The 51,914-nt window shown below is 35.5% G+C and overlaps 4 protein-coding genes and 3 long non-coding RNA genes across 15 annotated transcripts; 4 read left to right on the top strand and 3 right to left on the bottom strand.

Moving 5' to 3' along the window:
- Positions 1 to 2,310: 2,310 nt before the first annotated feature.
- On the bottom strand, positions 2,311 to 15,313 carry LOC147407135 (beta-glucosidase 31-like). The gene is made up of 13 exons (XM_086435541.1): positions 15,098 to 15,313; positions 14,936 to 14,999; positions 10,584 to 10,642; positions 8,666 to 8,741; positions 8,481 to 8,552; positions 7,820 to 7,907; positions 7,420 to 7,678; positions 7,168 to 7,283; positions 6,827 to 7,041; positions 4,937 to 4,959; positions 4,739 to 4,853; positions 4,491 to 4,596; positions 2,311 to 2,664 (listed from the first exon to the last, which is right to left on the bottom strand). The coding sequence occupies exons 1-13, from the start codon at positions 15,260 to 15,262 to the stop codon at positions 2,451 to 2,453; spliced, it is 1,572 nt and encodes a 523-aa protein (XP_086291667.1). The 5' UTR covers positions 15,263 to 15,313; the 3' UTR covers positions 2,311 to 2,450.
- Positions 15,314 to 19,276: 3,963 nt separating this feature from the next.
- On the bottom strand, positions 19,277 to 34,005 carry LOC147407132 (putative inactive beta-glucosidase 33). Its single transcript, XM_086432588.1, has 7 exons — positions 33,952 to 34,005; positions 33,618 to 33,733; positions 33,156 to 33,376; positions 21,030 to 21,052; positions 20,822 to 20,936; positions 20,566 to 20,671; positions 19,277 to 20,232 (listed from the first exon to the last, which is right to left on the bottom strand). Exons 1-7 carry the CDS (start codon positions 34,003 to 34,005, stop codon positions 20,019 to 20,021), a joined length of 849 nt encoding a protein of 282 aa, XP_086288714.1. The 3' UTR covers positions 19,277 to 20,018.
- LOC147407134 (uncharacterized) lies at positions 23,116 to 26,071 on the top strand. The gene is made up of 2 exons (XR_015176712.1): positions 23,116 to 24,369; positions 25,666 to 26,071. It is a non-coding gene; the product is annotated as an uncharacterized LOC147407134 (long non-coding RNA).
- On the top strand, positions 27,532 to 28,917 carry LOC147407133 (uncharacterized). Its single transcript, XR_015176711.1, has 3 exons — positions 27,532 to 28,174; positions 28,315 to 28,414; positions 28,516 to 28,917. It is a non-coding gene; the product is annotated as an uncharacterized LOC147407133 (long non-coding RNA).
- An 814-nt stretch (positions 34,006 to 34,819) lies between the features above and the next one.
- On the top strand, positions 34,820 to 36,582 carry LOC147407131 (uncharacterized). Its single transcript, XR_015176713.1, has 3 exons — positions 34,820 to 35,115; positions 35,869 to 35,979; positions 36,309 to 36,582. It is a non-coding gene; the product is annotated as an uncharacterized LOC147407131 (long non-coding RNA).
- Positions 36,583 to 39,254: 2,672 nt separating this feature from the next.
- Positions 39,255 to 42,397, top strand: LOC147407130 (heme A synthase COX15-like). Of its 6 annotated transcripts, none has more exons than XM_086435535.1 (5): positions 39,276 to 39,663; positions 40,980 to 41,018; positions 41,101 to 41,314; positions 41,905 to 42,054; positions 42,141 to 42,397. In XM_086435535.1, the coding sequence occupies exons 2-5, from the start codon at positions 40,998 to 41,000 to the stop codon at positions 42,182 to 42,184; spliced, it is 429 nt and encodes a 142-aa protein (XP_086291661.1). In that variant the 5' UTR covers positions 39,276 to 39,663; positions 40,980 to 40,997; the 3' UTR covers positions 42,185 to 42,397. The 6 variants fall into 6 exon arrangements, 5 of the variants coding, with proteins under 5 accessions (XP_086291661.1, XP_086291663.1, XP_086291660.1 ...); XM_086435537.1 differs by having other exon boundaries at positions 39,279 to 39,663; positions 40,787 to 41,018; positions 41,905 to 42,028; XM_086435534.1 differs by having other exon boundaries at positions 39,279 to 39,663; positions 40,787 to 41,018.
- Positions 42,398 to 43,437: 1,040 nt separating this feature from the next.
- On the bottom strand, positions 43,438 to 51,117 carry LOC147407129 (protein FAR1-RELATED SEQUENCE 5-like). 4 transcript variants are annotated; one of them, XR_015176708.1, is made up of 5 exons: positions 50,593 to 51,117; positions 47,192 to 49,512; positions 47,020 to 47,089; positions 46,717 to 46,853; positions 45,886 to 46,227 (listed from the first exon to the last, which is right to left on the bottom strand). XR_015176708.1 is itself a non-coding variant. In XM_086435531.1 (5 exons), the coding sequence occupies exons 2-3, from the start codon at positions 48,624 to 48,626 to the stop codon at positions 47,022 to 47,024; spliced, it is 1,503 nt and encodes a 500-aa protein (XP_086291657.1). In that variant the 5' UTR covers positions 48,627 to 49,512; positions 50,593 to 51,117; the 3' UTR covers positions 45,886 to 46,227; positions 46,717 to 46,753; positions 47,020 to 47,021. The 4 variants fall into 4 exon arrangements, 2 of the variants coding, with proteins under 2 accessions (XP_086291658.1, XP_086291657.1); XM_086435531.1 differs by having other exon boundaries at positions 46,717 to 46,753; XM_086435532.1 differs by lacking the exons at positions 45,886 to 46,227; positions 46,717 to 46,853; positions 47,020 to 47,089; positions 47,192 to 49,512; positions 50,593 to 51,117 and adding exons at positions 43,438 to 43,844; positions 44,399 to 44,527; positions 44,602 to 45,272; positions 45,380 to 45,517.
- Between the last annotated feature and the right edge of the window lie 797 nt (positions 51,118 to 51,914).

The raw sequence follows: 51,914 nt of genomic DNA, 5'->3' as shown, positions 1-51,914 counted from the left end.
GGTGGCCTCATCATTTATCTTATTACAAGTAAAATAACTTATGTGAGGTCAAGACATGCTATCACGAGGATTAGTCCATATCTGAGAAGGATTTGAAATAATCTGCATTATCAAATAAAATAAAATATATTAATAATAATAAGTTAAAAATTATATATAAATTTTATATTTTACTTAAGCATATAATAAGTTAAAAATATATATATAGATTTTATATTTTACTTAAGCATTAAGTAATTGTACCCTCCCATTCTATATCTTTCTTCCTTTACAGCTATATGTTAAATTGTTCTCGTTTAACTTATGTGCTTTATCAACTACCTCACGTGGACCTATAAGTGAAAATATAAGAATTCCTACAGTAGGATGCTAGGATGCATGTCATATATGACCTCGTTACCCTCAAAACCTTAGTATAATTCTTGACCTCGTTATCCTCAAAACCTTATTATAATTCTTGGATGTCTTATACACAAATTTTGAAGTGTGTCATGTATTCAACCTAGATTGAGTACATATTTTATGCACCCACAAATCCCCATGTTTGTCTTGGGAGTAGATTCTTTGTAGTCTGTTTTTATTTTATTTTATTTATTTATTTTTAATTTTTTTTATTTTCCGTAGTTAAAAACAATAATTAAGGGTGTGCCGCATTATTAAGACAGTTACATCTAATCGTTAAAATTTAGATGTTCAGTGACTATCCACTTTCAAACATCTGATTTACATAAGAAAAATATTTTTTTTTCTTCAAATTTGGTCTAAACCATGAGTATAAATGGATTGAGTTGTTTTTTTTTTACAAATTGATGCTTTTGTGGGCTGTTGAACATAAGCTATAGGAATATCGGGCCATAGAGGATCCGCTCTCGTTTGTTTTCACCATCCATTTATTCTTCTCTTTTACCAATCACAACTTGCGTGAACTTCGGCTTGATAGAAACGGAGGGATCCACTCATCAAATCAGTGAGGAGTAGTTTGAAGATGATTGATACCTGTGGGCCTTAACACTAGATTGTATTTGATCAAACATGCAAATTTATGTCTACCTGATCTGTCTATAGGAACCATCTAAATAAAATGGAGAGAGATGGAGTGGGGTTGTTAGTGTGGTTAATAATGAAAGCTGTTATTGGCACCCCGACCTTTACTTATTACACCCCAATAAAAGATTAAATACTCTTCAAACATTACAAAGGTCTGGTTAAAATTATATTCTTAACATTATAAAACATTATAACATTCATTCAAACTATTTCAATATTTGTTTACAATTATGATTAGGCTCATATAAAATCCTAAACTCAAAAAAATATAAATTTAAAAAGAAAAAAAAAGTGAGATCTTCTATTAGCATCGAACTTTTACTGATTCTCAACCATTCACTTATTTTCTTTGATTTTTGTTGGGGTGTAATAAATAAAATTTGAGGTACCAATAACAGCTCTTTTAATAATTAATAGGTGAAGGTGGGCTTTGAATCCAGGTCGTAGTATCAAAACTAGCAAATTGTAATAACGAATTTAGCGAGTTGGCACTTTCAACTCCAAAGAGTATCTAAATATATTTTAAAATTTCAAAACTATCCCAATTTCTCACCTGTCAACCAAACATGGTGAGTTTCTCTCCTCTTCTCTTAGCTTGTGTAAAAGGTGAGTTTTCTTTCTCTCCAAAAGTGAAAAGAAATGGAGAGAAACCCTTTTAAAATATGTTATAATGCCAACTCTACCCCTCATGATTTTTTAAACTCGGTATCGCGTCTCATCTCGTTCAACTCCTATACCGAGTCGTCTCGAACGAGTTTTCCGATACGTTTAAGACGTCTCGTGAGACAACTCGAAAAATTGTACATGAGATGTAAAACTCGATCAAAAAAATCACTTTGTGAGTTGGTCTCGTTCAGCTCTGATACCGAATTAACTCGGGCGATACGTCTCGGTCTCAGACGAGTTTAAAAACCATGCTACCCCTAAATCTCTTTTAAGATATTTTAAAATTTCAAAGTTATCCCAAGTTCTCTCCGGTCCATCCAAATATTATGGAGAGAAATTGAGTTTCTCTCCACTTCTCTCAATCTAAACATAGTGTACAGCAAATAGTGCAAGTAGCATTCATCTCCGGATCATCACCACCATATGAAAAGATGTTCTAGTGAAACTCTGATCATTTTTTTCCTTCCTTGTTAATAATTTGGAAGCGAAGACTCTGTGTGTTGGATACTGAGTTAAGTTTGTGGCCTTTGGATTCTAAGTTTGTGTTCATATTTTTATTATGCGATGATATCATGATTCAAATTGAAACTTGTGCTCTTCAAAATTAAAATACAAGTGAGAAACCATAAAAAAAAAATAGTATAAGAGGAAAGGTGGATCAAAATATGATAAGTTGGGATTGGGTCTAGTTTGTAATACAGAGCAATGTTCAATTGAGCTGCTGAATCAAACCAATTCTACTCGCTGAACAAGTAAGTAGATGTTGCTGGGTTCCTTGCATTCTTCGCCAGGAAGGAGGTATACCAGTGGGCAGACATCCGAGGGTATCTCTTCCTATCCTTGTCATTGAAGTCGACTCCGTAAAGACCGTAATGCATACTGTAACCACCATAGAATTCGAAACAATCCATGAAGGACCACACAAAGTACCCTTTGACATTTGATCCACTCCTGCACATTAATGTCATTCACAAGTAAGCTTGGCCTGTTTGAGAGAAAGGAACTGAATAATGACATATGGAGCAAGAGGACCCCCACAAACTTGATTAGGGAATGTCAGGTTGTCAAACACCTAAAGTTGGTTGAAGTTAACAAAACATACTCTCATGTTGACATGCCCCCAATCAAGTGTGCAAGGCTGAATGTTCCTCTTATGAGAGTAAAATCTTAGTATCTAATGATGAAAGCAACATAAAAGAAAAGAAAATGCACATAATATAACAAGCTTTAATGTGCACATATGGGATGGGGGATGAAATGAGATGAGATTCATTAAGAGAAAAGTTACAGTCCAGGATTTCTCCAATACCTCACTCAAATCTCCAAACTGTGTCCTAATCTGAAAACACGTTACAATTATCACATATACTTGAAATACCAAAATTGCCTTTGATGATCAATCACCAACAAGATTCAAGACCTCTACCACTTAGGAGGAATATTAGTGAATCAACATTGCAGAAGACATGTTTTTTGACAGGATTGAATTGATAAACATAATTTGTTCAGCTGATCCCAAATTTTTGGACAAGGCCTTGATGTATTAATATTCCAGAAATTTGTCACTTGAAAGTCGGCAACGTGAAAACAAAAAAGAAAAAAAGAAAAAGAGGAAAACCCAACACTTGAAGCACACAAGATTTATTTGGTACGTCAACCATATGCAAAGGTTACAAGATTCATTCCCCCCCCCCAAACCCACACCCAAAAAAAACCCTGAAAATTGAGATAAACCAGCAATTAAAACCAATGTTCAAAGATGTCGGAGGCCAATACTTTGAGGCTCGCATCAGGGAAAGGCACTCAAAAACAATTTGTGGCTTTAAGGGGAAGCCCTTTTCCTTCATAGGTTTACATATTATTTTAAGAGGCCTTGAAAGAGCTTATGCCTTAGGCATTGAAAGGCAATAAAGTTGAATGCGTAGGAGGAAAGCAATAAAGTGGGTCATTATAGCTTGGATGGGACGTTTATTCCTCACGAGTGGGCCCTACCTTTGTGTTTTATTATATAGATACTTCACAAACTTACCAAGTTGAGAGTAAAGACAACAAAGTTGAAGGGGTAGGAGGAAAGTAATAAAGTGGTCACTGTAGCTTAGATGGGACGTTTATCCCCCATAAGTGGGCCCTACCATTGTGTTTTGTTATATAGATATATAGATGTTGAACCTAGTCCCCCACATCTTCTTTTATTGTTAGAGTGATATCATTCTTCTTAGTTGAAGTATCTGATACACTATGTAATAAAGTAATAAAGTGGGTAGGAGGAAAGTAATAAAGTGGGTCACCGTAGTTTGGGTGGGACGTTTACCCCCAACAAGAGGGCCCTACCATTGTGTTTTGTTATGTAGATATATAGATGTTGAACCTAGTCCCCCACATCTTCTTTTATTCTTAGAGTGATATCATGCTTTTTAGTTGAAGTGTCTGATACACTGTTATTTTTTGTTTGCAGGATTGAAACTTCAAAAGTTGGAGGTATAAAACTATTTATGCCAATCAGTTTTAATTAGATTTCGATGAGTCTGGAATTTGGGTTTAGGTATAAAACTTTGGAACGTGAAATCATCATTTGTTATACTGTTTTCTATTTCTTTTTTTTTTTTTTTATTCCAAATTTTCTCAAAACTATATTATTTTCTATTCATTTATTTATTTATATGTAATTATTTATCTATTAAAAAATGCATGCTCATGAGCCTTACGCCTTAGCATTTAATTTTTTTTATTAGAATAACTAGCTTTACAAGGAGATTTATGGCAAACGAAGAAAATACCGTAAGGAAAGAAGCACTCTTTCAATATATCTCTGTAAGAACTCTACTCTTCCGGTGTCATTGCGATCTGCAAGATTGGAGGAGTCGTCACCAGTCGTCATATAGCCTGCATTCATGCATAATCTAAGATGGGTCAAATTATATCCTTTAATCTACACAATATCAAGGTTTCTTATTTCATAATTGCTGAAAACTAAGATTTCTGCAGCCGGAATAGATGATTAAAAAGAAACTCTCTTGGAGCATACCATTTTCATAGATTATGACTGCAGGATTTCCATACTTTAGTTTGACATATTCCAACAATCTTTGTAGAGCCCATGAAGATGAAGACTTCCCCATGACTTTCAGCCTAGTGAAGTCCTGGTCAGGAGTTCAATTCTTCTGTCAGAAAAATGTTAATTCTAGGCTCTCAAATCCAACCTTAACTGTTTTTAATATCTTACCATTGCACTCAACCCAACTGAAACTGCATCAGAAGCAAGAACACCACAATTGATCAGCCATTGTAATGAAATACAAGAGTAACATAAGCAAATTACGATCACTACCATGCGAGGCTTATAAGACATTCATCTACCATGCAGTCAACAAGAACTTGGTTTGTTTACTGGGAACTCAACATTTCTGGGATTAATTATTTTGGTTATTTTGAAACTGTGAAAAATCAAAACAGCAAAGAGAACAAAAACACACAAAACATAAGGATTTACGTGGTTCAGCAGTGTGCTTACATTCACGGATCAGATCAAGAACAATTACTATTTTCTCTCAAGTTTTACAGCCTCAAAGATCTCTATTTATAAAACTGGGAGTTACTAAAACATATATATTTCCCCAAAAAAATAGAAAACCCTTAAGAAAATATTACACAATTGCCCTTTTAGTAACCCTAAAAAACTTGGGCCGGGGGCACTGCACCCCCGCACCTCAACGTACTGCCAACAGAATACAGGACATTTACACAACAGAAACAAAACCGAGAATGTGAAAAATTGGGGATGTTAATCCATGAAATACCAGGAGGATGAACAAGATTGGCATGAGCATTGTGGGAGCCTCCGAGCCAAGTCCCACATGTCATAGGATCATCTATTGCTAGTAACACATTTATTTGCTTTTGTAACGTGTTACCTCATGTAATCAGTATTATATCAACAAAGTTGCCTTCGAGCTTTGCCTCATGTTGCTTCGTTTACTTGTTTGCTAACTACGTTTGTGGTGTACGATCATTTTTACAGGCTTGCAAGTGGATTGACACCCCTTGTGCCGCATGGTAACTCAAGAAAGTGCTACTTAATAGAATCCCAAGATGAAAGACGGGTTGTGCACAACACAGACCCATTCTAGAAGTCAGGATAGTTATTGGAAGATCATTGATGGATATGTCGGTGATTCCAAGTGACAATTCAATTTCGAATATTAACAGAGATCAAAGAGAATTCATAGATTACAAAAACCATCGTGATTAAGCCAAATTAAGGGAGAATCTCTAGAATAAGGAGACATACTGTTGAGTGTATATTTTCCTCCACTCTTGTGGGTGTCATACACCAGTCAAGCCTTGTACCCTCTTATATTCAGTGTTCTCTCTCCCCTTCTTCAATAGATCAGTCTTTTGGAGTAGTTGGTTGGCTAACATAGTATCAAAGCGCTAGGTTTGTATAGGTTACAGATTCAAATCTTTCCACCCTTATGGGTGAGGGGGAGTGTTGAGTGTATATTTTCCTCCACTCTCAGGTGTGTCATACACTATTGAAGCCCCGTGCCCTCTTATATTCATTGTTCTCCCCTTCTCCAACAGATTGGTCTTTTGGAGTAGTTGATTGGTTAACACATACTAAGATAATAATAGAAGAAGGTCAAAAATAAAAGCGGACTAATGAAAGAAGATTAATTGAAATTTTGGTAGAAATACTATTACAACACGGCCTAACATGGAATCTAAATGTATGTGTATTGAAAAAAAAATCCTCACCCCAACCCTGTAGCCACAATTAATGTTTAATCCCACAATCAAGAAATTGTAACATATGGACCCTTTTAGGTTCATGTAATTTCAACCAAAGGATCAATAGAGTTTTCAGACTATACTATCATTAGTCTGCAAACAACTCAGTGGCCTAGAGGAGGATTTGACTCAAAAGTTAGTTATATGGGAGTATTTAGCTTTCTGAACCGGGGCCTGGAGGGAGTTATGTTTTCATTGATTAATTCCAATATAATTTAAAGAAGGGCAATATTGGTCTTGTGTCCTAACCCATCTATGATCATTTGCAAGGCACAATAATAAAGATATTTTTTTTCTTCACAAAGAAATAAGTAGATTAACTTACTTGATACAGAGACATCAAGAAGGTAGTCTCTGACATCATTGGGCAAGGTTCTAGGGAGGTCTCCCACATAATATACTGCATAATGATTAAGACCAATAAAATCAAACGACCCCTTCAACTGCTTCGATTCATTCTTTGTAAAAAATGGCAATCGAGATCCAACAAACTTCCTCATAGTTGAAGGGTATTTCCCATGTACAATGGGATCCAAGAACCTGGTTAATAATAAAAGAAACAATCCTAAGGCATTGATTGTCAATTGTCACGTTCATGTTAACTTGAAACCAAAAAAAAAAAGTAAAATGGGGAAACCTGAGCTGCTACAGGATTATCATACTTACCAACCAAGGTGAAAATCTAAAGCTCTTTGCCTTGCTGCAGCATCTTGAGGAGAATCAGTTTTGGGTTCAAACCAAGCAGCGTGAAGTGTTAATCCTATGAGCCCTCTTTGTTTTTCCTACAAAATGAAATGGTTTTGTATCAATAGCCATATCGATTGAACATAGTGTCTGAATCAGACACCAAGTTTTAATGCCCATGTAGAATCCTCCAACATAAAAAGTTTATTAGATGAAGAGTGCAGAAGCCTGAACCTGGTACTTATCCCTGTATAGAAGTACAGCTGCTGCATGTGACAATAAGATATTGTGAGCAGCAAGGTATGGTTCAGTTGTCGAGTCCCCATGTGAACAGTTTTGAAATCCAAATGGATAAGAGCAGTGCTCTGGTGGATTCGTGCCAAGATCATAAGCCACAACTGTTTGCATGTTAGGTTCATTGAAAGTGGTCCATGATTTCACCCTATCACCATACTCTTTGAAACAGATATCTGCATATGCAGTGAAATATTCACTGCCACAGAAACAACATTGTAAGCGAATTTTTTATATTTAACAACAACAAAAAATAAAAATAAAATAAAATACACACACCTCTATGAAGTCTGAACTAGAAAATGTGGTTAATAAAGTAAGTGATGGAATAAATAATTACATAAACTTTGGGCTCAAGTATCCTTGATATTCATCTTCCAGAGCCTGGGGAACATCAAAATGGCTGAGAGTAATGTGAGCCTCGATTCCTGTTAGGATCATGGACAAAGCACATGTTTTGAGAAATGGGTTAGCCGTCTTGCCCCTATCAAACACGTAAATAGCTATAATAATAAAAATTGTGGTAAATCCTCTGTTTTTGGAAGAGATTCCAACAAGGAAAGCAAATTGAAGTGATTCTCAAGAAATGCTATAATAAGTTTATGTATTGGGATTCTAAAAAAGAAATAAGAAACATAGTGAATGTTAGGTAACTAAACCAATACATCAAAAGGCCTAGATCTGTTGGAATGCCTCAAATTTAAGCTCTTAGTCTTAACCACTTTGGCACGTAACAGACCACCATGTTCTGCAGCAGATGTCCATGGCGGCTTTCAGTCTAGGCAGGGCACTTCCCGGGGTTTTTCTCAGGGTTTTTTTCCCGTAGCCCTCCTAGGTAACCTTTTCTGATAGACTTAAACATGAGACTTGGGATAGGCTCTGATACCAAATGTTAGGTACTTACCAATACGTCAAAAGGTTTAGACCTGTTGGAATGCGCCAAATTGAATCCCTTAACCGCACATGTAACAATAAATGATCTAACAAATCAAATAAATTACCATAGTTCAGAAGCTCATTGATGAGATTGTTGTAGTAATTCAAGCCTTTAGGGTTGACAGCTCCATGCCCATCTACATGCAAATATAGGAGAAAGTGTGAAACTTCATATTTGAATATTATTGTGGAATAATAAATAATCCACTAGTCTGAGGATGTGAAGAAGATATATAATAAAGAGGCATACCAGGAATTAGTCGAGACCAGGAAATGGACAATCTGTAGGCAGTTATACCCATCTCGTGCATTAGCTTCACGTCTTCCTGTAAAATACATCAAATAATTATACTTCCTCTAATTTATATATTTTTTAAAGGATCTAACCATGTTGGACACAGTGCGCCCAAGGGGCCATGATGAAATATTTTTCCCCACTAACATAGTTTGAAATTTTTTGTAACCATACCTCCATGAAACATCCAAAAACATGACGCCACAGGGACATAGAGCATAAAATTTTAAGAACTTAATTTCAAAAAAATTAAAGAAATATTTTTTTAATATTTGATCTACAGCCATGAAATTGTGAGGGCTGTGGTGTTATTTGGCCAACATTGCAATCCATGTGGGTGTGACTAAGTATTGATCTCTAGGAAATCTGTATTGTTTTTTCCTTCTATGTCAATTGTCTGTGTTGATGGAGAACCTTAACCCAGGGTTGAGGCTAGAAAAGTCCATGTATTTAAACATTATATGACAGACTACTCCAGCCTCAACAGTCAACCCATGTTTGAGGTTCTCCATCAAACAGATAGTTAGAATAAGAGTCAAAAAAAATATTTCCTAGAGATCAATACTGGCCTTTTAAGGATTAATGCAATATTTTATTAGGATACATTTTTCTTGGGAGTCCTTAGCATCTCAACCTTATGTTTGTTGCAGAGCTTCGACCTTTGTGTTTTCCTTATGTTCTAAAAACATTCGTGAAACTAAATTTATATATAGTATAATTTAAGGGTGTGAATGGTCACCCCAAAAAAATTTCTTGATAAAAGAAATTTTTGAGAGCAAAGTGACTCCACTTGGGTTGGGAGGTTCATTTAAAGAGAAGGGAAGGCATTAGGCACCCTCCTATTTCCATCTTTTCAAGATGACTTGAGACTTTGCTAGTTTTTAAAAGAATTCGATTTTTTTTTAAATCTTGACTCAAAACAGTCTTTTGATTTTCGATATGAGGTTGAGATCCATTCGATTGAATCAGATAATCTGGCAACTCTTTTCACTTACTCTATGATTTTTCAATCCTATTCTAAATGCAATGTATGACGAGTAGCATGACTTAGATTTATAAATTTATGATGTTTTCCTTTTTTGTGATTTGTTTCAACAATTGATTAGCCTTGATCTGAAATCAGCACTCGAATTGAGTTTTTGGATTTCATGACATTGGGTCGAGAAGGTTCTGTTACCAATAAACTAATTTTATTATGTAACAAAGCTTTGTGTGCCCCACACCTTAGGTGGCCAGGATTGAATGATCTGGGGTGGATTTAAAGAGATATCATGAAAGTAGATTTGAAGACCACGAGATATCATAACCTATATGATTGCGCATTTGATGGATATTATCTAAGAAATATCTTAAATCACAGGTTGTTGGATGCTCCCATTCTAAAATTTCTAATCCCATAAAAAGTTGTTTACAAGTTGAAGAATTATGGACTGCCAATTTTTACGTTAAATTGCAAACCACTTTTGATGGGATTAAAAGTTTTAGGATGGGCTGATTTCTTGTGAGAATGATCTCCGCACCATAGAGATCATCGTCACAAAAAATCAGTACATTCTGAAACTTCTAACCCATATAAACAAACTGTTATCAACTGGATTGTCACTTGATCCCTACCCACACACACATTTGATGCTCTATTATTGAGACATTAACAACGTCTAATGTTTTTCTTTCACAATGACATTAGTTGCTTTGTCTTTTAGTGATAAAGATAAGGATTTATTAATTTTTAAATATTAAACATTTTTAAACACATGCAAAAATAATAATGATATTTACAAAAGTGAAGACATCACATGTCAATAATAACTTGTTTTAACGTGCAATGAAATATTAAACCTTAGCATGCACAAGAGAAATAAGGTTTCGATACCTTGTAATGGTGATATTGGTCTGATGCAATGTCTCCGGTACTCCCGTCCGTGACTTTTCCTGCAGAGTGAGAGATTCAAATCCTCTACATCTTAAAAGCAAATAGAACTTTTTATTTTGGTTTGTATTAAATAAAATAAAATAAATTTTTAATAATAATTAGCCACGTCTCTGAGTAGATGTATTCTCCATGTTTGGTAGAGAGTTGTGATAATCTGACTACCCCACATGGCAAACTCAATCGACCACCTGACATGACAAGTTCGAACCGTAGATCTGAGCTCCTCAGGATGCACGGTTCCCTCAAGATACACTTTTTTATAGGGAAGTTCATGTATCCCGAGGAGTGCAGATCTGCGGTTTCCAAACTTGTCACGTCAGGATAGTCGATTGAGTTTGCCACGTGGGGTAGCCTGATTATCACAATTCTTTGGTATATACAATTGTGAAAAGTCCCCCCTTGTCAGGGATGAAGAATCCATTTTGACCAATAAAAAGTTACCTAAATACCCTCACCTTCAACCTCTAGTTAAAGCCCCCTTGATTACCCCCCTAAAACAAAACTCACTTTAAAATATAATGGAATTTTAGATAATAAAAATGCAAAGGTTTTTATGAGAGCTTGAAGACGGTAAATTCCAAAAAAAAAAAAAAAAATGTCCTAAAAATTAAACAACTTGAAGATGACAGATTTTGAGGAGAAAAATAATGGGTTTTTGGTTAGGGGTTGAAGACTTGACCATTTAAGACTTTTTTTTTTTGATAAGTTACATGATAGAGGGATTCTAAATAATATTAATATTGTTTTGCTTGATGCCACATTTATGGTTGATACAATAAAATAAACGTTAGCACTAATTTATTTATTTTACTATTTTTATATATTTATGATAATTTATTTTTAATTGTTTTGTTTTTTATTTTTGATTTTAAAGCTTATATTTTATTTATAATCCCAAATTCACATATCAATGTGATATCACTTTGAGGCAAAATGTACTAATGCCCAATTATCACCAAGAAATTTGAGCTTCAAGAGTATGTATGTTCAAGAAATTTGAGCTTCTAGAGTATGTATGTTCATGCTATAATATCACGATTAAAATGCTTCAGTGATTTATTGGGTACAATGCAATTTTTAGTTTGTTAGCGCCTTACATGAACTATAGATTTGGTTTGCACGATAAATTATATACGCTTTAAATCAGATCAAACACAAGTTCATAGTTAGTAACACAAATTCATGCAATCAGTAGACTGATTTATTAATATTTTTTAAAGATAAAGATTAACATCCCACGTAACAATATTGGGACTTAAGACAAACTCGTTCCAACTACCATAAAACAAATAATTTTAAATGATAAGAAAAGAGGTTTTAAGAAATATTAAAAATATGTAGGATAGAAAGATACAATTAGGTAACTTCAAAGGTTTGGAATAAGTGTCATCATTTATAAACAAGATTTTTTTTAATCTTAAGTACACAGGTGCATTTTGATAGTCATATATAAACAGAGTTTCTATTGGCACCCCAACTTTTACTTATTACACCCCAATTTCTTAAATTATCGATGACACCCCAATTAAAGTTTAAAACACACTCCTTGAACATTACAAAGGTTTGGCTGAAATTATAATCTCAATGTTATAACTCTCATTCAAACAACTGTATATAAAATCCTAAATCCCAAAAATTATGAAATCTAGTGAAAAGAACGAGAGCGATTCTTTTGGCACCCCAACTTTTACTTATTCTCAACCATTCACTTATTTTCTTTATTTTGAAGGGTAAATTACCATTTCGTGTGTTGAATATGAAAAAATTTCGAGTCCGGAACATTGCTCATTTAAATTCCCAAAACATGTTTTCAAGTGAATTTGCTGGTAGGTATTCTAATTTAAAGTGAAGATATCGAAGATAAAAAGTGACAAACTCGTTGATAATTACCAGCGATCCCGCCATTAAAAAATAAGGAAATATTTTTTTAATTTACCAACGAGATCATCACTTTCTTCTTTATCAGCGAGATTGTCACTTTAAAATCAAAGATATTTCTTTTGTAAACTTACCATCGAGTTCGCATTATGTGCCTTCTTCTGTTTTTTTAACTTCGAGGGTAACCAACTTGAGATAATTCTGATTTCTGAAAATTCAACTTACATTCTCTATTCCAATAAGAGTTATAAAGACACACCACAACTCTTCACCAACTAATTAGCAACCACCAACATCCTTAAGCAACTACCCCATAAGCTAAAACTCCTCCTAATTACACCTACACAATCCCACGTACATAACTCTCTAACTAATTAAAACTTTAAAACAACTATGATATAATACATCTAATCTTTATGCATACAAGGTTACAAATTTAGGCACATAACGGTTTATCACTTTTTAGTAGCAAGATCCTCACTTTAAATTAGAATACCTACCAACGAACTTGCTCAAAAACATGTTTTGGGAATTAAAATGAACAGTACCGGAATCGGAATTTTTGTGAACGTTGTGCATGTTTTGGGGAAAATCTTTTTATTTTTTATTTTTATATTGGGATGTAATAACAAAAAGCTGGGGTGCAAATAGCAGCTGTAATATAAATTGAAGGATAAATTACTTAAAGGACCCTGACGGAAGGATTTCTTTCTTAATAGCCCCTAAGTTTTGGACAGTATCTAAATAGTTCATTTAGTAATTTTTTTCTTTCTTAATGGTCCTTAGACCTCATCTCATGCTATAATGTCTTTGAAATACCCAAACTACCATTTTCTTATATTCTTCACATAGTTAGGTTTTCCAAGGGTGATTGCGATCATTGTCAATGATTTTTTATGCTAAATGACGATTGGAGAATTGTATACTCTTAATTTTGAACATTTAGCCGTATTTTTTTATATTAATTTTGAAAATTTATAATAAAAAAAAAAATGAAGAACAAAGTTGAGATTCTAAATTTTTTTATTTGCAGCTATGATTTATGCATTTTGGGTATTTCCAAGAGATTTAGCCAATATCGAACTTCAAAAAAAATAAAAAAATAAAAAAATAAAAAACAAAAAAAATAAATAAAGAAAAAAAAAGAAAAGAAAAATCTCAATCACATCTACAATGTCAAGTTCACCACCTTTTTTTGTGTGTAGTTCAACATTTAATTATTGTCAAGTTCGATGATTTTTTATTTTTTATGAAAATATTGTCGAACTGGACGGTAATTAAATATTGAACTAGAGAATAAAAAGTGATGAACTCGACACTAAATAAAACAATTTTGAACTAGACAATAAAAAGTAGTGAACTCACACCAAGTGGTGAACTCGACACTAAGTGGTGAGTTTAACATTAAGTGGTGAACTCACCACTAAACGGTGAGTTTTGACACCAAGTACATAAATGCTGAACGAGACAATAAAAAGTGTGAGTTCGACGACAAAAATGTTGAACTATTCAATAAAAAGTGGTGAACTTGACATTGTAACGTGAACCAGATTTTTCTTTTTCATTTTTTGATAAATCTCCTCGAAATATCCAAAAGGCATATATCATAGTCACAAATCAATAGTACGATGTACTCATCAAAAGAAATGAGGACAACAAAAAAAAAAAGAGAAGAGAAAGAGAAAAGAAATCCAGTTTCTTTCTCTCTTGATTGGTTTAACAATAGAAAAACTTAAGTTTGGAGAGAAAAAATGGTAGAGTTATAATTTTTAATACTCTTATTAGTCATGAGCATTTCTTGTCTCTCTGATTTGGAGAGAAAAAAAAATGACCCGTTTTTCTCTCCATCATATTTTTTTTCTATCCTTACTTAACAGTCCAAACAAGAGAAATGGAGAGAAATTACTTTTCTTCTTTTTTTTTTTTTTTTTTTTCCTTTTTTTCTCCCCATTCTCTCAATCCAAATACAACTGTAAGATGAACCATTTAAATACCACCTAAAACTTAGGGACTGTTTAGATAGAAACGCTTCAGCCAGGGTCAATTAAATAATTTTCCCTAAGTTGAATCCTACTCTAAGAATTTCAGTACGTCGGTTGGACGCTTCATATGGGGAAGACCGAAGACAAATACAATGGAATCTTTAAGAAATAACATCCAATTTTAATCTTATGAAATAAATCCTCATCTAAACCGTTCCTTGGACAATTAAAATATTCCCCGATTCCATAATATAAAATGAACGGTTGAGATGGGAAGCTTTTTATTTTTAAAAATAACGAATCCCTAGGAAGGCGATATATCCCTAGGAAACTGTAGATCTCTACTTATCTAATCTGAGCCGTTTGTTGAAGATAGGGAGAAAATTACAGTCGGAAATTAGAAAGGGAATGTAGGTTTGGTGGATGACTGACCAGCATGAGTGTAAGTATCCCAAATGCTGGGTTTTCTTCCATCCTCTGCAGCTGCTCCTTCAATCTGCAATGCTACCAACACACACATCTCATCATCTAATACTACTTCTAACCAATCATTCATGGATGGATGAATCACAAAGAGAGAGAGAGAGATGAGACCTGGTAAGCGGAGGAACCAGCACCGAACACAAATTCTGGAGGAAAATCAAGTCGACTCACAGCATAAGAAGCAGCAGCTATTGTTAGTGATGATAGACGGAGAAAGAGTAAGAAGAAGAAGGTGAGGCTTGATGATCTCATGAACTGCACTACTCTCGGTACCATCTCTTACCTTTACTCTCAACAGACTGAAGAATGGTGAGAACTGAATAAAATAAATAAATAACTGTCAATTATGGTGGTAGGTAGGGGAATAACTTGGTTCGATTTAGAGCAAAATCAGAACCGAATCGAATTGGTCTAGAATCGAACCAACCTAAATCGAATTAACCAACCTTAATTTGATTTGGTTCGGTTGGATTCCATGGGTTGAAAAAAAAAAGGTTTTTTTTATACAAATTTATCAATAAAATTATGAAAATAATTACACAAATTAATATTTGTTAAAAAAATAATAATAATAATAACATTTTCGGATTGCTTGAAGAATTGAATTTCTGGAAATATGAGTCTAAATTTCTTTGAAATTGAATACTTTCATATGCAAGTTGAGAAAGACCAACTTCATTCTACTAAATACATGAATTATGAAAAATTAAAAATCTAAAAAAAAGATTATGAGATAACATAAAGATTAGATTAATTTCACACACACGCACATAAAAAGAAGGGATTTTTAGAAATCATCAAAAAAATGAATTTTTTTCTAAAGTTACAAAATCAATGCCTAAAACAAAATGGGTTTTCATTAATCTCTTCCATAATTAAATAAGTTTAAAAAAATAAATCTAATTTGTGATATTTGAAAGATTGGGTTCATTTACAGGAGAGTTTAGGAGTTTATTTAGATTTAATGGTTTCATTTTAGTCTTCAACAAAATCGTTAGACCTTTTTGTTCATTCTCCATTTACACATCTCTTTCACATTAAAGTTAAAAAAGAGTCTAAAAACAGAGTTTTCAAAATTGAGGAATGACAGAGAAGTTTCAACTCAACACAGAGAGAGAGAGAGAGAGAGAGAGAGAGGGAACAAAGGATGATCGATCGTCGGAGTTGAGAGGCAGTTCGCAGGCACACCTCAACTGCAGAGACGAGAGAGAGAAAGAGAGAGAGGGAACGAAGGATGATCGATCGTCGAAATTGAGAGGCAACCCGTAGAATTGAGAATCTTTTTTATTATTTACCAAGTCTGAATCGAGAATCGAACTGATCCCATCGATTCTTCATTTTTTAATATGAACCGTTAGTCTAAATCAAATCAAACCAATCCAAAATTTATGATTTGATTAGATTCTCGATTTGAACCGGGTTAACTTATGGTGATAGGTAGTCTTGACTGTACGGATAGTTTTTATGGTGGTAGGTAGCCTTTCAATGGGTCAAGTAGTCTGATTAAGTGGAGGATAATGTTGAATTAGATTATGAGAGACATTTTTGACGTGGGAGTGTGTAGGAAGCATATATGTTTTTCATTGAGATCTAAATGAGAAGCATGCTCCTCTAGATACGAACGTCCCAGACGATAAGACAGCTCGTGAGTGGCTGGAATAAATGCGACTTTGCTCTTTAATATGTCCGACAAATTTCAATAAAGATAAAAGGATAGTATTATGGGCACTCCAATTATTACCAGTCCCACATCGTAACTATTTTTTTTTTTTGGTCGTATATGAATTAACATTTTTGGAATGCATTGATTTTTTAAGATAATTTCCATGGTGAGCAGATCATCCTGATCAAAAATCAGTCTATTCCAAAAAAATTAATCTCATCAAAAATGATTTACAAAAAAATAAATGATTTATGATTCTTCAACTTATTTTAATGGGGTAAGAAATGGTGGGGATTTACATGGAAAATTATGTTTATTAGGTATTTATCAAATCTATTTTGTAATGAACTGTAAGTACTTACTGTATCAGTAAAATCAAATTCGATTTGAATTTATTAAATTCTGTTAAGTGGTTTTAAGAATTTTAGTAAGTGAGCGTAAAAAGTATCATGGAAAATTAGGTGGGTGCCAGTAGCACAGTTCTAAATTTTACCCATACCCTTAATGATAAATCAAAGAGTCTAACTAACCTTACCAAGTAAATTAGTAAGGATTTCACCCTTACTAAAGGTCCTCGACTCTCCTTGTGGCATCCAAAAACATGATCCGATGTTTTAATATTGTTAAAGACAAAATTCTACGAACCTTGAAAGAAAAATAAATAAATCCAAAACAAGTTATTTTTCATTGTTGAATTTAAGTGGAAGTTTGGGAGTTAAGTGGAAATGTGGGAGTCGTTCATTTTCAAAACCTTGGATCAAGTTCAATTTGATTTTAATTTATTTTTTGAATTTGAACTTTTTTATGAAATTTAGAAGACTCTGGTGTTGGATTGCTGATGTGGTAATCCATTTGAGCAAAAAGACCCTTAGTAAGACTTAAAATCTTACTATTTTAAAAAGGAATGTTTGGCTAAACCAATCAACGAATGCCAATCAAAATTCAATAAAAGCATAGCGAAAACTACTTAGGGATATATGTTTTGGTACTTGATTATCCAATTCCGTCACCTTCAATCTCTTACCCTTTTTGATATCAACATCTTGTAGAACCCCTTTGATTTTCCTATCCAATTATCTCTTGCCTTTCATATCCCCAAAAATGCATCATATTTTAACTCTGCAAAACTCCTATTTTGATTTTAAGATTTGAAGGTTGAATGAGATAGAACCTTAAGGTTGATGATGTGGGTAAAAGAATTTATCCTAGAAATTGAAAATGACTGATTCAGGAGAGAAAAGTTATTGTGATTTTGACCAGAGGTTAGAGATGACGATAGTTGGGTAATTTACAATTAGTCTCTTAAAGAAGACCTAGATCAAGATCAAGGGATATGTCATCCTATTGAAGACGCAAGAGTATCTTAAGGGAATATGACAATGTATGTGTGGTTCAATATCAAAATTTTCTTTCAACAATGTCCCCCTCACATTTCAATATTTTTCCTTTACATTCCACTTGCGCTTAGACTCACTTTTTCCTCTTTTTATCCCCGACCAATATTAGTTCTCGGAGATCTTTTTTTGTATAGAAGCAAACTCTCCAAATTTATGACCAACCTTTTCTTCGGTGATTTTAGAACAAAGGATATTTTTTTCCAATCTAAATTCATATAAAGCAATCAACAAATTTCGACAAAATAGAAGATCAATGTGACCAACACATCTAGTTATTAATCAGATCTCTTTTTTAATGAACATTATTCCTATTCTATTATAACAATAGTTACACAACCACATAACTACATGTCTTGTCGTAAGATAATGATCAAATGCCTTACTATATACAATAATGCAGTACAACCTAGTATTGTATTCTAATAATTTTTACCAATTAAAATGAATAAAATTACAATTACAATTACACCTCCTATAACAACGTTAGTTAATTATTATTTTTAATTACAAAAAATTTCATCTTGTTATGTAATCATCAAAGTTGTGTTAGTTAATATATGAAATTGCAAAAATATTTTTGTCATATTTGAAAATTATCGTATAATATTTCAAATTAGAAAAATAACCTTGCAATATTTCAAATGAAAAATACCATATAATACTGGATTATTTATTTGAAATGTATAATCTTCCTAAATTAATTATAAAAATATTAATTTTATATAAATCCTAATTTTTGTCACACACATGCCATCACTAGTTTCTCTTTAAAAAAAGTATGTCAATATCTAACAGTATCTTTCAACATCGTCTAACGGTTCATCCTACACCGACTTCGTGGGACACTGTTCAACTCTGCACTGATGTAGCAGTGTGGGAACCATAGATTGGTTTCCTTGAGATACAAGGCAAAAAATCTATGATTCTTTGCAGACTGCCACATCAGCACAGTATTGAACACAGTGTCCACCAAAGTTAGTTCAGCATTTTTCATTTCTAAACCACCCTCGCATGTCTATATAAGAAAGAGTCCTGCTGGGGAGACACAGGATTTACTGTGATTCTCACAATTCTGACGTGGAGATGCATACATAACCGTAGATGGTTTTTACTCGTATCACGAAGAAACACATCTATGGTTATGTTCACGTCCCACGTCAGACTTGTGAGAATCACAGTAAATACCCTGTGTCATTCCAGCATTTTCCTATAAGAAATTAACTATAGCAGTGTCCAATGGTATCTTTACATGTACTTCGAAATAAAACATAACTAAATGAGAATAAGTAAACAAGAAACGACTGCTGGGATTAAGTAGCACAGATGAGTTCAAACAACTTCGCAAGGACAAGTGGATTGACATAATCCATCGAAAAAGGCCAAAAAGAAGTATAATGTTTTCTTCCGCAGAAAACAACAATAAATAAGCCCCAACGAAATAGGGTTAACCTACAATCATCACGACATGCAAAAGCTATGACTGGATTCATCATGCGTCCATATGGACCAGTAACATCATGCTTTGACATTCCATGTTAGTTCAGAGTTTCAGAAACAACATCACGAACTAAAATTTTCATTAAGTAAATCAAGATGTTTCTTCTTCTTCAAGCACCATTACTTGAACCCTCGACCTAGAAGTCAAACACAGCTTCTTTTCATCAAGACAAGGGAGTATTGGTTCTCGTGAACTAAAAAGCAGATTGTTAAGATCTCACAATTCGATTTGAGACTCGAGACATAAATCAAGATGTTTTCATACAGGTTATACTATATTTATTTGGAAAACATGAACATAATACGAATACAAGTGTTGTACTACATTGTGGGAAAACTATTTCCGTTGAGCTTAAGAAAGGAAACAATAATAAAAAGGTGGATCAATAATATATGGTAAAAGCTGGGATCGAACTCACAATGTCAAGTTTGTAACACAGAGAATGCCCATTTGAGCTACTGGATCAGCCCCCTTTTACTCACTGAACAAGTAAGTAGATGTTTCTGGTTTCCTTGCAGTCCTTCCTAGGAAGGCGGAATACCAGTGGGCAGACATCCGAGGATACCTCTTTCGATCCTTGTCATTGAAGTCGACTCCATAAAGACCGAAATGGGTAGTATTACCAAATAATTTCTCAAAACAATCCATGAAGGACCACACAAAGTACCCCCTGGCATCTGATCCATTCCTGCAAGTTAATGTCATTCACAAGTAAGGCTTGGTGTCACACAGAGAACTTGGGCAAAATATCTGGCATTACTAAAGAAAAATTGAATTTCGTTCTGGATGAAATTATATGAACCCTCATAGTGTTTAGATAGAGAATGAATGAGAGAAACTACAATTAGAACGGTTTATGTGTTCATCGCATCAGTGACTATTTCCACTGGGAAAGGCAACCTTCAACCATATGCAAAAATCACAAAATGTGAAAACAACCCAGCCCATGAAGATTGAGAAGATCCAGCAATTATAGCAGTCTAGCTTTCCAAGGAGACCATTAGCAGAGGACGAAAAATACCTTATCGATAGAAGCAAGGTTTCAATGTAACTCTCCAAGAATGCTATTCTTTCTGTGTCATTGCGAGCTGCAAGATTGGACGAGTAATCACCATCCATCCGATATCCTGATTTCATGCATTATCCCATATATGTCAAAAGTATATTCTTTAATCAAGACAATATCCAGGTTACTTATTCCATGATTGCCAAAAAGTAGAGATTTCTAGGGCAGAAAAGAAAAAAAAAATTGAAGAGAAAAAAGTCTTTAGGAGTACCATTTTCATGGATTACAACTGCAGGATTTCCGTATTTTAGCTTGACATATTCCAGCAAGCTTTGTAGTCCCCTCGAATCTATAGGTATGTCACTGGCTTTCAGCCTAGTCAAATCCTGGACAGAAGTCCTATACTTACGTTAGTTAAAATGTTAATTCTTGGCTCCCAAATCCCACCATGGTAATGAGTACTCTCTTTAGTATCTTACCTTTGCTCTCGGCCCTCTTGAAGCTGCATCAAAAGCATGACACTGCCATTGATCAGCCATCATAATGGAACGCAAGAGTAACACAAGCAAATAACAATCACCACCACTCTAGGCCTATGACACCTCCCAATAAACATGATCCAACAATGTAACTAGCAAGCACTTGATTTGTTCAATCCAAAGATACCCTTGTTGAGATTGGTTTTTGTGGTCATATTTTGAAACAAAGCTGAGAATGCGTAAATGGGGGAATGTATGGTCCTTCATAAACCAGGAAGATGCACATGATAGATATGAGCCTCTAAATAAAGGGATGTTTATGAAATACTAACAATCAATAATAAAGAAAGAAATTGATGTTCTGGGAACCACATTTGGCCAACGGTTCAATTTTTAAAACATGGCTATATACTGCATTTTGCCTGGTGTATCTAAGCTTGTCTTTGTCAGAGACTGTGGAATCCATCCCACATGAATAACACAAGTTTGAATAGTAATTGGAGTATTATTGGTCCAGTTAATTCTAGTCATTTTTTATTTATTATTTAAGTAGTTTATGGGAGGTAATAATAAGTCTAGATTTGTTTGAGTTGCATTAGGATTGTAATTTTTTATATAGACATATGGGTTGCACTACGTCATATTGTGTTTTTTACGACGCCGTAATTGCGCTAAAAACGACTGCTAAAGACTGTCGTTAATTGCGACAGTTTTTAGCTGTCGTTTAAGCGTCGTTTATACGGAATAAGTAAAAGTTGGGGTGCCAATAGCCACTCTAAGAATACTCTTTCTTCCCCAGTCGGAGAGAGAGAAAAATGACTCTCGTTCTTGCGTTCTCTCGATCTCTCATTCTCTCTCGTTCTCCCGCCCTCTCTCTCTCTCTCTCTTAAAAACTCTAGATCACACTCTTCATCTTTGTATCTGTCTCTCGCACGCACCCTCTATCCACAGCATTCCAGATCTAGGGTTTATGACCTCGCTTCCCAAATTTGTCTCAAATCTACAAATCTTAATCAGATCTAGGGTTTGCGCGCGCATACACACACTTTCTCTCTCTCCATAGCATCCCAGACCTAGGGTTCGCGCACTCTCACCCTCCACAAATTCCTAGATCTAGCGTTCGCAGAGGTCACAAGTCGAAAATGAAAAGAACTCAAAAATTAGGGTTTATGTTCTTCGATTGGAACTCAAGATTAATCGCATCTCTCACTGCTCTTCGATTCAATCAAAGAAGAACAAAACGACTCTTCCGATTTCTCTGTTCAGGTAAGGTTTTACTCTCTTTATCTTTCGTTCCATCTTTCGAGACTTGAGATTTTGATATTCTTTGATCACATGAGGTTTCTACACTGGTGGATCGAACTACTTTATGGTTGTTGAATGATCTGAGTATTTTTTTTAGTAATTAGAATTCAATTGGTTTTGTTATGGTTTGTTGAGATTTGGTAATTAGGAAAATTGAAACTTTGACCAGACACCCAATTGAAGGATGTTTTTTTTCAAAAATTGTTTCGATTTATCTTACTTGAGCTAAAAGTGTTTTGTTTTTTTTTCCTATTTCTGGAGTTCTAGATTATAAAGAAAAAATGTTGGTAGGAAATAGCCTTTTTTACTTGATTTATTATGCTCTTCAAGTGCTCAAAGAAGATTTTGTCTGAATGTATTTATATTTGATTCCAAGATTTGATATACTTTTCCACATTGGCATTAACTTAGCCTCTTGTCGCATAGAGTATGTGTGGCACTCAAGCTAATCCCCTAATATAGCCTCACCTAAGAGTCCAAGGAGTTCCTTTGATTTCACTAAGGCACTCACTTACTCAACAAAATGCTCACACACTTAGAAAGGGAGATCCACCATAGGTGTGATGAGGGAAAAAAATGATTGAGTATGTTTAGTTCATAGTTTTGTTCATGTCTTCATGATGTACGTTGTCTATGTGAAGATATGTATGTTTAGGAGAACTACATGCTTCTGTCCTTTATAGGTATGCCAAAGAGGTACTTCAAAAGGAAATGCTTCCCCATGGTAGAGTTGAGGAATATTGTGAAATTAAGAAAGCTTATTATTTTGGGTAGGTTCTTGGAGTCTACGTTGACCTTTACATTTTTTTCTTCTTCTTTCTGATATACATTCTAGCACTAGCGTAGTATGGAGTAATATCTACTCTTCCATATTAGCAAGGTAATGATACAATCTCTGCTGAATCTCAACTTGTACACTTTGTCATCCGACCTTTTGCTTTGTCAGGTGTGCTTGCATAGCAGGTCAAAAAATCCCTTATAAAATATATATATATTTTGTTTTGGAGGAGAGATTGCACAGGGCTTTTACTTGGGTTCTCCTCTCCTCTGTTGTATGTGTTTTGCTTCTACTTTTACTTCTATGATATTTTTGAATTGTACATCAACAAGTAATAGGTTGTTTGTGATAATAATGCTCTATGAAGAATTGACAAAGCATGATAAGCACTATTTATTTCATAAAAAAAAAAAAAGAGTAAAGTACATACAAATCTAGTTCAAATTCATTTAATTATACATATTTTCGATATATATTTGAACAATTTAATATTTTAATTCACATGTTTAGTAGACATGATATTCATGGTTACTACCTCAATCTTGAAGTACTTGGTTAATCCTACATATCGGCTAAAGAATTTATACTTTTCAGCACACTCGTCACATATACATATTTTCTATCATTTGGTAGAGATATTTTATGTATCCTCAGCATATATATAATTCCTTATATTATTATCTCTATTAATTAACTTCATAAGAGGCTGAAGGGTATACACTTGCAGAAACAACAAAATCGGCACTATTTTTTAAATCCTGTATAGGTGATCTGCCAGGCATTGCCAACTAGGCTTCTTTACTAGATTGGACTCTTGAGGGAATGCAATATTGTATTTGTTTATTTAAATTGGGTTATTGTATTTTGCATCATTTGATATTTTCCTCTAGGAGGGATCCTAATGTCGTGGTGTTCCTATGTGGATTGTGTGGCTTTATTGAAGTTTTTTCCCTTTATAGTCTGATGTAGACGAAGTATATTAAAAGTTTTATGTAGTTTATTTACTTGGTTTGTGTCTCAATCTCTCTGTAAAAGATGTGTCAAGCCCCACGGAAGTGTCCCAATATGCAACATGGTGCTACCGGGTGGTATTGTTTTTTCAATTGAAGCTTTAAGTCTAGCTCAAAGGTGTTGTTGATGCATCGAAGATCCTTCTATGATATATATATATAGCATTGGCAGCATACATATGGAGTAACATTCATTCTTTCATTTTAAAGAGGTTCTCTCGATCAACTCAACGAAATAAATGACGAGGTACCTCCAATTTTTCACCCATTCATCATCATCAAACCCTTATCCTTAAAATTTTTCTTGGGGGGGGGGGGGGGGGGAGGGGTTCGTCCTTTGAATTGGTTAAATTTTATGATTCTTTATAGATGTTATAATGTTGATATATGCATTTTTCTGTGCACAATTGTCTTCTACATTTCTTTCTGTGCACAATAGTTGTGGCATTGTTTGTTTCATTTAAGAATAGGAGCACTTGGCATGATTCCTGCTAATACAAGTGGTCTAATATTATTAACTGATAAACTTAATTGTAAGCTTCAAAGATGTTTCTATATGATTGAAGGAAAAGGAAAGAAAGGTACACAAGATTGTTAATTGTTTTATTATTTTACTGACATAATTTTTGTTGACAGTTACACATATATCATAATTTTAAGTACGTTTAACTGGAAAGTGCTTTCAGTAAGAATATCGATTAGGGAGAAGATTGCCCTTGGGTTATATTAAATGACGTAGCAAAAAAGAAAACAAAGATATAATTAGTTAATCACAATATTTTATCCTCAATTAGTGGAAGTCTTGTCCTTGAAAAGTATGTAGGAAATGATAGCTTTTTATTCAAGTGCATAAGCCAATGTATATGACTATTTTGGTCAACACCATAAGAAAAACTTGACATCAGGCACTCGTTTTAAACTACTAATCCCTCTAATAAAAATATTCCTTCACATTTTTCTAGCTACTTTAAGTTGCATGCATAAACTTAATGACCATGCTTACTACACAGACTGAGGTAAGTTTGGTCATGGTGATTGGTCTGTGTAGCAACTAGAATATTACATTGATTCTCCGGATTTCTCTCTGATGCTCCCAAATTTAAAGGAAGGGGGACTATTCTGGAGCCATATAAAAGAGAGAACTATGCTTGGTTTGGTGTTTGACACAGGTACGAAAAATGTACTGACCACCAAAATTCAATAAGCTGACAAGTTCACACAAATTGGAGAGAATGGTTCAGTTATTTCACATCTTCGGTTCGGATGGAACCATTTTCTAAACATAAGCTATATCAGTTACTGAAATGACTTTCCTAAATAGTAGATAAAGTGAGAGGTTTTAAAGTACATTATGCTAGCGAAATTTAGCTAAAGAGTGTTACTGGTTTACCTTTTTGTTTGTTTGCTAGTTTTCCTAGTTGTGTTTTTAATAGTAAGTACCTTTTAGTGTTATGCAAGTCATTTGCGATGGAGTGTTATACTCAGTTCAGGAAACAACTCCTCTTAATTTATTATTGTTATTTTTTAATTTTGGTCCTTGCAGGTCTTGTGTTACTTGGCACCTCTCTTTCCAAAGAATATTAATTTATTTTGGCAGGATGAGGTATGTAGTATAAGGTTGTGTTATGTAGGACACCCTGATGAGAGTGTTTTCCTTTCTTATTTTTAGGTGTTAGACTGAAAGGAGATGTGTCACAAGCTTAGAAAATGAGTTATTTCAAGAAAGGAATGATACCATATGCCTCAAATACAAATATTTATCTCATGGATGAAAATTATATATATGCCAGTTCTAGGTTCTATTTGTTTCAGATTGGATATTAAATGCATAGAACCAGAAACTACAGTAACATGTATTTTTGTTGTAGTTGTTTTGGTTCTAAAATAGGTGCTTAGAACCAGGATAGTTGGTATTTATTCCAGTCGGATCCTTGTTTATTAGTTATTCATTTGATGCCTGTATTTTTTAATTGTTGTTGAGTATGTGCTAGATATCGACTACTTATAGAGTCAAAGCACGTTGTAAATGAAATAGGCATGATCTCTGCTTTACAACACCCAAATCTCATCAAACCATTTGGATGTTGTATTGAAGGAAATCAGCTGTTGCTAATTTATGAGTATATGGAAAATAACAATCTTGCACGCACACTACTTGGGTTGTATTTCTCTTTAAGCTCTTAAATCATACTTGTTCTAAATCTAGTCTTAAATAGTTCATGTCAGTCGATGTCCAACATGGTTACCTAAATGGTAACACTCCATTAAAAATTTTATTAAACACAGATCTGATTGGAATCCGATTGTATTGTTATTTTTAATTCTAGACCAGATTTAATGTGATAATTATTGGTAAAATCTATGGGTATTGATGCCATGGACCTGGGTTCAAAAGGGTTTAGCCCCCATGAGGTAGCCAACCCTTCACCTAATCAATCACAAAGGTGGTTCTCCCACTACGTGAAAATTGCGAAGTTTAACAAAATAAATTGTTAGGCCTGACCCGACGAATTTTAGTTATCCAAATTCCACGGCCTTTCGACCATGAATTTTGTTGTTTTTTCCTTCCATTAAACACTTGGTTTATAATTTAATCAAAATATAGAAGTGGTTTATATTTTAATCTAAATGTGGAATAAAAGATCATTTTTTTGTCCTTTCAAGTCCTCACAGAAAAATCCAAGATGCCATTAGAACTTTGTGGACACTAGTGCAAAACGTAGTTACCACATACTTAGAACATAATTTTATAGTATTCTCTTATCTTCTTCCACTATTTTAATTTTTAATTCTGTTTTAAATTCTTCTCTCTTAATCTAGCTTTATGCCCCTACAACATTGGCTCCAGCTCGTGACTTCTAGTTGCTGTGCTACACTTCTGTTTTGGAGTTTGGCAATCTTATGGTATGAAACCCATGACTGTAGACCCCTGTAATGGGAGAAGGGAACTTTTTTTTCCCCCTCTTGAGAGCTGTATGGAGTTGCTTGACTGTGTCACATGTGCTATGAAATTCTCAAGTTTGTGAAAGATCACTTAGCTATACTCAGGGTTGTCCGAGCATGCCACCACTGCAGCATTTTGTGAAAGCTGAAATGCTGCCCAGTGGGTACCTCATTAGATCCTGTGAAGGGGCGGGTCCATACTACCACTACGTCATAATGTGTCAAAAACGACTGTCCAAGACAGTCATTTTTTAAAAAAATGACTGCTCCTACAGTCGCAAAATGAGTCGTTTTAAAATGAGTGGTTTTTTAAAAACGACTGTCTTTGACAGTTGGAAAAAATGACAGTAAAACGACTGTTTTTAACAATCGCAAAAAACGACTGTCTTAGATAGTCGTTTTTCTTAATTCTCCACATTATTCACTAATTATACACGAATATTTTACCTACAAATTATTCATGGTTTAGTCATTTTACATACCTTTAAGAAAAGTTACTTGGAGATGTTTTAAGGTAAGGTTTGTTTTGGTTGAGAAAAGCAATTTGGCCAACCATATATTATATCAGAATCAATCTTTCAACAACTGAAGTAGAAGATCTTTGATTCTTTACATTTAATCAACATATAAGAATTGAATTTGTTATTGAATACAAATAAAATGTCTGTTATTTGGTATGGAACAACTCCTAGGATAAACATAATGGACCCAGATCTCATAAGGGATATTCTGTCTAACAAGTTGGACCATTTCGGCAAGCTCAAATCGAACCCACTCGTATTGTTATTAGCAGATGGTTCTGTTTGTGCACTTAGTTGATGAATCCAATTTTTTCAATTGTGATGTTTCAAGTTTACTTTTTCTATGTGCAGGTGGATTTATTTTTCTATGGAGTGACAGATTATTTTTCTTGGGTTGCTAGAGATGGTGAGCAAGATCAAAATACATGGATTATTAATCAACGGATAGTAAAATTAATGGTGGAGCTAATGAGAAATCATGATTGCCCAGAATCGTTGGTAATTCTATCTAGTTCTCCAGATCTTTTACAACGTGCCACAGATGGAATGCTCCCCGATGGAGAAACGTGCACTTTACCACAACTAGAGGTACTATTGCGAGTAAATATACTTATTTTTCTTCTTCGTGTTTCACCTTATATTCCCATTTAAGAGAGCTTTGTGACCTTATTAGATTGTGCACCTCTTTAATTATAACGCTTACTACATGTTTTATTACTGTTAATTAGTGTGCAGCTTTTGGAAGCAACAGCTAGAGCAGTCCAGCTTCTGCTTAAATGGGGAGATTCCAGCTTGGCCATCAAAGAATCACTCTCGAACCTTTTGAAGGTAAACTTTTACCCGAAGTTGACGTTTTCAAATCTAGTCTCACATCCAAGCACAAATAAACCCCTTATTAATAATGTGATTTACTATCCTTGTATATGCAGTGTCACCTTCCAGCTACCACTCAATGCCTTTCTCATCCAAGTGCACATGTCCGTGCTCTTAGTATGTCAATTCTTCATGATATCTTGGTTATTGGCTCCATCAAGTCTAGTTTTAAACAAGAGGACATAAAGGCCATCAATTGTCCTTATCTATACTCGAATGTAGGTGTCATTAACTGGCATGAAGATATTGAGAAGTGCTTAGCATTGGAGGCTCACACCAGGCTTGCAACTGGAATGGCAATGATATTCCTCGATAACGCCGCCAAGGGGTTGGATTGTACCATTCCGATCTGAGATTGTCTTCGTGACCCATCAGGTAATAGCCCTTGCCATTATTAGCATCAATTCATTGCTCTATGTTCTTATTAGTATCATAATCGCGTAACGTAAAAGTTTTAACGACAAATTGTCTCGAGAGAGTATCTAATGTGAAAGAAACAATTAGTCAGTCTTCGACAAGCCCTTTGATCTACTTTGGTAAGTTTTATCTGTGCTCTAAGATATTGCTTCCACATTTTTTTGTCAAATCCCATCCGTATGGGCATATATCTCTTTTTTTCTTCAAAAGTTTAGATATCGGTTTGTAATCGATGTCCAAAGTCTAAGATTTAGGACATCAGTTTTATAGACATCGGATTCTAATCGATGTCTAAGGTATATTTTTTTTGAGGAGTGCTTTCAGATTTGGAACGGTTTTAAGCCGTTCCAAATTATGAGTTTTTGGAACGGTTACAAACCGTTCCAAATCCTGAGATCTAAATTCATTAACGTCGTTTGTTTCGACGGTCATTTTAACGGACTAAAGCCGTCGTTGTTTTTCGACGGTCGTTTTGACGGTCGAAAGCCGTCGTTTTTTCCGACTTTCTTCAGCAGTCGCATTTTAATCGCGACTCCTTTTAAAACGACTACGCAAACGACTGCAAGGACAGTCGTTTTTGTCAAAAACGACTGTTCAAGACAGTCGTTTTTCCCGCAATATGACGTAGTGTTGAGGTTGTGAGGACCAAGTAGAGGTGGTTTTTTCATGTGAGGGGTGAAGCAAGATAAAAAAACATGGGTGGCCTTGTTATGTTAGTTTTTAAATAAATTATTTTCAATTTAGTAGAAACTACTTCCTCTCAAGATTTGTTTTCAATTTTTTTTTTTGATAAATAGTATTGTATTCCAGTAAAAAACCCAAAATCAGTCGAGATGACCAACCTGGGGAGGCCTTACAAGACAGCACTACTCAAAATTAGAACATATCCTATCCCACTTATACACAAAATCTTCAAAAAATAGACCCCTAAGCTCCTTATACACTTTGGACCAACAAAATATAATACCCAAGATGGACATAATTGTTTCTAGACAATCCTTCTGTTTCCCTTCAAAAATGCGTCTATTCCTTTCAAAGCAAATCCCCCAGCAAATTGCAAATGGCGTAATATTCCACAACAACCTTTTTGTCCCACCAAACGATTGACCAATTGACGCCCAACCCATGAATATGTCCTTAACTGAATTCGGTAAGCAAGTTGATACCCCATATAACTTCAAAAAGTGACCCCAAATGCCATGTGAGAACTTGCAATGGATTAAAAGATGATCCGATGATTCTCCATTATCCATACATAACACACAACAACTCGCCCCGCACCAACCACGCCGCATCAACAAGTCCGTAGTTTGAATTCTACCTAAAGCCGCCGTCCACGTAAAGAAGGCGATTTTGCTTGGCACTTTTGGTCCCCAAATAGAAGCATGAGGAAATAAAGAATCCCCATTATTGCACAAGGATTGGTAGAATGAGCGTACCGTAAACCTTCCGTCCTTACTTTCCGACCATATTCTCTCATCTTCCCTTCCCGTACATATCTCGATACTAGAAGCCCCTCCTACTAATCTTCCAACTTCTTGTAGTTCTAGCTCGTTTATGTCTCTAGGAAGTCCAAGATCCCATGTGCATTTTCCTCCCGTAATTCGCCGGACGGATGTGATTGCTTGCCCTTTCTTCGAGGATATAGAATACAAGGTTGGGAACACCTCCATTAACGGTCGATTGCCATACCAAATGTCCTCCCAAAACCTTACACGGTTGCCTTTGCCCACCCTGAACTTTATTCTCATCTTGAACAAGGGGATGATCTTCATGATACCCTTCCATAACCCGCACCCATATGGTTGTCTTGTTGATCCACTCTCCCATCCCATCCGGCTCGACTTGTACTTGCTTTCTATGACTTGTCTCCATAAACTGTCCCCATCATTCCCAAACTTCCACAACCACTTTCCTTTTAAGGCCACGTTCATCTCCCCGAGCCTCCTAACACCGAGGCCTCCCTGCTTCTTAAAAGAACAAACATGTTTCCAATTGACAAGATGATGTTTTCTATTCCCAACTTTGTCATGCCATAGAAAGTTACGGAACAGCTTGTCTAACCTTAGTTCTACTCTTCGAGGCATTGAGAGAAGAGAGAGAAAATATATCGGAATGCTAGAAAGGACACTCTTTATCAAAGTCAACTTTCCTCCTTTCGAAAGATAATTGGCTTGCCACATAGCTAGTTTCCTTTCTATTCTCTCCACTATCGGGTCCCAAATCGCCACCCTCCTATAGGGAGCCCCCAGAGGCATTCCCAAGTAGGTAGAAGGTAAGCTTCCCACCTGCCAACCCAATGAAGCTGCCAAGAGACTTACACACCTAGTCAAACCGACCGAAAGGACCTTACTTTTCCTCGTATTGACTGGAATGCCTGACACCGCTTCGAAGCAACAAAGCAATCCGCCTAACCTCCTGGTTTGGTCTATGGAGTCATCCAAGAAGACTAGGGTATCATCTGCGAATTGGAGGTGAGGAATAGAAACCGAGCCTGCCCCTGCTGAGAACCCCGAAAAAGATCCATTCGCAACCCCTCTTTCCATCATCTTGCCAAATGCTTCTGCCACTATGATGAATAAGAAAGGTGATATAGGATCCCCTTGTCTTAGGCCTCTCGTACCCCTAAAGAATCCGTGAGAGGTTCCGTTCACCAATACCAAGTAAGTTGGAGAAGTCACACACGCCATAATCCAAGTGATCCATTTCCTACCAAATCCCATCCTCCCCAGCATATAATCCAAAAATTGCCAATTTACGTGATCATAAGCCTTCTCAAAGTCTATTTTGCACACCACCCCCGCCTCGCCAAATTTCAGTCTAGAATCGATGCACTCGTTTGCGATTAGGACTCCATCCAGAATCTGTCTGCCTTTGACAAAAGCACTCTGGTTACGCCCTATTAGCCCTTGGATGACCCCTTTCAATCTTCTGGCAAGGATGCTCGTGATAATTTTGTAGCTAGTATTCACCAAACTGATGGGCCTAAGGTCCTTAATATCCTCCGTCCTCGCCACCTTTGGAATTAGAGCGATAAAAGTACAATTAGAGTCGCGGTCCAATACACCTTCTCTAAAGAATTCATCGATTAAGGCGGTGAAGTCGCCCTTGATGACCTCCCAACAAGTTTTGTAAAACTCCACGGGAAATCCATCTGGACCCGGTGATTTATCACTCTTCATGTTGGAGATAACCTCCCACACCTCATCTTCTACAACGGGTCTTTCCAACCATTCGCGTTGTGATTCAGAGATTCTATCAAACTGCAACAAATCAGGTTTCGGTCTCTCACCAGCACCATTGGTATATAGATTCGAGTAAAAATCTACGATTCCCTTGGCAACCGCCTCTTCCCCTTCCAGCCACTCCCCATTCACGCACAATCTCGTGATATGTTTGCTTCTGTCTCAGGCATTTGCCATACAATGGAAAATTTTTGTGTTACCATCCCCTTCTTTAAGCCACCTGATCCTTGATTTCTACTTCCAACTGATCTCTTCCAAGAGAGCCACCCGTTGATATTTCTCACGAAGATTCATTCTTGTTGACCTGTCGCTTAACGAAATTGGAATCATCTCTTCTTTCCTGTCCAATTCTTCGATTCTCGAAAGGATATCCTTTCTCTGCGCATCCACCCTACCAAAAGCTTCCTTGTTCCATTCTTTCAATGCCATCTTTAAGGCCTTCAATTTTTTCCTAAACACCTCTCCTGCTGTTCCTGCAAAAGAAAATCTCCTCCACCAATCAGTTATCAACTCGTTGAAGTTGTGGTGTTTTAACCACATCAACTCAAAACGGAACGGGATGGGGCCCCTATTGAATGGCCCTGTTACCAACTGAATAGGGCAATGATCAGATACCGGGTTTGGAATAGCCATCTGAGAGACTTGGCAAAACAACGATGTCCAGTCATCTGAGACCAAAAATCTATCCAATCTGTTTTCAATTCTCTTCTCTTCTCTTCTTCATTGTGGTTATGGCAATAAGAAACCTCTTATGCTTTATTATACTTGTGAGTTTGTGGGTTTCCACTAGACCCCAAGATCAACGACCATGAGTTTCTGAAAGGAGGTATTCCTCTCAAAAGTTAGTTATATGAGGGTACTTGACTTTCTAAATCTCTGCCTGAAGGACGTTATGTTCATTGCTTAATTTCAACTTAATTTAAAGAATAACAAGTATAGCTTGGTATCCTAACTCATCTTAAATCTTTGGCTCCACATTGTTTGTTACACCCGGAATTTTTTTTATTCACAAAAAAGCCAATAGATTAACTTACATGATGTTCCAACAGAGATATCTTGAACGTAGTCTCTACCATACTTATGCAGGGTTCTAGGGCGGTCTTGCACATACATTATTGAATAATGGTTCAAACCAATGAAATCAAACGAAACCTTCAACTGCTTTGATTCGCTCTCTGTAAAAATTGGCAATCGAGATCCCACAATGCTCCTCATAGCAGCAGGATAGTTCCCATATACAAGGGGCTCAAAGAACCTGGTTCAATGATGGCAGAAAACTAAATGAGACATTGTTTGTCAAGTATCTTTTTTTTTTGGATGGGTAAGCTAGACTTGAACCCACGGCCTCAAAGAGCTTTGCAATGTGTCAAACCAACTGAGCTATGGGTCTAAGCCCATTGTTTGTCAATTATCATGTTAACTTGAAACAAAACAAAGCCACACAAAAAAAAGGTACAATGGGTAAACCTCAACTGCTTCAGGATTATCATACATACCAACCAAGGTGAAAATCAAGCAGTCTGTTTGTTGCAGAGACATCCTCCGATGAATCAGTAAAAGTTTCCAACCAAAATGCTAGAAATGTTATTCCTATTTGCCCTCTTTGCTTTCCCTACAAACGAAACCATGTACGTTAGCCATATGGTTGAACATTCCCTGTTCCTTCTCACTTTCAACAACAAACAAATACTCCATATAATTATTTTCTAATGTTTTCTCTCAAAGACTTGATTTTCTTGAAGAATCCATCGTTGAAGAAATTACAGGTTGGTTTTTTTATTTTCATTTTATATGAAAATAAGTTTCTATCTTATTGGGTATCGGGCGAACTCTCCGTTGTTTCACAGATGACTCATTTTCGCCCTCTACCGCTAGTGAGATCATAACTCCTGGACTTAACGTGGACGCCCCTCAATTCATCTCATCTCATTATAAAATGAAATTACTTCTTCTTTTTTAACTGGAATGCCAGAACCACGTGATGGTTACGTTACTTCCCCTATCACACGTGTCCTTTCTATTTCTTTACATATCCATCCCTCAAACTTTTCTAAAAATTTGAGATACCTCCTTATGTTTTGAGATTCATGCCACGACCCCTTTCATCTCGGCCTTTTCTTATAAACTAATGCCCTCATCATCTTCAATGCCCTCATCATCATCACCCTGACTTCAATGCCCTCATCATCATCATCCTTATCATTATCATCACTATCACCATCAACATTATCATCATCATGGTCATATTCCAAAATTTGATTATCATTGATTTTGGAAAAATAATTAAGGTTTTAAGTCGTTTTTCTTTATAATCTATGAGAGAAGATTTTAGTTGAGGGACGTGTCCAATATTTACTAAAACTAAAGATTACACATGTCTTTACGAGGGAGAAGTAACGGCCGTGCTCCTCTTAAGGAGCGTTGTGCTAGCATTTCTCAAATTTTAAATAAAAATGGTTGCAAAGCATATATATATATATATATATATATATATGGGAGCGGTTCGGCGGCCCTAAAGTCTAACAACTTTGTTGCCAAGTTTTTTTGGGCGTTAGATCGAGTGGCATCGGACGGTTCGGATAGAAATCACGGCTTTAAAGTTAAAAACCACGTTTTTACGAATTGCCCCCTCTAAAAATATTTTATTCTATTTTAAGTCCCTAAGCCTTCTCTCATTCTCTTCTTCGAATCTCTCTCTCCCTCACAAAACCCAACTGAAACCCATCTCTCTCTCTCTCTCTAAAACCCATCTCTCTCTCAAGTTTCACTTTGACGCCATCTCTCTCTCTCTCTCTGTCTCTCTCTCTCTCGCTCACTCGCTCTCTCTCTCTCAAAAGTCTCAGTTCGAACGACCCGAAGCCATTGCCGACGAATGTGACTCGATCTCTCTAGTTTCAGTTCGAACTTACTTGAGATCTCATCGTCTTCGGAGCTCTCTCAACCCTCTCTCGCCGTCGCCATCACCGTCAATCTCTTTTTATTTCGATCGAACGGGTATTTATTTAACTCTTTATTTTTTAGGAAAATCGATTGGGTATTTATTTATTTTTTATTGTAGTTCTTGAATTTGAAAGATAATGTGGATGGGGTTTTTTTTTTGGGGGTTGTAATTGTTACCCTTGTAAATTTTGTAGTTTTTACGATATGAAGAAGAGGGTTCTTCTCGCTTTTTCTTCCTGTTTTTTTTTTTTTTTTGTTTTTTTTTTTGTTGATCTTGAGAGTAAGATATGATTTTTAAGAAGGTTAAATATGATGGGTTTTGAAGATGATGTTTTATCCCAAAAAAAAAAATTATGAAGTCTGATTTCGACTAATCTGAACTGAGACCCTACCAAACAATGGTCGAACCCGAACTTGTTTACCATTGTTCACCAAGAAATCTTTTAAAAGTAGGAAAAATTTTAAAAGACATGTGCACTTCTAATGCTAATTTTTCATAATTTACAAGTGCCTATATCGAGATCATTTCTCGCGACAGCAACGAAGAATCTAGTGTACAAATCTGTTCAAAAAGTTCTTATTATAGTGCTGTTAGATTCAGCTTTGCTCTCATAAAACTTACACAGGTCCTTTAACTTTTCTTTGCTAATTATAGTTCTCACCTGGTACTGTAAACACCATGCATTACTGTTCTAAAAAATTCACATATGTATTCTTGTGTACATACAAGGTGGTGCTTGCTTGGCTGCATTTTGGTCACAGTCACTAATTTTTTCCCACCAAACAATGTTCTCCCAAACAATGCAGGTGCGGGGGGGCTGGTGTAACCCTCCTCAGAACCATTTTGATCTCTCTCAACCTGTCTTCCAATACATTGCTCAATACAGAGTTGGGAGTTGTACCTGTTGTGTACAGAAGGTATGTTATGTGCTATTGTGTTGTCCATCAGTCCATGTCTTATAACACCAATTTTTTTTACTTATAACACCAATCCTTTCTTCCCAAATCATATCAAATAGCAATCCCCTAACTTAATAAATGAATTGCTGCGAAATTAAAACTTTAGTTACATTCAATCAGGTTAAAACCCATCCTGATTTTATGCAATCAGTACCTGCATCAACCCTTCTCTTTTGAAGTTTCTGCAATGTGGGGAGCTTATAAATTTTGAACATGGTGGTCACTTGCTTATAACTTAATCTGCATATTCAGTGTTCAAGCTTATAACTTTTGAATGATTTGTGCAGATGAGTTTATACGAGGACTTGGTAGCAACTCGGGTACCAGCAAAACATAAATGGTTGAAACTTCAATGTTTCCAAGTGGGGATGCTGATGGCTAATGCCAGACCCTAATTATAATTGTAAACAACAATTGGAATTGATTGTACGAGTGTGTTTGTTATAATGCTTTGTAATGTTGAGATTATAATATGAGCCAAACCTTTGTAATGCTTGAGAGTGTAATAATCTTTAATTGGGGTGTGATAAAAAAAAAAATTTAAGAAATTGGGGTATAAAAGTTGGGTTGCTAATAGAAGCTCTAATTAAAATAGTCCACAGCTTTCATCTGCTGTTATTGATTTTTTTAGTTTTGAAATTTTAATAAGAAAGTTATTATTGCAGCTGGAATGTTAATAGAATTACCAAGTGGGGATGCTGATGGCTAATGCAAGACCCGTTATTTCTCTTCTTTTTGTATTCTGTTTGACAATGACCTTCATACATTGAGGGGTATATTACCCTTTATTCAAAGTAAACTATCTAAAAGATTGGCGCCATTGCTTTGCTTGGGTAGATCTATAATCATCTCAAAGATTTGTTACAGCAACCATCATTGGTCTAAATTTATCAGTTTTATTCTTCATTTTTTTTTTTTTTTGAACTAAGCTGACCGAAAGGTAAGAATAACAGAGCTAAGATGACACAACAAAGTCATCTGTCCTTGAAGTTGTGAACTTTGTGTCACCAGCTCTTAAAGTTATGAACTTATTAGATGAAAATGAATCTAGCTCTAAGCAACAAAAAAATTCAACAATGAATCTTTATTTGGAGTCTATGATTCTCTTTAAGATAGCAACTTTGGAAACCTCATCAGCTGTTGGTGTAATACTGTGACTTTTTTATGAATACATTTTGAAAAGGGTATATTCCCAAATAATTACCAAAGTTTTTCTGTATTTCCAACATGTGGTCTTGAGCTCATGTCCTCCACTCTCCCAAGCCCATCTCTTCGACCCTTTCATAATCTCTGTCCGCAAACATCATCTGATGCAACCTTCTCTCTGATGGGTGCCTCCCGGAGGTGAAACCATCATTTTTGGTGTCCTCCAATCATTGTTGCCTTTGAGGACATTGATTGCACCAGCAAGTGATGTCATTCCCTCGGTCCCAACATGCCAAAGACCTTTGATAGAAAACAATAAAGAGCCTGTCGTGATTGCACGTGTTGCTGCACTAGCAGCCTGAGACACTCATGTTGGAAGCTCAACGTCTTTCTTCTTCAAGCTATTTGTTGTACCAAGCTTCAATGGAATATCCTGGAAGAGACAATCTAATATTCTTGAATTGGCAAAGTCTTGTATACATTGAATCAGTCTCTGCCTTGTTGGTGATGATGACAACAACAAAGCCCAGGTAATGAAGACATGGACCTAAAGATTAGAAAAAAAGAATATTCACAATCAACAAACTCCCAACATGGGGAAAAAAATGGTTAGATGGTCCTCAAGATTTGTGTGGCATTCACAAGTGTTTTGGTTTATGAAAATTGGTCTTAGTATAAGAACTCAAATCATTGGTGGTGGTGTGTACAGGCCTCTGTAGGATTTGCTGATAAAAAATTATTGGTTCCTTGGAAAAAAAAAATAGAAGAGGAAATTGCTTCTGATATTTACAATTGTATGGACTCTGTAGGATTTGCTTATGAAATATTATTTGGTTCCTTGGAAAAAAGAAAGAAAAGGCAATTGCTTCTGATAGTGAAGGCCATAGCTAAATTGCATGTTTGAGGGTTGAACCCTTCTCTACCACTCCAATCTTTTGTGATAGTGAAGGATTTTTTACCAAATTGAAAGTAAAACTCTTAATCTTAAACTTACAAGTTTCGAAGCATGCTTCTTGGTTGACATTCAGAATTGTTAACCAAATCGTAACTATCTAAATTCGACACCTATGGGACCATATATGAGTTGACCCATACATGTTGGTACCTATGTACCAACATGTGATAGCTTCATTTTGTGGACATGAAATCCTAACCCAACTGGCCATTTATTGCAACATAAACATATTGGGAACCATTTCTACATTTTTTCCGTAGACATTCATTTATAATTTTTTCATCCCAACGTAAACATACACCATTTCATAAATTCAGAGTACAATTCAAGAAGAAAAAAACTATAACAACAGTTCCATTTTGTTTTCCTAACATACACCATTTCATATACGAATCAGTGTCAATTATAATATGGGTAATTCAACTAAAACTCAGTACCAGAACCTCTTGAGCAATGTCCACGTGACAGCAATGGCGAGAACTGTTGTTTGGGTGCCAAAATCCGATGGAGAACCATTGGGTTCTCTTGAGAGAGAGAGAGAGAGATAGAGAGGGATTTTAGAGGGCGAGAGAGTTTCAGTTCTGAGATGGAGTGAGAGTTTCAGTTGGCGTCGAAGCTCCCTTTTGGAGAGAGAGTTCGAAGAAGAAGAGGGTTTTTAGAATCGGTTCTGTGTAAGAAGAGGGAGAGAGAGAGATAGTGCGAAGATGGAGTGAGAGTTACAGTTGGCGTCGAAGTTCCGGTGAGAAAGTTCGAAGAAGAAGAGGGTTTTGCCGAATCGGTTCTTATGTAAGAACTGGGAGAGAGTGCGAAGAGAGGTTCGTGTGCGAAGAAGAGGAGGGATTTAATAAAGAATTAATTGATTGATTAGGGGGCAACTTGTAAAAACGTGGTTTTTAATTTAAAGCCGTGATTTCTATCCGAACCGTCCGATGCCACTCGATCTAACGCTCAAAAAAACTTGGCAACAAAGTTGTTAGACTTTAGGGCCGCCGAACCGCTCCCTATATATATATATATATATATATATATATATATATAGGGTCGCGTTCCTACGACCTCCATTTCGACCCTCATCGCGACCCCCGATATCAGCCATACGATTTCCGTTAGATCTACGGTCCAGATCGGATGTAGTGGTACAATCGATTGTAAAATAACGAATTTTCGTTATTTGCAAACGCCTCCCCGTAAACATTAAAAAAAAAAAAAAAAACAGATCTGATTTCTCCATCCATCTTCGTCTTCTTCTTCACTCTCTTCCTCTTCGACTCAGATCTCCTTCTTCCGATCGAAAAACAGATCGACGTCATCTTCTTCGTTTCACTCTTCGATCTACCAACTATTCCAACCCATCGCGACGATTCAAACTGATATTCGAATCACCCAAAAACGAAGACCCAAAAACAGATCTGTTTTTTTTCAACTTCGTCTGCTAACGACGACGATCTTCTTCTTCCTCTTTGTTTGCGACGGCGTCGACGAAGGTCGCAGCTTCGTCCTCATCTCTCTCTCTCTCTCTTTCTCTCCAAAGAAACCCTAAGGTAAACCCTTAATTTATTTTTATTTTTATTTTATTTTTAGTCTAAAATGGTGAATGGTTTTTTGCTTATGCACATCTTTGTGTTGATGTGAGGTACTAAATGTGGATTCGGTGTCTATTTCAGTTAGCTTCGAAATCAAAACGTTTCATGAAAATGTTTCGATTAGTGTGGAAATTGATACAATTTTCATGGAAATGATGTGAAAATATTAATGAAATTTTTATGAAACTGTAAGAATGATGAAACATATACTAAAACAGACTTGAAAGTCATCGAAATAGAACCAAAGGGTGGTCGTAGATCAGATAGAGAGATGCCACTCTTTTGCCTTGGAGAGTTTCATGGTTCTCTAGGCTATTAATATCCTTGTTTTTTGAGTTTCTTTGTGATTGGGATTGTGTGTGTGTGTGTGTTGGTCCATTCTCCTTGTGATTGAGTTATGGACTTCAAATATCTTTCCTCTTTCTACTCTCTAATAATATGACCCACAGTTAAATTCAATTGGATACTGAGGCTCTTGTACTGGGGCTCTGCTATGTTTGAGTATGGCTAGTGTGTTGGAATCTTATTTATGGTTGGTTGTATCTTGGAAAAGCATCTCTGGTCAGGACTAAAAAAATTTTATTAAAAACTTTGGTTCTATTTGTTAAATTGGAAAAAAAAAATGTGTTGAATTGCTTTTAACATTTGTGTGTTGTATATTAGAGAGTGTTATTATTTGTTGGTGTTATTGCTGCTTAGCTGATATATGGGACATAGTCCAAAAACTTGTTTTTTTTTTTTTGTTGTAATTTCAGGTTCTGAATTGTATGTATGAAAAATGTACATGAGTTTTTATAGCTTTATATAAAATTTGTATGTATGAAAACTGTACATGAGTTTTTATAGCACTTCTATAATCCTAATTGTTAGGCAGGGAAGTTTAAATTTGTTGTAGTTTTTATATGATTTGCTTTTCTTTTTAATACTTAGTCTCCCCATGTGATTTTCATTTTGAAAGTAATCCAACTATTTTCTTTAATTTTCTCATCCTTAAATAAAACTCTTTGATCTTTGCTTTTAATGCATCTAATTTGTGCTGAATTTTTACATGGTTCATGACATTGACCTTCTATTCATCCAGGCTCAACCATTGGATAACATGGATGAGCATTGAAGATTTTAAATTCATATATTGGATGGAATATGCACACCGGATGTGGGGAAGGGGGCTTGGTGTCATGTTTGCTCTTCCATTTACATATTTCTTAGCAAGGGATTTATAACCTTTCAACTTAGTCTGAGACTCTTGTCTCCTTGCACTTGGTGCTGGGCAGGGACTAATTGGCTGGTGGATGGTGAAAAGTGGTTTAGAAGTAAGAAGCACTTTAACATTTTTTTAATGTGTGTTGACTTGTTTTAGTCATGAAATTCACTAATATGGTTCTGCTTTTGTAGGAGCCAATTTCTGAATATGTTCAGCTGAGAGTCCGCCCTTACCGTCTTGCAGCTCATCTTACATCAGCATTTGTTATATACTGTGGCCTTCTTTGGACTGGTTTTTCAATTGTCATGCCTGAACCACCTTCTGAATCTCTTGCTTCGTGGGTATCTAAAGTTCAGAGACTTGCCCTCCCTATAAGCTTCCTTGTTGGCATTACTGCTGTGTCAGGTGCTTTTGTCGCAGGAAATGATGTGTATGAAATTATTCCCATTCTCATTTGTTCCATTATTTTCAAATATTTAGTGGATAGGCTAGGTGGTTGTCACTTGTCACCCAAAAGCAAATTATGATGTAATAGTTGATCACATGCTCGGTTACCAGGGTCATGCTTTTAATACTTTTCCAAAGATGGGTTATACATGGATTCCAGATGATATTTTTAGAATGGAACCACTTATGCACAACTTCTTTGAGAATACATCAACCGTACAGGGAACCTTTTCCATGCTAAGTTATTGGGTATACAGATACTTTCATGGTTTTATTTGTCGATTCGACAGTTTAAATTGTAGTTATCTATCAAAATATTTTTTATGACAGTGTTTTCCTAACCTTTACGGTGATTTAGTCTCTCTATTTTTGTGATTGACCATGCTTTTCAAATAAGGCAGACTTGATTTGCTTCCAATTCAGTAAACTATGTGCACTAGCTTAAAATGAGAAATGGCTAATAAGGCCTTTCATACCCAGAAGTTCTTTAAAAAGTATTATTATTTCTGTAGTAATTAAATTATATTCATTTTTTGATTGTTTTACAGCTCGATCATCGTATTCTAGCAACCACCACATTGCTTTCAATCTGTGGTTTGTGGTGGGCGACAAGAAAGTTGGACATACATCCTGCAGTGAAATCTTTAATTGGGAACACCATGGGCATGGCTGGTCTTCAAGTTGTTTTGTGTTCACGTGTATTTAAAATGTGTCTTTCCTACTGCCAGTACGTTTTTTAAGTAATTACTTAGTAACTGTTTCCTTAATTTTATCATTATTGCAGGTCACACTGGGAATATCAACACTTCTCTCATTAGGCAGTTATGAACATGGAAAGCCTTTATGATTTTTCGACAAGGTAGTGCTGCTGATCGGCAAGTATTTAAAGAGATGAAAAGGAAACCTGTAATCTATTGTTACTTGGTTCATTTGATGTTGTAGTCTTGTCGAAGCCTACATTAGGCCTTTTTACCAGTTGGATATTTAGTAATTTGTAAGATTTTGATTAATGGAAATGCTTTTATAGAGTTCAATACAGAACTGTTGAATTGGGAACAAGTTGGAACTTCTCAATCTCTTGCAAATTTTCTTTTCTTGATTCGGTTATTTGTTAATTCTTGGGTCTTTGTAACTAACAACGACAAAATTAGAATTTCCACGCGTGACTATGGCAGGAAGATAGGGTCTTTGGGGTCTATTTAAATCATTGATGTGCCCTGGTCTCACATAATTACATCACCAATTTTTGGCTCATAGATTCTATCCACATTTTCATTATGCCTCTGTGGTTTAATTATTATGTTGTAGAAAAAAAAATTGGGTGGCTGAAGCTTCAGACATCTTAAGAGAGAATATTTCACATGTTGGTTGTTGAAGTATAATCATCATGCTTGAAAGCATATCAGCATGAGTTTCCTCAATGAATTTAGGAGATTGGCCCTCTTTAATTAATCATTCTCTTATTTTAGTTATTTTTTATTCATTATAGACGATAGTATTATCAAGTTACAAATCAGGCTGATAATATTTGGTCTCTGAGAGAATTTTGTTTTTAACTTATTCAACCTACCACAGACCAAAATAGAAAATTGGAGCCAAAGTAAGCACCACATTGCCAAATGAAGTTAGGAGAAGTGTTTGTAACTATTAACTTTGACGCTGTTGATTACTCCTTTATTGGTCATGGCTTCAATTTTGAGCAGAGAATATTATTTAGTGTTTGTTTTTTTTTTCACCTACTTGAACTTGAGTGGTGAGATGGTCAATGGCTATGATGGGTTTGTTATACATATCCATCACTGAGGTCTATAGGTTTCAAAGGTTGGGCAACCAGCACGTTGTTTGATGTTTAGTAAATGAATTCATCTGACCTTATGCCACAGTGATCATTCCAACAAAATGGTGATGAATATATAGAAAATAAAAGGGAAGAAAATGATGGCATTTCTATTGAAGGACATGGGTTTTGTATGTTATTGAATGGGTCACTTTCTCAACAAACCAAAAGGAGAGAATTACAACTCAGACCACATTGAACTTGATCCAATGTTCATCTTTAGTTACCCTTGCACCTGACCTGCTTCAGATTTATGATCCACTCAACATGACCATTAATATAAACTGAATTCCAAGGTGCAAAATACAAACAAGCTGATTAGTTTAAACATGACGATACATAAATTACAAATGAGAAACATTTTAGACAATGACTTCACGGCCTAAAGAACATAAGTACAACACAAATAGAAGTCTGGACTTAATGGAAAACATTCAACTATGGTTCTAAGCTGATCTAGGAAGAGCTTGAACTACCACACATCTGTAATTGTGACAGTCAAGCAAGTAGAAAGCTTCATTCTAGGACTGACAGCTGCAGAAATGGATGAAAGAATATCTGGTTTTGCCTTGATATCAACCCACTCGTTCCCCACCCAATCCATGGAACTCCTTATATCCCTACTTTGGAAAGTTGAGAACCTATCCTCACCTGACATTAAAGAGAAAAAGATTATTATTCTTCCCATTACCCGTGAAGAAAAGTAAATAGAAGTTGGACAGGAAAATGAATTCCATGGAAAACACACAATCATTGACCTAAAAAACATATTTACCATGTGCAATCATAGAGACCCTTAATAATTTTCTTCTCATTGGATTTTACATGAAAGTCCATTCAAAATTATGGTTTTTTCTCTTCTGCGTGGATGACCATATAACAAAACAGATTGATTGTAGCAGATACCAGACAGTCTCCATATTGGAAAAATGTAAACAGAAGTTGGGCCCATAGCTCAATTGGATGTTGATTTCTCTCTCAACATTGAGGTCAATGAACCCATGTAGAAAATAATAGCAAACAAGATGGGGAATAATGGTGTGATATGGGTGCATGGTTGATCTGTTAGGCCGTGCGGGTCTGTTTGACAGTGCTTGTAGAATCCATAGAAATGGGTGATCGTGCAAACTATGTCCTGTTACATATATGAGTTGGCTGATAACTAGGATGTGGTTCATAAATCGGGTAAAAATACCATTATTTACCTGCAAGAATAACTTCAGAAAAGGCAACAAAATTGCCCGGTGATCATAGGTAGAAAAAGACCCAAGCTTTGACTCCAATGCCAAGATAGAAATGCCAGTGTGAACGATCTTTGCATCAATTTTGCCGAACTACAAGAATGAAATACAATTTCATTAAAATAAGCAACATGGACCACAACAGATAAAACTACCAACAGACCCACCTCTACAGAGTACCGTTCCTGGTGTCTCAGAAATGTTGTTTCTACGCAAGTCTCTGATTGATACAGTAAGTCCTGCATTCTCCAATCCTCATCTTTGCCAGTCAAAGATTCCTTGTATCTAGATTGCGAGACTTTCAGACCTTTTGCTTCATTGAGAACATTTGACACAGCTTCCAACTCAAGCGTACTACTATCAGACCCCTTCTTTTCTTTCCACTTGTGGAGGACTACCTCATAACTTTGAGAAATGAATTTGGTGGATTGTTCCATTTCTTTACGCTCTCCAAGACAGAGTCTCTTGACTGTCTCCAAAGCTACTACATGGTTCTGTTGCTCACGTATCTTCTCACATGAAGCCAGTTGCTCCCCAAACGAAGGACCTTCTAATATCCAGGTTAAGAGTGGATCGTTATCAGCACTATCATCCAAAAAGAGATGTAAAAAATCGAATCATCCTTTCCCCAACAGAAGACCACATTATCAAGATTTCCATGACTGACATCGAATCATCCTTATAAACGCACTTCAGAATTTAGCACAATCTTCCCCAGTGAAGCACGTCACAACAAATAGTATTCTTGGGTCATTCCTTGAACCCCATAATGAAGGCCATACACCAGCATAAGACTAATATGCATGAGACTAATGTGCAAGCTGAAGTCATTCCTATACTGCAATGATCAAGGACCAGGCCAGGGTAGACATTTAGTTCAGATTGTGTCAAGTAATGAAACATATAACTTTGATGATCACAAAATCCTCCAGAAGAGAAGCAAACCTGGTGAAACAGAACCCATCATGAGATAGGATGTTATATTAGCATCAACAACAAAAGCAACATGAGCAAGGCCTTGGGCTGCCCTGTAATGTTGCAGCCAATTCAGCAACAGTTGCATTCTCACTTGAAACGACAAAAACAGCATATAGTAACCTGAAGAAAGGACTTCAAAATATTAGGATTTCTTTGCAAGCATGACATAATCTGTCACAGGGAAAAGGGAGGAAAGTTTAGTTAATTTTATCAGCAACTCTACATTGATGTTAAGGAACTAATTCTTCAATAAAAGAATAAAAATAAAAAGTTGAAAAATGAAACTTACTCTTCAATAGGATCTTCATAGGACTGCTCTCTGTTTCCTATAGACAAAGTTTGTGAGGAGGAAGCAAACTCATTTGTTCTTTTTGATCCTGACATTGTAAGGGGTCTTCAGCTCAATTACAACCACCCAATTCACTTAATTAAAATAAAAATATAAAAAATCCATACCCGATCCTGTTGCAGCAAGAACGAGACAATCTCGGTTAGCTAACCAAGGCTCCAAAGCTTCCTTTTGGAAACTCTTCAAGGATGAAAATCCTTGAACCATTTCATCTGACGAGGAGAATGGAAGGCAGAGGTAACCCTTTTGCCTAAAGTGCATGCTCGACTAGTTGAACCATTAGAGGCACCCAATGGATTACCTTAATTTTTCTCTCAGAAGCATTCAAAATGAACTCAACTGCCTTGTTGAGCGATGGACCCACTACTTTTTAGCTTCTAAAACTAGTGATAATTCAAATCCCATTTCGATTAGTTCAGCAATGATGTGATCAGAAGATGCGATGTTCCCTTGCATGATATAAAATCTGTGGAAAGAGAACATTAAGAACTCTTAATTCAAAATGGGAACCTAGATTTCGAACCACCGATGGCTCTGTTGTTGGGGAAGTCATATAAATGACGATTTAAATCTTGAAATTCTGTTTAAAAAAATTAAATCGAAATTGACTTCTACAACAAAATAAATCACAAGAATTGCAAAGTTTATGTTTTGATTGCAATTTCTATACCTTAAATAGAAGTATCATTCATTTCTTCATGCTCGTTCCAAGTTAGACATATGTTTTGCACAAATAAGAATCCCTTGATGATTAAATGCTTATTTAACCAAAACAGTGGGGAAAAAAAGTAAAATAAAAAGCTATAGTCTCATTGAAAGGATACCCAATGAGCTAAACCTACATAGATTTCAAAAGAAAATAAAAAAATCAAAATCTCAGTTACTAGTGAACAACAACTCAGAATTATATTCAACGAAATAACAAGGAATTAGAAGTCAAAAAAAGAAGAGTTACCTTAAACAAATGCGTTCCCGTGTGAGCATCCACAGCACTAAAAAGATCATCAAAAAGATATATGTCAGCATCTTGGTACACATAGCAACAATTACCCGTATTCCAGGTTCTAGTAGTATTTGGTCAATTATAACATTCTGCAAATTTAGTAATCAAATCAATCAATAAACAACCAAAAAACACTAACCATACTTTCAGGAATTACCAAAAAGAGCAACTTAAGCAAATCAGTAAGTGAGAATATATTATATTCCAACAGACTAAGAAAATCATTAAGTGAGAATATATTCAAACATAATATACCCTTATTCCAAATGAAAGGTCTCGTGATCGCTCTCCATGTCTTTGCCCAATTCTTGTATATCATCAATTTCTGAGGAAAAATTCATAACTAAATAAATAAGACATTACTTAAAATTTATTCAATTAAATGCATTAAATCAAGTCATTAGTTTATAAAGATACTTATAATTACCTTGAATACAATCTTTTTTCTTTCTATTTGGATTTGCAGGACATATTCGCTTATCGTGTCCAAGTTTATGACAGAATGCACATTTTCTTTTCTTCTTTTGTTGGCTCAACTCAATACTAGATTTCAACCGACCCGTAGTATCAATTTTTTCTTTTCCCTTGTCATCCTTTTTTCTACCCTTTGTTTGCGTGACATTCGGGTCTAAAAGTAACTGAGATAGGTTACATTTTCCTTTTTCATGTGCCTCTTCATTCGGTTGAGCAACAATTTCTGTCATTTCTTCCATTTTAATTGCATAAATTTGTTTCGACAAATCATTTACGGCATTCGTGAAAAATGCGTATGCTTTCATTGAAGATGATGCATAACTGGCTAATGTAGCAGTCTGTTTACACATATTGCCATATCTTAATGCTTCGGAAGGTTCATAACCATCGATTGTTACTTGTACATCCATCACCCTAAATTTATTGGCCCCTTGTCTCCATCTCTCAATAATAAAGTGTGATGGTATAACATCAATGTCAAGATGTGTGAACACCTTTAAAAAATGCCGACAAACAATTCCAAGAAACTCAAATTTTTTACACCCGCATGTACCCTCGTAGGTATCCACATTTATTTTTAAAATAAATTCATCAGGCTCGCCAAACTTTGTTTTCACAAAAAACGTCTGAATTCCTTCTTCCATCTCCCTTCTTTCAACTTTATATCGGAAAACTTGGACCCATTCTTCCTTTAATTTTTCAAATATACTTCTCGTATAAACTGTTGCTGCATGTTTCAAAAGCAAGTCGTTATCATTGACACATCGAAACTTGTGCTCTGTCTCATAATCTTCATCACTCTCCCTTTTCAAAATATTTTTCAAAGCTTCTTCATACTTCACAACAAATTCTCTGAGATTTGTTGTCGAATTAACAAATCCATCAAAAAATGCATTGATGCTTTCGCTACGCCCAGTGGTATTCATACCAGCAAAAAAAGTTGTTCGATTATACGTAGGCACCCAAGATTCCCGTATTTCAAATAGGTGTTGCAACCATTCATTTTCTTCTAATCCATTTTCCTGAATCACATTATGCCACTGTTTTTCAAACTCTTCCCCAGAATATGTCGACCAAATACATTTTTCTATCTTACTTTTGAAAGTAGAATTTTCAAAGTATTTATGAGACAATTTCTCCGCAAATTTCTTCCGAATGTGCCAAATACATAGACGATGACGGCTGTTGGGAAAAACTTTGGCAATTGCATTCCTCATTGCCAAGTCCTGGTCTGTGATTATTGAAATTGGATGTTTTCCCCTCATAGCTTTAAGCCACATCTCGAACAACCATACAAAAGTAGTCTCTGTTTCATCTCCTAGAAGAGCGCATCCAAATTGGATAGATTGAAAATGATGATTGACTCCAGTAAACGGGGCGAACGGCATCTTGTACTTATTTGTCCTATAAGTAGTGTCAAATGTAACTACATCACCGAAATATTCATATGACAATCTTGACCTCGCATCCACCCAAAAAAAATTAACTGCTCTCCCATCTTCATCACATTATATCCCATAGAAAAATTGTGGATTTTCATTCTGTTTTTCAATAAAGTACTCAAGTACACATTGTGCATCACCTCTTTCCAAATCCTGTCGCCTAACATTTCGAAAGTGATTGTAACAGTCTCTATCATCAAAACCAATCATATCTCCACGAAGAATTGATGGAATTTTATTAATTTGAATGTTCTGATTACGAAATGTTTCTGTTAGATCCTTAGCTATGCTTGGCATATTTCGATTCAACTTCATTTTCATTCTCCTCGATGGCGTGACAACCTTGTGATTATGATCATCGTTGAAAACCGACACTCTCCATTTTACTACACGTTGGTCGAATACAATGCGCATGTTTGCTTCACATCCACATTTAAAAGTAGAACAATTTCTTACAATTCTCTTCTTCCCCTTTTCATTCTCATCTGTTATCGCATCTTCTTTTATCCTCTGTGTATGTTTGCCTTCATGTATGCAAACATATCTTATCCCAGTCACCGCATTTGAACCTCTTATTGTCCTTAAACTACTTCGTACACGAATACAAAACCCTTCCTGACGTCCGTATTCTTCATAGTATTTTTTTGCTTCCTCACTTGAATCAAAAACCATCCCAACATATGGTGTATTTAACTTTCGAACATCTTTGTTAGGACTGAGGCAATCAACACGTTCCCCAATATCTACTTCCATAATCGAAGATGATCCCACATTTTCATTCACATGCACACTTCCACACTTGTCAACGTCAATCGTATCCATGAAGAATTATCTAAAACAAATTAACAAAGTCCCAGTTGAGGTTAACTAAAATATATTGAAATTTCTATTTATTCAACATCTAAATAATAATACAAAAGGAATTGCCAACTCATATTTCTTACATTCAAATCAGTGATACTCGAAGCTATCTAAAGGAATAAATGGAAAGCCATTTCTAAAATCCACAAAAGGATTAGTGGCATGTGTGTCAAATAGCTAGTTAACTTACCCTGGATAGCCTTAGAAAATATGACCAAATCTCTAAGGCCACTTGTAATGAATGAGTAAGTGATCAAAATTTACTTATTACATCCCCAATTTCATAAATAATTTATCACACCATAGTTAAATATCAAAACACACAATCCAAACATTACAAAAGCTTGGTTCAACTAATTATTTCAACATTACAAAGCGTCATAACACATTGAAACAACTTTAGGTGTCGTTTACAATTAGGATTAGGCTTATATAAAATCCTAAATCTAATAAATAATGAGAGAGTGTTTCTATTGGCACCCCAACTTTTACCTATTCTCAACATTACAAAGTGTTAGAACACATTGAAACAACTTCAACAATTATTTACAATTAGGATTAAGATCATGTTAATGTTAAATCTAACAAATACAAATCTAAAACAAAATAAAAAATTTGAGAGTGTATTTCCAAATCTGTGAAGGTTTTGGATAATAAGCTATTCACAATTTATTAGATAGAGAAAAATGCAGCTTACATAAGGCAGATTAACATGAACATGAACAATCATTAAAAAAAAAAAAACGCATAGGAATTTCCATTCGAACCCATTTCTTCGAATTAAACACATAAGGATTGTAAAATTTTCAGTAAAACATATATAAAACTCAGAATAACTGAAGAAATTTAAAATAAAAAGTAATTAAGGGTTTCTGATTTCGTGGATACTTGGATATTTTGAATTTAGACAAACCCATTCGTATAATATACCATAACTCAGTATCAATGAAACAAAGCAGCTTTGAAAACAAAATTTGTCGATGATTCGTCATAATCGATACATAAAAAAACAAATGAAAAAAAAAAAAAAAAAAAAAAATTAAGGGTTTACCTTAGGGTTTCTGTTGGAGAGAGAGAGAGAGAGAGGGAGAGAGATGAGGACGAAGCCGAGGTTCTGTCTTCGTTTCCAGCAGAGGGAGGGATGACGAGTTGGGTTTCTGTCGAGCTGGGGTTTGGCCGAGCTCTTCGTTTCTTCGCAACGACTTAGAGAGAGAGAGAGAGAGATGAGGAAGACGGTGATGGGGGTTGTTGCAATGTGAGTTTGAAGAGGACGAAGAAGACGAAGACGAAGAAAGCTTTGGAAGAAGACGAAGAGGAAAAAAGCTTTGGAAAAAATCAGAAATATTTTTTAGAGAGAGATGAGGAAGACGGCGATGGGGGTTGTTGCATATGTGAGTTTAAAGAGAGCTTTGGAAGAAGATGAAGAGGAAAAGAGCTTTGGAAGAAGACGAAGAGGAAGAAATCTGATCTATTTTTGAGTGAGAGATGAGGAAGAGGAAGAGAAAAGAAATCTGAACTGTTTTGTTATTTTTTACGGGGAGGCGTTTGTAAATAACGAATTCTCGTTATTTTACCATTGAATAATTGATCTGGACCGTAGATCTAATGGAAATCGTATGGCTGATATCGGGGGTCGCGATGAGGGTCGAAATGGAGGTCGTAGGAACGCGACCCATATATATATATATATATATATATATATATATAAATAAATTATAAAAGAAGAAATAGTCGCGCCAATCTCACTATCCCACGTGGCAAACTCAATCAACTACTTGACATGACAAGTTTAGAATTGTGGATCTACACTCCTCAAGATATATAAAATCATCGAGATACACTCTTTTATGGGGAAGTGCTGCCGTGTATCCCGAGGAACACAAATCTACGGTTCTTGAACTTGTCATGTCAAAATAGTTGATTGAGCTTGCCACGTGGGATAGTTAGACTATCACAATTCAAGAAGAGTCGTGATAATCTGACTACCTAACGTGACAAACTGATCAATAGACATTGTGGGAGTACTTCTTTCTAAACAGTCCTTAACTTTTGGGCGTCTTGATAATTCGTTTAGTAAACCTGTTTATATATAAACGGTTTCTTAACCCCATCTCTCTTTATTAGATTTTTTTAGTACCCACCCAACCTACCATTTTCTCAACTTCTTCACATACCTAACTTTTTCAATGACGTGATTGTAATCATTTTCGATTATCGCAAATGACGAATGGAGAATTATACACTCCTAATTTTAAATATTTAAATGTATTTTTCGATGATTTATAACAATAAATGACAAAAGCAAACTTGGAATTCTAAAATTGTTGAAGATTTTGTCATAACTTTTGTTTTGAGTGTCTGGCTCGCACCTAT

This window comes from Akebia trifoliata, chromosome 3, assembly GCF_017979445.1.
Source record: "Akebia trifoliata isolate Shusen 1 chromosome 3, ASM1797944v1, whole genome shotgun sequence".
Taxonomy (NCBI): Eukaryota; Viridiplantae; Streptophyta; class Magnoliopsida; order Ranunculales; family Lardizabalaceae; genus Akebia; species Akebia trifoliata.
This window is presented reverse-complemented; position numbering and strand designations above follow the sequence as displayed.

What these genes read in the sequence shown, in the direction of transcription:
- LOC147407135 (XM_086435541.1), bottom strand. Translation starts at nt 15,262, where the DNA reads ATGGTACCGAGAGTAGTGCAGTTCATGAGATCATCAAGCCTCACCTTC. An exon ending in CTGGTTCCTCCGCTTACCAG is followed by an intron (nt 15,000 to 15,097) that starts GTCTCATCTCTC and finishes GTAGCATTGCAG; the next exon opens with ATTGAAGGAGCAGCTGCAGA. An exon ending in AGTCATAATCTATGAAAATG is followed by an intron (nt 4,597 to 4,738) that starts GTATGCTCCAAG and finishes GCATGAATGCAG; the next exon opens with GCTATATGACGACTGGTGAC.
- LOC147407132 (XM_086432588.1), bottom strand. Translation starts at nt 34,005, where the DNA reads ATGATCTCACTAGCGGTAGAGGGCGAAAATGAGTCATCTGTGAAACAA. An exon ending in TATCTCTGTTGGAACATCAT is followed by an intron (nt 21,053 to 33,155) that starts GTAAGTTAATCT and finishes CTTTTGATGCAG; the next exon opens with CTTCAAGAGGGCCGAGAGCA. An exon ending in AGTTGTAATCCATGAAAATG is followed by an intron (nt 20,672 to 20,821) that starts GTACTCCTAAAG and finishes GCATGAAATCAG; the next exon opens with GATATCGGATGGATGGTGAT.
- LOC147407130 (XM_086435535.1), top strand. Translation starts at nt 40,998, where the DNA reads ATGGTGAAAAGTGGTTTAGAA. An exon ending in TGGTGAAAAGTGGTTTAGAA is followed by an intron (nt 41,019 to 41,100) that starts GTAAGAAGCACT and finishes CTGCTTTTGTAG; the next exon opens with GAGCCAATTTCTGAATATGT. An exon ending in AAGTTGTTTTGTGTTCACGT is followed by an intron (nt 42,055 to 42,140) that starts GTATTTAAAATG and finishes TCATTATTGCAG; the next exon opens with GTCACACTGGGAATATCAAC.
- LOC147407129 (XM_086435531.1), bottom strand. Translation starts at nt 48,626, where the DNA reads ATGCCGTTCGCCCCGTTTACTGGAGTCAATCATCATTTTCAATCTATC. An exon ending in GAAAAAAGATTGTATTCAAG is followed by an intron (nt 47,090 to 47,191) that starts GTAATTATAAGT and finishes ATTTTTCCTCAG; the next exon opens with AAATTGATGATATACAAGAA.